The 70,929-nt window shown below is 46.5% G+C and overlaps 4 protein-coding genes across 11 annotated transcripts in view; 1 reads left to right on the top strand and 3 right to left on the bottom strand.

Moving 5' to 3' along the window:
• fam120c (family with sequence similarity 120 member C) overlaps positions 1-1,035 on the bottom strand; it is a 23,683-nt gene extending 22,648 nt beyond the window's left edge. For 2 of the 4 annotated variants that reach the window (XM_061845245.1, XM_061845255.1), the window contains exon 1: positions 1-1,034. This exon is cut by the window's left edge and continues 568 nt beyond it. The gene's annotated coding sequence lies outside the window, so the exon portion shown is untranslated. The other 2 variants (XM_061845235.1, XM_061845261.1) reach the window with 2 other exon arrangements.
• Positions 1,036-1,174: 139 nt separating this feature from the next.
• LOC133514036 (isocitrate dehydrogenase [NAD] subunit gamma, mitochondrial-like) lies at positions 1,175-19,069 on the top strand. Of its 4 annotated transcripts, XM_061845274.1 has the most exons (11): positions 4,971-5,160; positions 8,334-8,507; positions 8,583-8,680; positions 10,215-10,330; positions 10,387-10,447; positions 12,406-12,538; positions 12,714-12,847; positions 12,925-13,027; positions 13,105-13,251; positions 17,296-17,451; positions 18,522-19,069. In XM_061845274.1, the coding sequence occupies exons 1-11, from the start codon at positions 5,089-5,091 to the stop codon at positions 18,621-18,623; spliced, it is 1,296 nt and encodes a 431-aa protein (XP_061701258.1). In that variant the 5' UTR covers positions 4,971-5,088; the 3' UTR covers positions 18,624-19,069. The 4 variants fall into 4 exon arrangements, with proteins under 4 accessions (XP_061701275.1, XP_061701267.1, XP_061701258.1 ...); XM_061845283.1 differs by lacking the exon at positions 17,296-17,451 and having other exon boundaries at positions 4,969-5,160; XM_061845291.1 differs by lacking the exons at positions 4,971-5,160; positions 8,334-8,507; positions 8,583-8,680 and adding an exon at positions 1,175-1,388.
• A 5,286-nt stretch (positions 19,070-24,355) lies between these two features.
• Positions 24,356-54,112, bottom strand: LOC133514052 (monocarboxylate transporter 1-like). Its single transcript, XM_061845314.1, has 5 exons — positions 53,954-54,112; positions 42,455-42,756; positions 30,246-30,389; positions 29,399-30,178; positions 24,356-28,200 (listed from the first exon to the last, which is right to left on the bottom strand). The coding sequence occupies exons 2-5, from the start codon at positions 42,669-42,671 to the stop codon at positions 27,896-27,898; spliced, it is 1,446 nt and encodes a 481-aa protein (XP_061701298.1). The 5' UTR covers positions 42,672-42,756; positions 53,954-54,112; the 3' UTR covers positions 24,356-27,895.
• Positions 54,113-66,751: 12,639 nt separating this feature from the next.
• The window catches only part of LOC133514058 (CDK5 and ABL1 enzyme substrate 2-like), a 44,098-nt gene continuing 39,920 nt past the window's right edge, over positions 66,752-70,929 (bottom strand). Inside the window, exon 10 of one of the 2 annotated variants that reach the window (XM_061845337.1) lies at positions 66,752-67,300. In XM_061845337.1, coding sequence (XP_061701321.1) covers positions 67,232-67,300 — 69 coding nt within the window. In that variant the 3' untranslated portion in view covers positions 66,752-67,231. The other variant, XM_061845328.1, reaches the window with a different exon arrangement.

A 70,929-nucleotide genomic window follows, 5' to 3' on the forward strand; every position in this document is an offset into this window, starting at 1 on the left:
TCGGAATACGTTCGGTACGCCGTGTTTGCGACGGGATGCGGGGCGAGACGAGCTAGCCGACTGCGAGCTAACCCGTCTCCCGACCTAAAGTAGTGACAAGTGGGGTGGCTTTAGCCTGCCGGAGAAGCCCACGACTGACGACACGAATCACTCGCGTGACTGCGGCTGATGAGTTACGTCCACCACCACCTCTCCAAAATGTGACTACACTATTTTTCGATTTAATTTTGGGTGCGGAGTGCCGTGTCCATCTTTGTGGATTCTTGGCCCGCAAGGCCAGCGTAGCTCCAACCGGTTATCAATTTTTATTTTTTACTCCATCCACAACATCACCCGCTCCCGAAAAGACACGGTCCCCCCCCGGGCGGTGGTGTCCAAAAACTGATAAAAAAATAAAAATAAAAAAAGTAGCAGAGAAATTGCCCACAAATGGATCAGAACTGCGCACTGCTAGTTAGCCGAGCTGGACGGCCACTTCGCGGACATGTTAAACCCGAGCTGTGGCTAGCGCAACTCTTTCAACTGACAGCGACCATTTTTTTAACCCCCCCATACAGTCAACTCAAAACCGGGTTACGTTTCCGCATTCGGGTGTCCCGCTTGTAAAAAAAATGTAAAATAGAATCCACGCGCAACGCACACGTCGTCGTGTCTGCGTGGCCGTACTTGTAATTTGCCGCGGCGTGCGTGCGTGCACGGCTAGCTTGTGGCTGGCAGGGTCCCCGGCGTGATTTGGACGCGTCAACTCCCGAGACAAGTCCGGGGCGGATACGAACGCGGAAGGAAACGAGGCGGGCGTCGAACGGAACGAAAAGAAAGGGGGAAAAGAAACGCCCAGGGGTTGCGAGTCCCTCGCCGTCGTCCGCGCTCACGGCTTGCTCATGTTGCGAAGGGGGGGGGGGAACCTTACTTCCAAGCGACATCGGCCATCTTGCGACTTCCTCGCGGGCCCAGCCGAGTGGGAGAGAGGGCGAAGGAGGCGGAGGGGTTGGAGGGGAGGCTCCGCCGCGCGGGGGATCGCGGGAATTGTAGTGCCAAATCGACGTCACTTCCCCTTAACAACAGCGGACCGGTGTTGACAAAATGACTACAACTACCGTCGCCGCGTAGTGATCGTTTGGAACTGGCTCGTCAAGCGGAGAGGCGATTGCTTCCGAAAGTGTTCAAAGTCATCATGAAATTTGCGAACGGATATATTGTTAAACGATCAAAATGGGGTCTGCGAGTGTTTTTCCTAACATTGTCATATTCATAATTACATTTTTTCATATGTTTATTTTTAGATCAGATACCACGGATGCTAGAATGTTTTGCACATTGAAGTATGGATTTCACACAAATAGCCGTGCAGTAGATGGCGATGGTGTGTTCGTTGACTTAAGTAACAGGTAGGCTGGCTCGCTTCTGCACATGGTGGCGTGTCCGTCTCCACCACTGATATTAAAAAAAAAAAAAAAGACTGGATAGCGCATACATATCTAGCGGTATGTCGATTGGTTGTAGCCGGTTGGTCGCCATCTTGGTACTCCCAAAACGCGTGGAGGACACGGTCTACAGGTTGGATTGTGGCAGAGTTTTTCTCAAAATTTGCCATGTAGAATTAAAACTGGTCGTGTGAGATTGAGATTTTTTTCAGTTCTGGTAATATAACGAATTTTGAATTCGACTTGATAAACCAAAGAAGGCTAAGTGCAAAGGAAAGACATAAAACACTGTGACTAGCAAGAAATCTTGCATATTACGCCGGGCCCAATTTCTGTGACATGTTAACTTCCCCCAAATATGCTGTGAAGCACTATCATCATAACATAGCAAAAAAAAAAAAAAAAAAAGCATTTTTTGGTCATAAAAACATGAAATTTTAAATAAATCAGTTTGATATATTTTCGGAAATAAGGACTCGCAATGGGAAAATACATGCTAAACGCTAAAAGTTCATTTGTTGTCTCTGCGACGTCAGAAAATTTCAACTTGTTTCCTCGCATTTGAAATTCAAATTCAATTTGCAGAGTTCTGTATTATGAAATTCATTAAAAATTTCACAGAAAATGTGGTTTTCTTGCTTATCTACTGAGTTTGGGAAAATATCAATCGTAGGGCACATGGAGACAAACAGCCACACTCACAATCACACCTAGGGGCAATTTAGAGCGTCCAATTAATGTTGCAAGTTTGTGGGCAGGGACGGGGAAAACATGCAAACAGAGGCGGTTCCGGGATCGAACCCGGGACCTCAGAATTTATGAGGCCAACGCTTTACCAGCTGCTCCACCGTGCCGCCCATGCTCACAATACCTCACCGTTATCGTTGATGAGATGGCAATTTGAAATTTTGGTCTGGATTCGAGCGACAATCATGGAGGTTGACACATGTGATTTGCCTTTGCGGGCCACGTACAATCATCTGGCGGGCCGGATCTGGCCCCCGGGCCTTGAGTTTGACACCTGTGCCGTAAATGCATAATTATACTGGAGATGCAGTCATCCACAACCCACGCCAAAGCCCTCGCATACCGAGACCCCATGACTTGATTCAGAATCCGTCTTCATTGTCCATTTGTTCATGCATCTTTGAAGACGGCCCACACTTAGAACTCGGATGTTATTGAGTATTTTTGTGTTTTTCAGGCTACCATGAGAAGTTGAAACGCAAATATTGTGGGTTTATAACTACCCGAGAGTATGTGCTCAATTGTCTGATCATGTGATCCGCAGGCTGAACATAAATTAAATGGTTAATATTACTTGAAGTGTCTCTATTTTGTGGATCTCCAAACCAACGACACCAAGCAAGGCACTGCCCGTTCAGGAAACCTGTTAGCCCGTGAGCTAGCTGCCGGCTAGCACCTGTGATTGCAGTTGGGAAAGGCCTACAATGGCCCAGTGGCACATATTCCAGTCGCAGCTATAAATATATTATCGTGGTTCAAACATATAGGGATGTGTGAAGATTTGATTGCATAATTGATGGCACCCGTCGCCGTAGCACTGCTGTCAGTGGCAGTTGAGGAGGTTGCAGTAGAGTTGAAGTGGAGAGTGACACGGGCGGCACTTTTCATCACTAAGTTATGAGTATTAAAGCAGTCGAAATGGTCGACTACTTGAAATATAACATATTGATGTGATGTATGTTCAGATTCGAAAGGCTTTATCGAGTTCTGATCAGTTTTTTGTTGATGATAAACATTCGTTTTCAAAATGTGGAGGGCCGCATTACCGGGTGTGCCGTGGGACCTTAAAAGACTAAACTAGTGACGTGAGGTGCACGCCCGGTGTGGTATTAGATTCATATTTAAAAAGTGATTATTTGAACAGCCGCTAATTTAAATATCTGACATCAAATTAGCAGCCTGGCATTAAAAATCGGTGGACTGATATTTTCTGACCTGATAGCTGAAGCTTAATTTCCAGGTTTTTCTTTCTCGAATTAAATCCCATTTTGGTGACGTGTCCAGTTCGAATATTTTTTAAAAATCATTTCGTTGTGATGTCTTTTATGATTGGTTTTCACCAAGAGCATCATTTAAAATGCACATACCGGAGCTGCAACGTATTTTTTCCTCCCCAACGACGCCAAAAAGTTTGTTTTGTCTTCCTGCCTGGAAAGAAGATGGACTAGTCCATTGCGTGAGATGGGGAGGGGGCAGCAAGTACTAACTAACCGACCGTGTTGTTGGAGTCGCTGAGTAAAATAAACCTCACGGATAAAACGTGAGTAAATGTTTGTTCACTAAAACACACAAAAACGGGATTACAACACCAGTGTTTGAAAACCCTAAAACAGGAATAGTTGCTTTACATGTATAAAATATGAATCAATATTTTCACGAGATGTTTGGGGAGAGGGGAACCAATGGAAATTTTGCGGCACTAGGAAATTGAACATCACCCATCGATAAGTCCGCTTTTTACAAAGGTAGTATATTAAGTACTATATTTTCTTGGCCGCTTATCCTCACGAGGATCGCGGAGCGTGCTGGGGCCTATCCCAGCTGTCAACGGGCAGGAGGCGGGGTACACCCTGAACTGGTCGCCAGCCAATCCCAGGGCACTCACAGTCACACCTCGGGACAATTTAGTGCATGTTTTTGGAATGTGGGAGGAAACCGGAGTGCCCGAAGAATACCCACGCATGGGGAGCACAGACAAACTCCATACGGGCGGGTTCGGGATCGAACTCGGGTCCTCAGAACTGTGTGGCCAACGCTTTACCAGCTGCTCCACCGTGCCGCCGCCTCACCTCACATTTAGATCTTATTCTAAGCCACAGGTGTCAAACTCATGGCCCAGGGGCCAGATCTGGCCCGCCACATGATTTTTTTTTTGTGGCCCGCGGAGTCAAAATCTAGAGTGTCAATTTTCATGATTCTTGCAAAATATGGACCAAAATTTCATAAATGATGAAGTTGAAATATTGCAAGCATTTTTGTGTTTCCAGTAGAAAAAACTCGAGTTCTGATTCCAAAAATAAATAAATTGTAATAACAGGAAATAAATAAATAAATTCATAAATTGACGGTGTAAATACGATGAGACGATTAAATATTTTTATTGTTTCACAATCACAACGGCCCGCCGAGGGAAGCCGGAACTACGATGTGGCCCACAGGGGAAATGAGTTTGATACCCCTGTTCTAAGCGATAAGAAAATGATAAAATACTATACTCTAATAATAATAATAATAATAACAATAATAATAGTACATAACAAAAAAATGTTAAACGCATACATGAGCCTGACTATGGGAAACAAACACTTGCCAACAAACTCTTCTGTTGTAGTACAATAACTTCCGATAGGTGGGGCTGTTGCTCTGTTTGTTGGGGAGGGATTTTTAATTTTTTTTTTTTTTTTAACTTTTCATGATGTAGCAAAGTTGTGCCTCCCCCAAGTACGCGTGTGTACAAAGTAATAAAGTATTTAGTAGTTCCTTATTTGCTCACCCGGTTTCTTCAGTGGGTGGAGCCGCCTGGGAACTGGAAGGGGGGGGGGGACGCGCGAACGCGCAGCGCGAGCCCGCGTCCAAGCAGTCCCAAGTTCGGCCATCGAAGATCAACAAGTCGCCCACCTGCGGACCAGAAGGACTCATGACGGCCCGCGGCCTCAGCTACGTGCGCGCGGCGCTCCGGACCGGCCTCGGCGGCCGGCTGCAGGTCAAAGTAGGAAAGGCGAACTTGCGCACTTCGCTCCATCTTTTTCATTTTGATTTTATTTTTTTTTTGGGACCCACTTGTTGAGTTCGAAACGGGATGAGCGGCGCTAAGAAGATTAACGGCCTGTCGGTTGAGGCAAGCGTCGTGCAGCACCGCGCGGCAGTCGGCCGTTTTTGATACCGGCGGCGGGTCCGCAGCTTTTGGACCGGAGACGCCGAAGTCGTCAAGTTCTGAACGAAATACTAAAAGTAGAATTACTGGGTCGTACTTGAAAATTGAAATACAATATCCGTTTTAATAAATAAACAAAAAACAAAAAACTATCTTTCATACAATATGACGCCGAGCGACGTTGTGTATTGACGACCAAAATAAAATGCAATTTTTTTTTTTTTTTGGTGTGATATTTCAGATCAAGGTGGATAATTTTTGAAAGGCATAAGGGATTTTTTTTTTTAATACGCAAATATGTTTAAATAAGGCCAGGGATGGGGAATATGTCGCTTCTCCAAAATCTGCTGCCATCGCCGTCGCAACACGTTTAGTACAGCAAAGTAAGGAGTACAAAGTATTGTCTTTAAATGTGGGGAGTAAAAGTTACGTCCATCCAGCCGTTTTCTTTGCCGCTTATCCTCACGAGAGTGTGGCAAAGGGGTGTGGATCATTTCAAAAGTATTCCGAACAATTTAACGTCACAATTTCATCCTTAAAGCCGTCAAAAGAGGGTTTTAATAAATGCGACGCTGTTGAGCAATTGTGTAGAATCCATCCATCCATTCATTTTCTTTGCCACTTATCCCCACGAGGGTCGCAATCAATATTTTCACGAGATGTTTGGGGAGGGGACAAGTGGAAATTTTGGGGCACTAGGAAATTGAACATAGTCACCCATCGATAAGTCTGCTTTTTTAAGGCAGATTTTTGTCTGCCTCAGGGAGTACAAAGTATTGTTTTTAAAAGTAGGGAGTAAAAGTTACATCCATGCAGCCATATTCTTTGCCACTTATCCTCACGAGGGTTGTGGATCATTTCAAAAGTATTCCGAAATGAGCGATTTGACGTCCACTTCATCCTTAAAGCCGCCAAAAGAGGGTTTTATAAATGCGACGCTGTTGAGCAATTGTGTAGAACCCATCCATCCATTTTCTTTGCCGTTTATCCTCACGAGGGTCACAATCAATATTTTCATGAGATGTTTGGGGGTGTACAAGTGGAAATTTTGGGGCACTGGGAAATTGAACATAGTCACCCATCGATAAGTCTGCTTGTTTCAGGCAGAGTTTTGTCTGCCTCAACTCACATCCATCCATCCATTCATTTTCTTTGCCGCTTATCCTCACAAGGGTCGCAATCAATATTTTCACGAGATGTTTGGGGGGGGGACAAGTGGAAATTTTGGGGCACTAGGATATTGAACCGCTTTTTTTTAAGGCAGAGTTTTGTCTGCCTCAGCTCACATCCATCCATCCATTTTCTTTGGCGCTTATCCTCACGAGGGTCGCAGAGAGCGCCGGAGCCTATCCCAGCTGTCAACGGGCAGGAGGCGGGGCACACCCTGAACTGGTCGCCGGCCAATCGCAGGGCACATGGAGGCAAACAGCCACACTCACAATCACACCTGGGGGCAATTTAGAGGGTCAAATTATTGTTGCATATTTTCGGGACGTGGGAGGAAACCGGAGTGCACACCCGGAGGAAACCCACGCAGGCACGGGGAGAGCATGCAAACTCCACACATAGGCGGGTCCGGGATTGAACCCGAGACCTTAGAACTGTTGAGGCCAACGCTTTACTAAGTGATGCACTGTGTTGCCCTAAAATGTACAAGTTGCTGTAAAAATAAAAATACAGATATTTGAAAAAAAGAAACATTTCAGTACAATAACAAAGTATTCATACTTGGTTACTTGCTACCGGTGGATATCAGAATCATCGTTATCTACCAAGCTACAAATGAAACGGGTGGTGTAAAAGTACACCCAGGCAAACGTTTGTGAAGATTTATAAATCATTCAAAGCGACAACGTAGAAGTGGACCACAGAAAGCTGCACAAAACTGGACGAGTTTCAAATGACAGTTTTGAATTGGACCAGTAAAAAAAAAAAAAAATTATGATCAATTATTGCCACCGACAACAACCCAAAAAACGGTTTCCAGCTCCTCAGAACAATCATCATTTATGTATCCATCCGTTAACCAGGCCGCTTATCCTCACAAGAGTCACGGGACAGGCGGATACTATCCCAGCTGGCTTCGGGCGAGGTCGCCAGTCAGTCCCAGGGCAAATATCGACACCGTCACTGAGCGGGAATCGATCCCCCGCTGCCCACGCCAAAGTCAGGCGTGTGTATCACTACACCATCGGTGACCCTAGTCATCATTTATTATCTTTGAAATATATTGATTGAGGTGGCGCAGGTGGGAAAGCGTCGGCCTCACCGCTCCCAGTTACCGGGTTCAATCCCAGACCCGCCTCTGTGTGGAGTTTGCATGTTCTCCCCGTGCCTGCGTGGGCTTCTTCCCACATCCCGAAAAACGTGCGACATTAATCGGACGCTCTCAATCACAGGTGTCAAACTCAAGGCCCGGGGGCCAGATCTGGCCCGCCACGTGATTTTATATGGCCCAATAGGCCAAATCTAGTGTCAATTTCCATGATTCTAGTAAAAATCAGTACCAAAATTTCAAATTGTCATATATCATAAATGATAAAGTTGAGAGATTACAAGCATTTTTGTGTTGCCAAACATGAACAGTTTGAAAAACACGTTAACCTTGATTTCTGATTCCAAAAGTAGTTCATAAATTGATGATGTAAATATTAGGTGATTTTAAATATTTTTGTTCCACGGTCATAATCTCCCTCCAAGGGTAACCGAAATATCAGTCAAAAATGAGTTTGACACCCCTGCTCTAAATGGCCCGTAGGTGTGATAGTGAGAGTCCGGCTGTTTGTCTCCATGTGCCCTGCGATTGACTGGCGACCAGTTCAGGGTGCACCCCCGCCCCCTCCCCGTTGACAGCTCGGATAGGCTCCGGCGCTCCCCGCCACCCCCGTGAGGATAAGCGCCGAAGAAAATGGACGGACGGATGGGTTTCAAAGTCCAAACGAAGCAGCAACTGCCCGACAGAGTTGGCGGTTTCTCGACGCTAGCGCCTTCTCTCTTTGGACCCGCAGGCGTGTGCTCCGGCCTCTTGTCGACGGAAGTCCTCGCACACCGTGAGAAACGCAGACACGACATTCTGGTCTCGGGCCACGTCGGCCTCTCGTCGCCATCCCTCACTAACGTCCCTCCTTTGGTCTCCTCCGCCACAAAACCGTCTCTGCTCCGTCTGGACTCACCAGATGATCGTGAGTACGGACGATGACCGTGCAGGTACAAGTCGTCGGGGGAATTTAGCGCCACTGTGTGCGTGTGTATTCCAGCCTCCGCCGGCGCAATACGGAGGCAGGCACACCGTCACGCTGATTCCCGGAGACGGCATCGGGCCCGAGCTGCTCAACCACGTGCGGGAGCTGTTTCGGTGCAGAAACCGGAAACGCGTTGACTGGACACGCGATCGTTGAAATCAAGACGAATAATCATCACCGATCTCGTTCAGTGTTTCCCCAATCTAACAATCTAGAATTTCAATTTCTCCTGGGGGGGAAACAAAAAAAAAAAAAAAAATCTTGTCCCAACTGGCTAACTTTAGCGGGTATTGAACCTTCTGCCATCCAGCACGAGTGCATCTGCCGTAATTTCGGGCCTATAAACCGCAACTTTTTTCCACACGCTTTCGACCCTGCGGTTCATGCGGTGATGCGGCTAATTCGTGTATTTTTTTTTCTAGCGGCCCGCAAGGGGGCACTCGAGCAGAAAAGGTAAGAGTGAGACCGGTGGAATATATGTGCCGAGGAAGTGAGTTTTACCGGTCCGGCCATGTCAGCGCTGCGCTAGCGTGTTACTGCCGTGTCTCAGGGATTTTTACCGGTATATTTTTTCTAACCGGCCCTGTTAGCGAGGCGCTGGTGTTAGCATTAGCGCGGCGCTAGCATTAAACTCTCTGTGTGCCATCTTTCTTTGTAAATATCCCGTCTTTCAATGTGGGCACTCGCGGCTTTTACACAGCTGCGGCGTATGTATGTATGTACCAAATGGTATTTCCTTTACAAATGTACCGGGTGAGGCTTATAACCAGGTGTGCTCTCAAGGCCCGGGAATCACGGTAATTTTAGTACTCTACATAATTTGTCATTGTGTCATCCACGTTAATGGACGTGTTATTGTATTGAACGTTTCAAATTGACAATTGACAAATGACTTGATTGAAAAACATTGGCTGTGAACATTTTTTTTCATGCCCACAATCTTTTAATTTCTTTTTTTAGGCTAAAATGAATGAGGATCAAAAATGGGAGATCAGACACTGAGGGCTTCGAGGCTCCACTGTACTCGATATGGCTAATTTGTGCATTTTTTTTTTTTTTTGTAACGCCCGCAAGAGGGCACGTACTCGAGCGGAAAAGGTAAGAATGAGACTGGTGGAATATATGTGCCGAGGAAGTGAGTTTTACCGGTTCGGCCCTGTTTGCGCTGCGCTACTGTGCTCCTGCCGTGTCTCAGTGATTTTTACCGGTATGTTTTTTTTTTTTTTTCAAACGACCTTGTTAGCGGTTAGGTTAGTGCGGCGCTAGTGTTAGCGCAGCGGCACTAGCGTTAAACTCTCTGTGTACCGTCTTTCTTTGTAAATATCTCGCGTTTCAATGTGGGCACTTGCGGCTTTTACACTGGCGCGGCTTACGTATGTACCAAATGGTATTTCCTTTACAAATGTAGCAGGTGAGGCTTATAACCAGGTGCGCTCTGTAGGCCGGGAATTACGGTAATTGTGGCTTTGGCTACGTGTCACTAGCATAGATAGATGAAGACAAATGCATGATTTGAAATAAGTTCATAATAATTTTCCGGCTCACGTTCATGCGCTGGAGCACAGCGGTTGGGAATCACTGATTCTCGAAAATCATCAACATGAGAATCCATTAGGAGGAATTAGGAATCTACATTTTCCCCATCAGGTTCTGTTGCGTCCCGGTGGACTTTGAGGTCGTCAACGTAGACTCGTCCGCGGCCTCGGAGGATGACATCAACAACGCCATCATGGCGATCAGGCGCAACGGAGTCGCACTCAAAGGTAAACGACGTCTTTTATCTTGTACGGATGTTTATATTAACTGCGGATTTCTGCAGGGAATCTTGAGACCAACCACAATTTACCCCCCTCCTACAAATCCAGAAACAACCTGCTACGGTGAGTCGGACTACAGCGACAGCCCCCGTCAGCAAACCTGCGCGCAATTTCTCTCCCAAAACGTAGAACCGTCGACTCAAAGGCTGCGTTCTCAGCTGAGGGTATAGTGCTATGTATGATTTTTAAAAAAGAAAAAAACAATCTTTTGATCTAGTCTAATGTGGACGGAATACGTGTGTGAAGGGACACGTGTAAGCTCAAAACACGTCACATGTCAGGAACCAACGGTGTGGGGCTGGACACAAATGCAGGACTCCCGAGACGAGGCCACGATGCTATGCACTGTTTATTCAAGAAACAGGGTCGTACACTACGTAAGCAGTCCGAGAAGGCAGAGATACAGAAACGCTAGGCTAGGCGGGATCCAAAAGACATGCGCCAAGGTCCGATGACTATGAAGCAAACTAACTTAACTCAACAGGACAGGACCAATCTAAACGGCACAGAATCGCTGTGACGAGGTTACCTTGACACTACACTATTTTCAGTGGTGGAGATTCCTACTGTTAGCGGATGCAACTCACTAACTCAAGGCAACGAACTGGCAAAACTCCAACTTAAATACTTGGTCTAATCACAGTGCCTTAAGCAAAACAGCTGTAACCGTTGACAGGTGTCAGAGATGAATCCGCCCAGAGAGGTGGCCAGGCCCCGCCCCTCTTGGTCGTGGTCCAGCCTGCTCATGACATCACATGCCGCAGTGGGTTTACGGAAGTAAATACTCTACAGCCCCCGTGTTGGTCTCGTCCTGACGCATTTGTGGCAACGTCAAGAATTTTGGATCTTCTTTTCTTCTCGGTCGTCAGCAGTTTTCTTTTGCTGCATGTCCTGTTTTGCCAAACAGTTTCGATGGCGTGTTGTTGGGATGAGCGTGATCTGAGCGTCCAGCCGGCAGTCGAGTCGGATTCATATCTGATTTCTATCCGATTACAAAATAGGCCTGGGTAGGATTTGACAAAATCGTAGTAGTGCCGTTTATATGGAGGTGAACAAAGCCAAGCAAAAACTGGAAGTGACCTGAACTATGAACACAGCCACGAATATCCCGTAAGACCTTTGGAAAAACCCGCATTACAGAACTCGAACTGCACATTTTTTCACCAAGGGCCTAATGAGCAAATCCGGCTGAACTTAGCTCTTTCCGTCACACAACGCTGTTAGTAGTTTGTCAGTCGAGATGCATCACTCCAACACGAGCCAGGGTTCTGACACTATCTTGTGATTTCTAGAACTGTCAGGACCCATCGGTACGGAGGAGGACCCAAATGCAAGACTCTGGAGACGCAGAGGCAGTTTGGGAAAAGTGTTTATTCGGTCCAAAGTTGGGGATCAGGCAGACAGTCAAGTGGAGCAGCGGAAGTCAGGACGTCGGCGTAGAGAGCAGGTCCGCGGGCAGGCAGGGGTCGGTACACGGGAGATCGATCAGATTACGAGGTCGGTCAGAGGACAGGGGGTGGTCGGTACACCAGTGTTCATGATCAAGAATACGGGAGTGCAGGAACGGGGCATGAGTTGCGACGATCTGGCAAAGACCAGTCGTCTCCTGGGTCCTATAAATACAGGGGTTACTCAACGAGGATGAGGCACAGGTGTGCTGGACCGGCAGGAACATGACAAGAACAAATTCTTTTCCTTTCAGTTTGTCCAGGTAGGGGTGGCCACAGCGTGTCATCTCAGATGAACGCGTATTTGTTTTGTACAGTTTGCTATTCCTGACGCAACCCCTCTGCATTTTAATTGGGGAGAGACGATTACAGGACCTGGTATTCTCAGGCGGTCTCCCATCCAAGTACTAACCAGGGCCAAACCCGCTTAGCTTCCAAGATCTGACGAGATCAGGCGTTCTAAAAAAAAATGTCTCTAGGTGAATGTTTCACTGAGCATCTGAAGTGTTGACGATATACCCTTTCCACTTGTATGTGTCCCCATTGTTGGTTTCACTTTCCCTCGCGTCGCAGAACCACTTTGGATCTGTACGCCAACGTGATGCACTGCAAGTCTCTGCCCGGTGTGCCGAGCCGACATCACGACGTCGACATCGTGATCATCAGGGAGAACACGGAGGGCGAGTACACCAGCCTGGAACACGAGGTGCGGCTCGACTTTTTGCCCAACCTCCAACTTGTAAACTTGGGTTCTGGATTCTTTGCAATTTTAGAACTGACTCAACTTCGATTTTAAACACGACTCTCCTGCTTTCAACATTGTACGCGTAGTGTGAGGCCGAACAGATGGATCTCACCTTCGCCTGCGCTTCCTTGTACAGAATGTTCCAGGAGTGGTGGAGTGTCTGAAGATCATCACCAGGAGCAAGTCTTTACGCATCGCCGACTACGCCTTCAGAACCGCCCGCGAGAAAGGTCGCAGACGGGTGACCGCCGTGCACAAGGCCAACATCATGTGGGTGTTCCCTCGCACGCCTCCGCCTGCATCCTCTCGCTTCTTGAAGCTTGATCTTAATTTTGCGTTTGGAGCAGGAAGTTGGCCGACGGCCTCTTCCTGGAGTGCTGTCGGGAGGTCGCCGGCGGTTTCCCGGAGATCGCCTTCGACAGCATGATTGTGGACAACACCACCATGCAGGTGAGTGTCTACTGGATTAGAGCAAGTATTTGTACTCGGGTGCGTAAGTTCCCCCAAACCAGACCTGTGTGTCTCAGCTGGTTTCCAGGCCCCAGCAGTTCGACGTGATGGTGATGCCCAACCTGTACGGCAACGTGGTGAGCAACATCTGCGCCGCGCTGGTGGGCGGACCCGGCCTGGTGCCCGGAGCCAACTACGGTCGGGATTACGCTGTGTTTGAGACGGTGAGAGGAATTTTATCGGAACTTCCGACCACGTTGGATGCTGGAGACAGTTGACCTTTTCGTGGATGTTTTACTATTTTGTCATATTAACCATTTGGGAAGTGAGAACATTAGCTGTTGATGGAATTCTTCCGCGACTTTCAACTTCACTTGGTGAACAGTCTGGGCTGTGAGTTTCACATGGTCACACATTTTCAATGGGAAACAGGTCTAGACAGCTGGCAGGCCCGTCTCGTACTGGATTCGCCCGATTTTTTTTTTTTTTACTACGGAGCCACGCTTTTGTAACCTACAGAATCTGGCTCGGCATTGTTTTGCAGCATATGGTGCGCCAAAACCTGTTCGTACCTTTCTGCGTTAATTTACGTAGTTCTTAAGACTAATCCTCATCCAGTTCCTTGGTGGGGGGCACACTTCAACAATTTGTTCCATTGTCTGCTGGGCCTGGGGTTCCTGCACCTTATACGAAGGCTGGCCAAGCGCAGACCATGACGAGTTCTAAATCGATTCATGCTTGATCACTATTTCCTGAAAAACTCGGTGCCAGGGACCTGTTAGTCTGATACCAGATGTTGACTGGGGACCTCTTTGAATGCCCATTCCTTCTTTCAAGCACCTTGGGTCAGAAAGTCACCCGTTGAGGTGTTCTTCCAGATTAACTGATTAACTGCATACCCTCACAGATTCAGTTTTTGACCTTTTGCGTTAACAATCCAGATGTTCCTCTTCCTCTTTGACTACAGCACATTTTCTTTTTTTTTGCTTTGCATCAGTCTATCCTAGATGACGTTGCGTGTGAACGTCCGAGCCTTTCGGGGATGCCCCTTTTCTACCCAATCATGACACCCACATGTTTCCAATTCACCTGTTCACCTGTGGAATGTTCCAAACACGTGTTTATTGACCATTCTTCAACTTTCCCAGTCATTTGTTGCCCCTGTCCAAGCTTTTTTGAATATGTTGCGGACATCAAATTCAAATTCATTTTTTTTAATGTTCTGTCCTGTACGGAAGCGTGTTGCTGCCACACCCAAAAAAAAAAAAAAGTCACTATCATGTTATAACTGATATGTTTCACGTTATAATGTGGATGTTTCATGTTATAACATGATATGTTTTACATTATAATGTGGTTAATTACACGTTATAACGTGAATCATTTCACGTCATAATTCATTTCACATTATAACGTTGAACGTTTCATGTTATAACATGAAATGAACCACGTTATAACGTGTAATTTATCACATTATTTCATGAAACATAGCACGGTAAAACCCAATAAGTTGTACGTTATAACCTGAAAAGTTGGCATCAACTTGATGCGACACATAACTTCCGAGGTACAGCAAGACCCAGTGAGAATGGACTCTCATTGAGTGTCGCACAAAATGTGGATTTGGTGAGCTTTTGACAGAGTCGTGGTGTATCCGAAGACTGCCTCTTATGTATGGAGCAAAAGCATGTAGTCATGTAGTAGAACATGTAGTAGAACCGGAAGTAATTGCCTGTTGGACAGTGTGGTGAAATTTCTTTATTTATTATTTACTAAGTCATAACGTCAAAAAAAATCTGTCATAACATGAAACGAATTATATTAATGTAGAGCATATCATGTAATAACATGAAAGTTTCACACTATAACATGAAATGAATTACGTTATAACGCGAAACCTTTCACATTATAACGTGAAATGATTCACATTATAATGTGTAATTAACCACATTATAACGGGAAACATGTTATAACATGAAATATCTACATTATAACGTGAAACAAATCACGTTATAATGTGATGGTGACCTTTTTTTTTTTGGGGTGTGGCAGCAATACGCTTCCGTAGTCCTGCCATAGAAGTCCAGGAAAAAAAAAAAAAGTTGTTTTAAGTAACACTATTAGAAAAATGTGAAAATTACATAGCAGACGAAACTTAATTAGCAAAGGTGTAATGCAAAAATAAATTGCTTCCATATTTGCAGAATTGACCCCTCCGTACAGGGCACTTAACCACGCCTCCTGAAGTGACGTCACGCCACGTGCGCTAACGTCAGACAAACAATTAGCAAAAATGGCGGCGCAGCAAGAAAAGAACAGAGCGAAACTGTCCGATTTACCGGCTGATTTCTCACTCGCATTCTTAGCTAACAGTGAAATATCGTTGAAAAGCAGACAGCAGGGCTTCGAGTATTTCAGCGAGCAGTATTTACATGCATATCGACGGAGAAACCATCGATATTAGCGCGAGATCTTTCCAGAGTCAGAGGAAGACCGAGAAGCCACATAATATAATATATTATAACCCAAAGACGAATTTGTCATTGACAGTTTCCTATTTTCCTGTTACATATCACACTTGTGTGCAGAATCTGTATGTGTATCTGTACAGCCGTTTGTGAACCGCCGTATGAAGGAAAAGAAGGCGAGTCTTGATTTCCGAGTTGTTTCTCTCGTTTTCTTTGTGTAACGTCACGCGCTCCCCTCAATAATTATTCTTGAATTAGTGCCGAACCTACGCTACTCCCGACCGAGTACGACAATCACTACTTTGGTGTCCTCAAACATCCTTCCTTCAGTCTTGGTGTCTCGGTGCACGTCGAAGGCTTTTAGGACTCGCTAGTCCGGTTCAGCTTCGCTCGGGAGCCGCCGAACAGAGACACGTCAGATGATTGCAAAATATCGCTCAACACAGATCAAGTGTGACAATCATTAACACGTAGCTATATTATGCAAGTGAAGCACTGCTAATTCATTTATATGAGACATGTATTGAAAATCAAATATAGGGCTTACCTTCGTGCAAACATATCTGTTCCGGTTGATGGATTCAGTTGATGATGCGGTCTTCCACAAAGTTTGATCCGTCAAAGACATTTTTCGTACTCGGTCTTCTGTTCCGGTTGATTTTAGATGGATTCAGTTGATGATGCGGTCTTCCACAAAGTTTGATCCGTCAAAGACATTTTTCGTACTCGGTCTTCTGTTCCGGTTGATTTTAGATGGATTCAGTTAATGATGCGGTCTTCCACAAAGTTTGATCCGTCAAAGACATTTTTCGTACTGGGTCTTCTGTTCCGGTTGATTTTAGATGGATTCAGTTGATGATGCGGTCTTCCACAAAGTTTGATCCGTCAAAGACATTTTTCGTACTCGGTCTTCTGTTCCGGTTGATTTTAGATGGATTCAGTTAATGATGCGGTCTTCCACAAAGTTTGATCCGTCAAAGACATTTTTCGTACTGGGTCTTCTGTTCCGGTTGATTTTAGATGGATTCAGTTGATGATGCGGTCTTCCACAAAGTTTGATCCGTCAAAGACATTTTTCGTACTCGGTCTTCTGTTCCGGTTGATTTTAGATGGATTCAGTTAATGATGCGGTCTTCCACAAAGTTTGATCCGTCAAAGACATTTTTCGTACTGGGTCTTCTGTTCCGGTTGATTTTAGATGGATTCAGTTGATGATGCGGTCTTCCACAAAGTTTGATCCGTCAAAGACATTTTTCGTACTCGGTCTTCTGTTCCGGTTGATGGATTCAGTTGATGATGCGGTCTTCCACAAAGTTTGATCCGTCAAAGACATTTTTCGTACTCTGTCTTCTGTTCCGGTTGATTTTAGATGGATTCAGTTGATGATGCGGTCTTCCACAAAGTTTGATCTGTCAAAGACATTTTTCGTACTGGGTCTTCGGTTTTGGAAAGGGTACGAATCGAACTCCACCAACTAGCCTTTCAGGATACCTGTCGTCACTACTACAAAGTCCGTGACTACACCTCTTAACCATATTTTTTGTTAAAGAACCCAAATACGCGATAAAACGCCAACAGAAGCTATACTGGACCATCCAGCCAGCCAGCGTTGTCTGAGAAAACTGCGGGTCCAAAAAAGGGGTGTTCTTTATGCAGATCTCTGGCCTCTGATTGGTCAGTGACGCGGATTGCGCAATTTCTACGGAGGGGTCAATTGTGAGGAGGGCAGAGAAGTGGCAGGAATCCCACGCAGGCACGACGAGAACACGCAAATATGTTGTGGTGCGATGTGGCGCGCAGGGCACCAGGAACACGGGCCGGAGCATCGCCAACCGCAACACCGCCAACCCCACCGCCATGCTCCTGGCTTCCTGCCTGCTGCTGGATCACCTCAAGCTCAGCGCGTACGCCGCCATGATCCGCAGGGCCGTCCTCTCCACCGTCACCGAAACCCGGGTACGGGTCGTCACGCGCGCTCGGCGAGGTCTGGGGTTGAAAAGAGGTGCAAAACTCTGCGTAAATTGCCTTTGGAATTTACGATGAGAATGTCTGGAAAGGTTCCAAATTGGGCATTTCCATGGGAATTAGCTGGGAATTGAGGTGGGAAAGACTCCAGCTCACCTGCAAAGCTTGTGAGGATAAGCGGGACATAAAACGGACGGGTGCAACGATAGATTTTTGTGCCATCGTCAGCAGACATCCATTTGGCATAGATAGCGTGCGCATCTCCTTGACCATCTTCCAGGGCATTACGGTACTGTCATTGCTCAGTTTTCAAGATACTTGGAGGAAATCTGCTTGAGTAAGATTATGTATCTAAATATGTATTTCCTACTGTATAAATTCTCTACAAAGAGCCAGACTTTGAAGTCATGGGTGTCAAACGCAAGTCCCGGGGGCCAGATGTGGCCCGCCACGTGATTTTATGTGGCCCCGCGAAGCCACAAATCTACAGTGTCAATTTCCACGATTTTAGTAAAAATCTGTTCCAAAATTTCAAATTGTCAAATATCATAAATGATACAATTGGGAGATTACAAGCATTTTTGTGTTACCATATGCGAATAATTGAAAAACACGTTATTCTTGATTTTGGATTCCAAAATTAGTTCATAAATGGATGATAAATAATAATAGTAAATATGATGAGATGAATAAATACTTTTTGTTCCACAGTCATAACGGCCCTCCACAATAATGTGGCCCACGAGAAAAATGAGTTTGACACCCCTGCTTTAAAATGAACAATTTCTGGTTATATTTCAATATATTCCAATAAATTCCCATGGAAATTGTCCAACCTTGAAAGTTCCCATAATTTTGCAGCCCTAACAAGGACCGTGTTATCGATCGATTTAATTGAGGGTTTTATTAATCGGCCACCTTCCCCAAATTTTGATTGATTTTGAATAGAGGGGGGTGGGGGTGGGGGGATCTATTCACATAAATCTATTTTATTTGAAGGCCATATTGCCCAGCCTCACTGCAATATTTCTGACATTTGATTTTTTCTTTTAATCCCCCAGCTGCACACGCAGGACCTGGGTGGGCAAGGGTCCACGTCGGAAGTGGTCCACTTCATCATGGAGGCCATCCAGCGCACCGGGCCGCTCACAGTGCGCGTCTAGAACGCGTGCAAACGTTGCACGCGGCCTCGCGCAACATTTCGGATGCGTCCGCGTGAGCGCTGCTAGTCGCTCTTGCTAGTGTTCGTACAAAAGTCAAGTTTACTTTTAATTCTGAATCATATCTGACTGCTATTTAATGATATTTTCTGCCCAGATGAAAAGAACAAACCCATAGAGCAATAAACACTCTAAGATCTGCTTTAGTGGGCCATTTAACGTGGTGCAGTGGGCCAAATCTGTCCCCCGAGCTGCGAGTTTGATACTAGCTTTATGGTATTATTGTTGACGTCAGGATTGGGATCCAAATATTTGTTAATTAATACATCGTACTTCACATCAGCAGATTGAGTTTTGAACTGAGGCACATTTGCCGCGTTGGCATGTTGCTGTGAACTATTTTAACGAACTTGTAGAGTTCAAAATAAACCCAAACACACTATAACTTATTTTCCATGTGTATTGTATCTTTTGTAATCATTGCTCACTGTACAAGTTATAGTTTTTTGTACTTTTGTAATCATTGCTCACTGTACAAGTTATAGTTTTTTGCTTGAGTGTGCCTGCTAGCTGTGTTAGCTGCTATGCTAAATGGTTAAGAACTAGCTAAACAGTAAAATACAAATATGTATGAATGTATTTTTCAGATAATGTAAGTATCAGGGTTGCGCTGGTTTCAGTGACATTTATGGATTAAAAACAATAAAAAGTAGAGTACTTTGGCTATAGATTAAAAAAATATAGAACGTACTTTGGCTAAGGTCAAAGTGATTAGCTTGATGACATTTCTGCTGAATCATGCGGTTCTTTTTTTCCCCTTTTCCTCAAAATTGCTCAAATGTTTTAGAAACTGTTAATGTGCACGTTTAGAGACAACTTTAGAGCATCATTAGTACTATTTGAAATATACACAAGAAAATGTATCAAAAGGTACAAGGAAGAGCAACAAAATTCATAACAGAATAAGCCCATTTATAACTGATTGATTTGTTATATGTTTAAATTGAACATCAAGAGGAAGGGACGAGGATAAAATCAAACAATTTAGGGGTTACTTAAGTGCCCTTCAGCATTTCGAGTAATATTTAGGAGTCACTTTTACGACATTTGCCTCAGGGCAAGCGCAAGTGCACATTTCGCTAGTTTGTGGATGAACGTGGACTTTTGTGTGCATGTTGGAGGTCAACTGATCTGCAGCGCCGAAGGGAATTAAATGCTCCCGCAAGCGAGGGGATAATGGACCTTTCCGATGGTGATCTTAAGCTCCGCCCCCTTAGCCATGTCGCACAAGCTTCCAAAATGGCGACTGAGCAGAACATGTTTGAAGTCGATTCTCTTATCGCGTATTCCAGATAATATTGGGGTAAGTTTTTTTTTGTCAAATGCGTCAGACTTGTCCAAGAGAATCCTACGGAGAGTTCTCGAGTATTTCACGCAAGGATATGTACACGGAATTAAGATTTTGGACGGAGCAGGACGCAATGTCAAGAGTTACAACGAAACGTTGGCGATTGATGCACAAACGGTTCGACCCCTCACAAACGTCATATTGAAATCCAACAGGGTAAAATAGTGGAATCGTACTGCGCGCGTAAAGCAGGGTGAGTACTTTTTACTTGGAAAGATCCCGAGTAATATCATTGTAGTCTTTACAAGTGAGTGGGTGTATTCATTTGACCCGACTCGTAATGGAACCCAGTGCTCTGTCTTAAAAGGTCCGATGCGATACTGTCATGTCAACTATCAGGAAGAGCACCTATCCCCCTCCAGACCCGCAGGGGGCAGAGAAACCTCAATCACACAACTCTTGAAACTTCCTGTCAGAGGCCAGGGGCGGCCATATTGCTCACGGACAGCGCGTGAGCTTGTGTGGAACAAAGAAAACCTACCAGCAAAAGGAATAAATCACTAACAACTGAAGCAACCAAGAAGCAGCTAAAAAAAACCCGAAGGCACCCCTCAGTTTCCAGTCAGACGCAACTGGTTTTCAACTGTCAAGTTGTCTTTTAACTCCGTCAGTTCTTTGCCCCAACTTGAAAAGGGCCTTGGTCTTCAACCTAATCAGCCTCCAACCACCCTCGTACCACCTTAACCATCAATAAACAGTGACAAGAGGAAGATTTGAGTTTGCCATGTGTTTGAAGACCAAGGCCCTTTTCAAGTTGGGGCAAAGAACTGACGGAGTTAAAAGACAACGTGACAGATACAAATGGGCAAATAGACATTTCCCTTGCATGACGTGGCACATTTACGTATCGCTAAACCGACTCTTCGGCATCAAACATTCCACACTTCATTCGGCAGGTCAGTGATACGCCAACAAAGTGAAAGTTGTTCTCCTGCAGTGTATAAAGCACTGATAATAATTGATACTTCTTCCTCGCTTACCTTTGAACATACAGCCTTGTGTTTCTTGATCTTGTCCATATTTGGTTGTACGTGCGGTCTTCCGCAAGCCTTAATCCACCGTAGACACTTCGTCAACTGTGTTTTAGGCTTTGGAAAATGAATCAAGCGGGTCCCTTGTAACCAGAATCAGAATTGCACATTCCCCAAGCGCTTTTCCTTCGTAACGTTAACTTTTCCAAGCGCAGGCTACTGACAAGCAACCGGCATTGCTTGAGGGAAAATATGGCGGGAGGGCGCGTGTCAAGCCAGGGGTTAAGACAATGCGGCTATCTGATTGGCCATTATCGTACGAGTGATTGACAGGTCGCGATGCAGTTGGGCCACTCGAAGATGGAAGATCTTCATCCCGCAGGTAGGGCGGTAGGGTGGTAGAATTCAGGTTGTTTGTACTCCCAAAACGTGTGGAGGACACGCTTTACAGGTTGGATTATGGGCGGGGTTTTTCCTCAAAGTTTGGCATGTAGAATCCAAACTGATCATGTGAGATTGACATTTTTTTTCAGTTCTGGTAACATGAAGGATTTCTAATTCGACTTGGTAAGCCAAAAAAAAGGCGAAGTGCAAAGGAAAGACATTGAACACCGTGACTAGCAAGAAACCTTGCGTATTAGCTAGCGCCCGATTTCCGTGACATGTTAATACTCTGTGAGGGACTATTGTCATAAAACGTCATAAAAATATTACATTTTAAGTCAATCCGGTCGATATATTTTGGGAAATAAGGACTCGCAATGGGAAAATACATAAACGCATTGTTCATTTGCTGTCTCTGCGACATCCAATTTCAGACAGAAAATTTCAACTTGTTTCCTCGCCTTTGAAAATCAAATTTCAAATGCACAGCTCTGTATTATGAATTTCATCAAAAATTTCACCGAAAATGGGTTTTCCTGCTCATCCATTGATGAAGTTTGGGAAAATATTGACGTGGCTTTTTTGTGAAAAACCGCCGACCGATAAAGGTGAAGCAGAGGGTGAACGGTGAACAACAACAGCCGGAAACAAAAAAACTTTGTTCAGGTGAATTAAACTCATCAGAAAATAAAAATAAAAACCCTTACAAACAAAGGTTAATCTTTCTAACTTATTTGTGGAATGTTTTCTCACAGCCACGAAACTGGCGATTAACACACTGGTCGGCTTTGTTGTTTTGGGAGTATCAAGATGGCGGATGGCGACTTCAGTTTTGGTGGCCGATGAGGTGCCATACAGTCTTTTTTTTTTGTTTGTTTGTTTTATTTTTAGATCAGTGGGCTCCCCCCTTCGGTGACAAACAGGAGAAAAAGAAGCAACTTCCTCAAGGAAAAAGAAGAAGAGGAAAAAAAGAAATCATTCAGTGGTGGTTTTGTGGGGGATGAGGGTGGAGGCGGGGACAGTGTTCTCGGTTCGAGGCTAAAATGACGCGTGCTGGTGCCAAAATTCCCAAGTGTTATGCACGTACTCTAAAGCCCTTAAATGTGGTTCAGGATGAGACGGTTGGTTTTGCTTTTTGGTTGCTTTGTTCCCATAAATCACTTGTGTCAAAGTCAATCTTCCGAACTTACCCTCGGAACTGGCGATCAACGCGCACGTCGGCGTGGTTGTTTTGGGAGTACCAAGATGGCGGATGGCGACGACGGTTTTGATGTCCGATGAGCCATCCAATCTTTTTTTTTTTTTTTTTTTCCAGATCAGTGTGAGGGCTCTGCTAGCCATATGCAACATAAAAAGAGCCAGATGTGGCTCGCGAGCCAAAGGTTCCCGACCCCTGTCCTCTTCTTCTTTTCCTTTCGGCTTGTCCCGTTAGGGGTCGCCACAGCGTGTCATCTTTTGCCATCTTAGCCCATCTCCTGCATCTTCCTCTCTAACCCCAACTGCCCTCATGTCTTCCCTCACCACATCCATAAACCTTCTCTTTGGTCTTCCTCTCGCTCTTTTGCCCTGGAGCTCCATCCTCAGCATCCTTCTACCAATATACTCACTCTCTCGCCTCTGAACATGTCCAAACCATCGAAGTCTGCTCTCTCGGACCTTGTCTCCAAAACATCCGACTTTGGCTGTCCCTCTAATGAGCTCATTTCTAATCCTATCCAACCTGGTCACTCCGAGCGAGAACCTCAACATCTTCATTTCTGCCACCTCCAGTTCTGCTTCCTGTTGTTTCTTCAGTGCCACCGTCTCTAATCCGTACATCATGGCCGGCCTCACCACTGTTTTGTAAACTTTGCCCTTCATCCTGGCGGAGACTCTTCTGTCACAGAGAACACCAGACACCTTCCACCAGCTGTTCCACCCACCTTGGACCCGTTTGTTCACTTCCTTACCGCACTCACCGTTGCTCTGTATTGTTGACCCCAAGTATTTGAAGTCGTCCACCCTCCCTGTAGCCTCACTCTTCCCCCTCTACTTTTCTCATTCACGCACAGATATTCTGTTTTACTTCGGCTAATCTTCATTCCTCTCCTTTCCAGTGCATGTCTCCATCTTTCTAACTGTTCCTCCGCCTGCTCCCTGCTTTCACTGCATATGACAATATCATCTGCGAACATCATGGTCCAAGGGGATTCCAGTCTAACCTCATCTGTCAGCCTATCCATTACCACTGCAAACAGGAAGGGGCTCAGAGCTGATCCCTGATGCAGTCCCACCTCCACCTTAAATTCCTCTGTCACACCTAAGGCACACCTCACCATTGTTCTGCTGCCATCATACATGTCCTGTACTATTTTAACATACTTCTCTGCCACACCAGACTTACGCATGCAGTACCGCAGTTCCTCTCTTGGTACTCTGTCGTAGGCTTTCTCTAGATCCACAAAGACGCAATGTAGCTCCTTCTGACCTTCTCTGTACTTTTCCACGAGCATCCTCAAGGCAAATAATGCATCTGTGGTACTCTTTCTAGGCATGAAACCATACTGTTGCTCGCAGATACTTACTTCTGTCCTGAGTCGAGCCTCCACTACTCTTTCCCATAACTTCATTGTGTGGCTCATCAACTTTATTCCTCTATAGTTCCCACAGCTCTGAACATCCCCTTTGTTCTTAAAAATGGGAACTAGAACACTTTTCCTCCATTCCCGACCCCTGTCCTAACTAAATCAAATCTTATAATCCTAAAATTAGGCATCTGTGTTGCACCTTTCCTTCACCAACATGTCAGCTATCTCGTAAAGTTATTTATGTGCCCATTACGTGTGAATGTTATTTCATTTAATAAGTTTGTAATTCAAACGGATTTGTTTGTTGATGTTGTTTGGACAAACGCGGCCTCGCCTCACCTCCCCCCCCCCCCCCCCCCCCCCCTCCCGACAGACCAAAATGCACGGCGGATCGTTTTTTAAAAACCTTTTAATTCCTTCACGCTCCCGTCATAAAAAATATCCGTTACAGTAATCGGTACGACTCTTGAAAACCAAAACAGCCCGTTGTTCTCCACAAACATTTCTTCACTTCAAAAGGCGTCATTTTCCCGAAATAACAGAATGTCAAATTCAGATGCAAAAAAACAAACAAAAAAAGATTTTGTTTGCATTCAAGTACCGGTTTTCACTGCAAAAAAAGTTTGAGTTTTGTATTATGATCCGGTGCGGCAGCATTAAAAATGTACGTCATTAAATTGGAATGTCAGAATAAATGAAAACCGACGAGACGGCTGTACAAAATTCATGAATGCTGCGATTCCCAACCATGGAGATCATCGTTGAAATGAACTTATCCAATTTCACATAATTGCTCATAAAATTACATCATTGAGTACAAAAAAAATTGCATCTTTATTCATCCATCCTTGCCAGCGACATATCGTGACGTGCGGAATTTTTAAGGGCGCTTTCTGTCGCTGACGCACAATTAAAAGTGGGCGCCCTTTTCACATTGAGACGAGATCGTTATTTTCACTTTACGGAATCAAACTTGCGATGCAGTACTTTTGTTTTCTACTGTGATGTTTTCTTCTTACAAAATACTGCACGTGCTGTGTATGGAAGTAAATGAGTGCCACCGGGATTCGAATTTCAAATGAAACGTGATCACATTTTCAATCGTTGCGGCAATTCGCTGTGTGAAATTCACCGTCTGTGCCACCGGGCAGGGTCACTTCGGGTCAGAACCGAACAGCCAGCCAATTGCAGTTGCGCTTTTGGTCACGTGACGTCACATACTAGGAAAGCGCAACTGGATTGGCTGGCTGTTCGGTTCTGACCTGAAGTGACCCGGCCCGGTGGCACAGACGGTGAATTTCACACAGCGAATTGCAGCAACGATTGAAAATGTGATCACGTTTCATTTCAAATTCAAATCCCGGTGGCACTCATTTACTTCCATAGTTTTGGCTCGGTAAAGGTCGGGGAAAAAACGGCACCGATGCGCTCTGCGGCTGAGTCGGAAAAGGAACTGAAAAAGAGAGAGCAACACGCCAGGAGATGGGGGTGTAGAGAGCTCGTGCACCGACGTCATAAAAATCACGTGACTTTTGTTTACGTCGCCATATTGCCGGTGTAGCAACGCTAAGTCGGTTGGAGGCGACGCGACACGACGCCCGGTATCTTGTCCTGTGCCGTTAGACATTTAGCAGGTGAAAATAAACGAAGGTGCGTGAAAAAAATGAGATAAACTCAGCATAGTCGAGATTTTCGCCGATAAGAAAGTGGACTGTTAACCCGCTTCCGCTTGTCTTGGACAACTGGATCAACACACCGATCTGGTGATTAAGTCGTCGAGATTCACACGGAAAAGTTTGAAAGCGTATAAAAGTCTGGACGCATACAAATACTTTGTTGCTCGATCTGTTCTCAACGGGGAGACGGCTCGCGAACGCGGAAGCGTACTCGGCCACACGTTAACCTTTGCCGGAATCCATCGATGTTTTCCAGCTCGTATTCTATACAAACACCAATATTGAAATAAATGATGCCTGGTTTTACACAAACTCGCATTCATGAACGATGATTGGGGAAAAAAAGACGACGTGTTTTCGGCTCACGAACGCGGAAGCGTACTCGGCTACACGTTAACCTTTGCCGGAATCCATCGATCTTTTCAGATAATATTCAATACAAATACCAATATTTGAATAAATGACCCCTGATTTTCCACGAGCTCACATTCATTAACTGTGATTGGGGAAAAAAAGACGACCGGTTGAGAGCTCGTGAACGCGGAAGCGTATTCGGCTACACGTTAACCTTTGCCGAAAGCCATCGATCTTTTCAGATGGTATTGAATACAAATACCAATATTTAAATAAATGACCCATGGTTTTACATAAACTCTCATTCATTAACTATGATCGGAAAAAAAAAAGACTGTGTTTTCGGTTCGTGAACGCGGAAGCGTATTCGGCTACACGTTAACCTTTGCCGAAAGCCATCGATCTTTTCAGATGGTATTGAATACAAATACCAATATTTAAATAAATGACCCATGGTTTTACATAAACTCTCATTCATTAACTATGATCGGAAAAAAAAAAGACTGTGTTTTCGGTTCGTGAACGCGGAAGCGTATTCGGCTACACGTTAACCTTTGCCGAAAGCCATCGATCTTTTCAGATGGTATTGAATACAAATACCAATATTTAAATAAATGACCCATGGTTTTACATAAACTCTCATTCATTAACTATGATTCTAAAAAAAAAAGAGCACGCGGAGTCGGCTCCCCTGTACACGGAAGTGTATTGCGGTCACAAACTATGCTAGCGCCAAACTAACGCTAGCGCCACACTAACAGGCTCGGTTTAAAAAAACCATAGCGGTAAAAATCACTGAGACACGGCAGTAACACGCTAGCACAGCGGTAACAGGGCCGGACCGGTAAAAGTCACTTCCTCGGCACATTTATTCCATCGGTCTCATACCTCTAAACCTCTCTGCGACAGACGGTTTATTTTCTTTTTTTTAAAAAAATACGCATTGTTCTGAAATGAGTCAACTTGGAATTATAAGTACTTCTTGGTAATTTGAGATTGACAGGAATAATTCCTACCTGAAATGAAACGATCGCTACACAGGCGTGAGTGTATCTGGGTTCACGTTTAATTGCCGAAATCCATCGATATTTTCTCGTATTTTCATCTGGTATTCCATGAAATGACCTCTTTGAATATCTGTCTCGTCCGTTGTGACAACCAAATATCGGGAATTGTCAAAATTCTCCTCCGCTTCAACGTCCCCCACACTGTCGAGCGGATCTTTTTGACCTGCAATATGGCGCCGTGAAAACGGCGACGTCACCTGCACGAGCTCCATAACGCGGTCCATCGTACCATACTCTGGCCTAAAACAGGGACGATATATTTACTATTTGCTTGGAGGGGAAATTCCTTCCCTTGCTGGCTTTGAATGTTTGCGAATGCGAATCTGCAAGTTTATTGGCACACATTTAATAAACATTTATAACCGTTTGGAAACAAATAGGATTGTGCTAAAAAAAAAAAAAAAAAAAGGGACTTCTGTTGCTGGTAAAAAGAAGCCGTGACGGAGCCATTCCGCACATTCCGTTGTGAAATGTAAAAACCATACACACTCTCACACACACACACACACACACACAAACTCCTTTGAATCAAGTTATTTGTATACGCCGAGCTCCCATATTTGTTCATAACCGCGTGTGCGGCTTAGCGTGATTCACGAGTTCGAATACTGACGTTTGCCACGGAAACACCACCCCCAGTAAAACCACTCGCTGTGCGCGGGTCAGCGCTTGTTGGCTTGACCCGCGCACCTACTGTCAATATTCTGTGTACGTGCCGCTCACAAGCCTCCACACCGCAGGCACGTCAGTAAATTAATAAAAAAAAATATGAGTGCGCGGTGCGGGTCTATAAGTAAAATTGTGTTTGTGCCAAGTGTGTGTTTTTGTTTCCAAAGTCTGCTGCGCTCCTATACTGTGTTCTCGTCCACCTTGGAATCCTCGTCCGGTTTTCCGGCGTCGGGCGGATCGTCGGGTGCGGCGCGGGCGTCCTCGTCCGCGGCGGGGCCCTTGGAGGGCGAGGCGGAGGCCAGCATGGCGGCGCGCTCCTCCTCGGCCTCCCGCCGCTCCCCCTTCTCCTCGGCCTTCTTCTCGCGCGCCAGCAGCCTGTAGTTGATGCCCATCCCCACGAACAGGAAGAGGCTGGCCACGATGAGGATGACGCCGGACGAGATGTACGTGTAGTTGTAATGTTGGTAGTAGCTGTAGAAGCTTCCTGCGGGGACGCGGAAGGAAACGGCAGCACGTGAGCTCGGGACTTTGAGCCCGATTTAATACGACAAAAGACAGCAGACAAGCTGACATAAACTGAAAATGATGACAAAAGGTTAGATTTGTCGGATTTGGGGTTACACCACCGGAGATAAGATTTAGCTGCTTTTCCCTCCAGCCAGCCATTTCCGAGCCGCTTATCCTCACGAGGGTCGCGGGAGTGCCGGGGCCTACCCCGGCTGTCAACGGGCAGGAGGCGGTGTACACCCTGAACTGGTCGCCGGCCAATCGCAGGGCACATAGAGAGACAGAAGTCGTGCTCACAATCACACCGACGGGGCAATTTAGAGTCCCCGATTAACGCATGTTTTCGGGATGTGGGAGGAAACCGGAGTGCCCACCCGGAGAAAACCCCCGCCGGGACGGGGAGAATACGTGAAATCCGCGCAGGCAGGGCCGGGATTTGAACCGCAGTCACCAGAACTGTGAAGCCAGCACGCTAACGAAGTTCTTTTACCTTCTTTTTTTTTTTTTTTTTTTATTTCCCTAAATTAACCCTGCAGTACCTGCGAGTGAGGAGGATGACAAAAAATTACATAATTTATCATGGGAGTTGGATTCTATAACTCCTTAGATAAGTAAAAAAAAAAAAAAAAAAAAGTATTTTTCTATACAAATGTATTGTATATTAAAGATATATTTCCTGCGTAATCAATCCATCCATTTTCTTGGCCACTTATCCACACGAGGGTCGCGGGAGTGCTGGAGCCTATCCCAGCTGTCAACGGGCAGGAGGCGGGGTACACCCTGAACTGGTCGCCAGCCAATCGCAGGGCACATGGAGACAAACAGGCGCACTCACAATCTCACCTATGGGCAATTTAGAATGTCCAATTAATGTTTCATGTTTTTAAGAATGTTGGAAGAAACCGGAGTGGCCACCCGGAGAAAAGCCACGTAGGCACAGGGGAGAACATGCAAACTCCGCACAGGCGGGGCCGGGATTGAACCGGGGACCTCAGAACTGTGAAGCCGACGCTGGCCCACTTCACGCGTAATACCAATCCCAAAATATCCCCAAGGTGTAAGTATTCCTTTCGTCCACTGGGGGTCGCCATCCCCACATTCCGCAACCCGGCGAGCATCAGCGACGGCGTCGGAATGTCGGAATGTTGTTGTTACGTTAAGGCGGCAGCGCCCACCTGTCAGCGGGGGGCCGAGCAAGACGGGGGCGCACTCCACGATGGTGACCAGGCCCACGGCGGACGAGAACCTCTGCGCGCCCACCAGGTCCATCAGCGTCTCGAAGAGCACCGAGCTCAGCCAGCCGAAGGCGAAGCCGAAGAAGACGGCGTATACCACGAACCCCGTGTAGTCTTCGGAGAGCGGGGCCATCACGTGGCACACGCCGTTGTAGAGGACGGCGGCGGCGAAGAAGTACTGCACCCGGGGTCGGACCCACTTGGTGTTGGCCAGCAGGCCCATGGAGGGCCGGGCGAACATGTCGACGAACGCCAGCACGGAGAGCAGGAAGGCCGCCTTCTCCTTGCTGACGTCTTTGCTCTTGGCGAAGTTGGACAGGAAGACGAGCGGCGCGAAGAGTCCGAAGAACATGACCACGTTGCCCATCAAGTAGAGCAGGAAGCCGCGGTGCTTGAAGAGCGTCAAGTCGATGAAGGAGTTGACGGTCTGCAGCGCCGTCTTCTTGGGGGCCGCCGGGTCGGGCTCGGGGGGCCGCGGTTTGGGTCCGATGGGGCGCATGAGCGAGCCGGCCACGCAGCAGTTGAGCAGGAGCCCCCCCAGGATGAGGAAGCTGCCCCTCCAGCCGAACTCGTCGTACAGCCACGAGTTGAGCGGGGCCAGCGTGGACAGGAAGACCGGGCTGCCGGCCATGGCGATGCCGTTGGCGATGGGTCGCCGCTTGTAGAAGTACTTGCCGATCATCGTGAGGGCCGGATTGAGGTTGAACGCCAGTCCTAATCCTGGAGAGGGAGAGAGTTGGAAACATCGCCGAAGAGAACCAGACGCTCGGCAAATCACACCGCCGACCTCCGACCACGCCGATGAAGAAGTAGAGCTGCGGCACCGTGTTGCAGAAGGAGGCGGCGACCAGTCCCGAGCCGGCCAGGCAGCCGCCCAGCAGGATGATGGGTCGACTGCCGAATCTGTTCACCAGGATGCTGCTGATCGGACCTGAGGGCACGGAAACGGGGCGGGAGAATCGGTGCTGGAAACGTGCGACGGCATCCATCTTTTCTCAACTGTATCGATTCACGGATTCTGCAGTTCGTGACATTCCACTGAGAGTTGAAAGTTTAGCAGTGTGTGGCAGGTTAAGTGTATGAGACCTAATACATAAAGTATATAATATGAACATGATGTATATAGACGTGAAAATGAAATGTAAAGGTTACATTAAGGAGTATTGACGAGAAATGATAAGTGAGAGCAGCTGAGCGTTCCTGCAACGGGAGAATCTTTGACGATCAGACAATTCTGTCCATCCATTATCTTTGGCCACTTATCCTCACAAGGGAGTGCTGGAGCCTATCCCAGCTGTCAACGGGCAGGAGGCGGGGTACACCCTGAACTGGTCGCCGGCCAATCGCAGGGCACATGGGCACAAACAGTCGCGCTCACAATCACACCAAGGGGCAATTTTAGAGTGTCCGATTAATGTTGCATGTTTTTGGGATGTGGGAGGAAACCGGAGTGCCCGGAGAAAACCCAGAACATGCAAACTCCGCACAGACGGGGGCCGGGATTGAAACCCGGGACCTCAGAACTGTGAGGCCGACGCTTTACCAGCTGATCCACTGTGACACCCCAGGATCAGATAATTTTCCCATATGTTAAGTAAGAGGAAAAAAAAAAGTGAATTTAGAACGGAATAATTTATGCAGCGGCACGGTGACTGTGGTTCAAATCCCGGCCATTCCTGCCTGCGTGGATTTCACATGTTCTCCCCGTGCCTGTGTGGCTTTTCTCCGGGTGGTCACTCCGGTTTCCTCCCACATCCCAAAAACATGTGTTAATCGTGGACTCTAAATTGTCCCAAGGTGTGATTGTGAGCGCGACTGTTTGTGCCCATGTGCCCTGCGATTGGCCGGCGACCAGTTCAGGGTGTACCCCTGCCTCCGGCCTGTTGACAGCTGGGATAGGCTCCAGCATTCCACGTGACCCTCGTGAGGATAAGCGCCAAAGAAAATGGATGGATGCATGGATGTTACATTAGGAGTATAGACGATGAGAAATACGTGAGACCAGTTGAGTACTCCTGCAACAGGAGAACTTTTGAGGATAAGACAATTTTTCCACAGATTAAGTAAGCGAAAAAAAAAAATAATTTTTTGCATCAGGAATCACTGATCATGTAGTGATACACATGCAGCGTGGGATCGATTCCCGCTCGGTGACGGTGTCGATATCTGGCGACCAGTTCGGGATGCAGCGAGCTGGGATCGGCTCCAGCTTTCCCGCGCGACGCTTGTGAGGACAAGCGGCTTGGATAACGGCCACGAGATTAACGCATCCAAAACTGTGACGAAAAACGGCGACATTCCCTTCTCACCAAGAGGTGGTGCTGTGTTGTCAAAAATGAAACAACCCCCCTCCCCAAAAAAAAAAAAAAAAAAAGGGGCACGAGGTTGCATAATTGTCATGTCGAGAACCAAAGAATGACGGCAGTCGGTCGGAGGAGACCTTGACCTCAAACGCGGCCGACTCGATTTGGAAGCGAAGTCGGCCTCACACCGCGTCCGACCGACGTCACGAGAGCAGAAAGAGGACGAGGAGGAGGAGGAGGAGGCCCAGAGACGAATCACCCGTCGGGCCTCTGTTGCGTGCCGAGCTGCCGACGAATGGACTCGCACGCGGATTCGACGTCCACCGACCCCGCCCCCCCACCCCCGAACACAAAGTACAAGAGCAGACGGGCCCGCAAAAGGGACCGCGAAAGCGCTGTCGGCAAATACCGACCCGCTCGTTTGCTTGCGAACAAACACGCGACTGCATCGTGAGGCAAAGACAAACACGAGCGACGACAACGCCTCGGAAAAATAGTTCCTGATTTTTAATTCGGTTTTTGCAAGTTTGAACGTTTCGGGTCGTCAAACTAAAACTACAACCAAATTCACCTTCTAAATGATTTTATTGATGTGGGCGACACCAAGTGGAAAAAAAATACATTTCCCAAGATCCCTCGCTGAATCGAACTCGACCAGTCACACCCTCTGGCCGGGCGCTAGCGCCAGATTTGTTGAATCAAGAAATCACTGAAATAGTAAACGAAAATGGGAAAAAGTACAGTCAAGACTCGGTTCTCAAGTCGCTTTTCCAACGAAAATTTTGACATTTCTTTGCTTCTTTTCAAACGAAAATTTGGACTTTTTTTTTTTTTTTTTGCTTCTGTTTTCGAATGGAAATCGGTACTCGAAGGTCCCCGTTTTCGAACAAATTGTTTTTCTGATGAAAATGTTGACATCTTTTTGCTTGTTTTCGAACGAAAATTGCTACTCGAACGTTTTTGAACAAATCGGTTTTCGAACGAAAATTTGGAAATTTTTTTTGCTTCTTTTTAAACAAACAAACAAATTGATACTCGAACGTACAAGTTTTCGAATGAAAATTTTGACATTTTTGGCTTCTCTTTTCAAACGAAAATCGGTACTCGAACGTCCCCGTTTTCGAACAAATCGGTTTTCGGACGAAAATTTTGACATTTTTTTTGCTTCTGTTTTTGAACGAAAATTGGTACTCGAACATCCCGGTTTTCGAAGAAATCGGTTTTTGGACGAAAATGTTGACATTTTTTTGCTTCTGTTTTTGAACGAAAATCGGTACTCGAACGTCCCCGTTTTCGAACAAATCGGTTTTCTGATGAAAATGTTGACATTTTTTTGCTTGTTTTCAAACGAAAAGTGGTACTTGAACGTCCCCGTTCGAAAAAAGTCGGTTTTCGAACGAAAATTTTTAGTTTTTTGCTTCTGTTTTCGAACGAAAATCAGTACCCGAACGTCCCCGTTTTTGAACAATCGGTTTTCGAACAAAAATTTTGACATTTTTTTGCTTCTGTTTTTGAACGAAAATTGGTACTCGAACATCCCGGTTTTCGAAGAAATCGGTTTTTGGACGAAAATGTTGACATTTTTTTGCTTCTGTTTTTGAACGAAAATCGGTACTCGAACGTCCCCGTTTTCGAACAAATCGGTTTTCTGATGAAAAGTTGACATTTTTTTGCTTGTTTTCAAACGAAAAGTGGTACTTGAACGTCCCCGTTTTCGAAAAAGTCGGTTTTCGAACGAAAATTTTAGTTTTTTGCTTCTGTTTTCGAACGAAAATCAGTACCCGAACGTCCCCGTTTTTGAACAAATCGGTTTTCGAACAAAAATTTTGACATTTTTTTTGCTTCTGTTTTTGAAGAAAAAATTGGTACTCGAAAATCCCGGTTTTCGAAGAAATCGGTTTTGGACGAAAATGTTGACATTTTTTTGCTTCTGTTTTTGAACGAAAATCGGTACTCGAACGTCCCCGTTTTCGAACAAATCGGTTTTCTGATGAAAATGTTGACATTTTTTTGCTTGTTTTCAAACGAAAAGTGGTACTTGAACGTCCCCGTTTTCGAAAAAGTCGGTTTTCGAACGAAAATTTTTAGTTTTTTGCTTCTGTTTTCGAACGAAAATCAGTACCCGAACGTCCCCGTTTTTGAACAAATCGGTTTTCGAACAAAAATTTTGACATTTTTTTTGCTTCTGTTTTTGAACGAAAATTGGTACTCGAACATCCCGGTTTTCGAAGAAATCGGTTTTTGGACGAAAATGTTGACATTTTTTTGCTTCTGTTTTTGAACGAAAATCGGTACTCGAACGTCCCCGTTTTCGAACAAATCGGTTTTCTGATGAAAATGTTGACATTTTTTTGCTTGTTTTCAAACGAAAAGTGGTACTTGAACGTCCCCGTTTTCGAAAAAGTCGGTTTTCGAACGAAAATTTTTAGTTTTTTGCTTCTGTTTTCGAACGAAAATCAGTACCCGAACGTCCCCGTTTTTGAACAAATCGGTTTTCGAACAAAAATTTTGACATTTTTTTTGCTTCTGTTTTTGAACGAAAATTGGTACTCGAACATCCCGGTTTTCGAAGAAATCGGTTTTTGGACGAAAATGTTGACATTTTTTTGCTTCTGTTTTTGAACGAAAATCGGTACTCGAACGTCCCCGTTTTCGAACAAATCGGTTTTCTGATGAAAATGTTGACATTTTTTGCTTGTTTTCAAACGAAAATTGGTACTCGAACGTCCCCGTTTTCAAAAAAGTTGGTTTTCAAACGAAAATTTGGAAATTTTTGTTGCTTCTGTTTTCAAACGAAAATCGGTACTCGAACGTCCCCGTTTTTGAAAAAGTTGGTTTTCGAACGAAAATTTTGACATTTTTGTTGCTTCTGTTTTCAAACGAAAATCTGTACTCGAACGTCCCCGTTTTCGAAGAAATCGGTTTTCGGACGAAAATTTTGACATTTTTTTGCTTCTGTTTTTGAACGAAAATCGGTACTCGAACGTCCTCGTTTTCGAACAAATCGGTTTTCTGATGAAAATGTTGACATTTTTTTGCTTGTTTTCAAACGAAAATTGGTACTCGAACGTCCCTGTTTTCGAAAAAGTCGGTTTTCAAACGAAAATTTGGAAAAAATTTTTTGTTTCTGTTTTCAAACGAAAATCGGTACTCGAACGTCCCGTTTTTGAAAAAATCAGTTTTAGAACTAAAATTTTTAGTTTTTTGCTTCTGTTTTCGAACGAAAATCGTACCCGAACGTCCCCGTTTTTGAAAAAATCGGTTTTCGAACAAAAATGTTGACATTTTTTTGCCTCTGTTTTTGAACGAAAATTGGTACTCGAACATCCCAGTTTTTCAAAGAAATCGGTTTTCGGACGAAAATTTTGACATTTTTTTGCTTCTTTTTTGAACAAAAATCGGTACTCGAACGTCCCGGTTTTCGAACAAATCGGTTTTCCGATGAAAATGTTGACATGTTTTTGCTTATTTTCAAACGAAAATTGGTACTCGAACGTCCCCGTTTTTGAAAAAATCGGTTTTCGGACTAAAATTTTTAGTTTTTTGCTTCTGTTTTCGAACGGAAATCATTACCCGAATGTAACTGTTTTCGAACAAATTGGTTTCCGAACAAATTGGTCTTCGAAGGAAAATTTTGACATTTTTTTTCTTGTTTTCAAACGAAAATTGGTACTCGAACGTCCCCGTTTTTGAAAAAGTTGGTTTTCGAACGAAAATTTTGACATTTTTGTTGCTTCTGTTTTCAAACGAAAATCTGTACTCGAACGTCCCCGTTTTCGAAGAAATCGGTTTTCGGACGAAAATTTTGACATTTTTTTGCTTCTGTTTTTGAACGAAAATCGGTACTCGAACGTCCCCGTTTTCGAACAAATCGTTTTCTGATGAAAATGTTGACATTTTTTGCTTGTTTTCAAAACGGAAATTGGTACTCGAACGTCCCTGTTTTAAAAAAGTTGGTTTTCAAACGAAAATTTGGAAATTTTTGTTGCTTCTGTTTTCAAACGAAAATCTGTACTCGAACGTCCCCGTTTTCGAAGAAATCGGTTTTCGGACGAAAATTTTGACATTTTTTTGCTTCTGTTTTTGAACGAAAATCGGTACTCGAACGTCCCCGTTTTCGAACAAATCGGTTTTCTGATGAAAATGTTGACATTTTTTTGCTTGTTTTCAAACGAAAATTGGTACTCGAACGTCCCTGTTTTCGAAAAAGTCGGTTTTCAAACGAAAATTTGGAAAAATTTTTTGTTTCTGTTTTCAAACGAAAATCGGTACTCGAACGTCCCCGTTTTTGAAAAAATCAGTTTTAGAACTAAAATTTTTAGTTTTTTGCTTCTGTTTTCGAACGAAAATCGGTACCCGAACGTCCCCGTTTTCGAACAAATCGGTTTTCGAACAAAAATGTTGACATTTTTTTGCCTCTGTTTTCGAACGAAAATTGGTACTCGAACATCCCAGTTTTCAAAGAAATCGGTTTTCGGACGAAAATTTTGACATTTTTTTGCTTCTGTTTTTGAACAAAAATCGGTACTCGAACGTCCCGGTTTTCGAACAAATCGGTTTTCCGATGAAAATGTTGACATGTTTTTGCTTATTTTCAAACGAAAATTGGTACTCGAACGTCCCCGTTTTTGAAAAAATCGGTTTTCGGACTAAAATTTTTAGTTTTTTGCTTCTGTTTTCGAACGGAAATCATTACCCGAACGTACCTGTTTTCGAACAAATTGGTTTCCGAACAAATTGGTCTTCGAAGGAAAATTTTGACATTTTTTTTCTTGTTTTCAAACGAAAATTGGTACTCGAACGTCCCCGTTTTCGAACAAGTCGGTTTTCAAATGAAAAATTTGACATATTTTTGCTTGTTTTCGAACGAAAATTGGTCCTCGAACGTCCCCGTTTTCGAACAAATATTTTGACATTTTTTTTGCTTGTTTTCAAACAAAAATTGGTACTCGAACGTAGCAGTTTTCGAATGAAAATGTTGACACTTTTTGCTTCTGTTTTTGAGCGAAAATCAGTCCTCGAACGTCCCAGTTTTCGAACAAATCAGTTTACGAACGAAAATTTGGACTTTTTTTTTTTGCTTCTGTTTTCAAACGAAAACCGGGACTCAAACGCCCCAGACAAAACCCGGAAATAACATATAGCGCACGGCGCTAGCAACTGACCCACCCACAATGTGTTTTGTTATTGTCAATTCAAACGCCCCCCCGAAAAAATACCTGGAAATGACATAAAGCGCGCGGCGCAACCAGCGCACTTGTATGTACAAAACAGCCTCTGTCCATAGACGTGTCCCAGTAGCGACGATTGTTTTTCATTCTTATCAAGGACTACCGTATTTAACCCCCAATCATGGCTAGAAAGAAAGCAAGTTGCTTGTTTAAAGGGATTCTGCACTTTTGTTGATAAAAAAAAGTCGGGGGCCGAGTCGCTACAGATACGGCAATGCGCTCCCAGCCTAGTGTACTCTACCACTAAAGCATACATTTAAAGCAAAAAATAAATGTGTTTCTTCAATGATTTTATGAAATAAAGTATTCAAACGATACATGTATTCCTACTATGCAGTTTATGATCAGGAAAAGCTCATAAAAATGCTTTAAAAAGCCACATTTTTTAGGCTCGGAACACATTATTTCTTTTTCCATTCATTGTAATGGGAAACATCGATTCGGTTTTCGAACAATTCACTTTTTTGAACCGTTTTCCGGAACAGATTTTGGTCCTGAACCGAGGCAACACTGTAGCTCAAAATCACGACCCAAGCAAATTCCGGGACAAATTATAATTGGGCGGCACGGTGGGGCAGCTGCAAAGCGTTGGCATCACAGTTCTGAGGACCCGCTGTGTTAATTGGATACTCCGAAATTGCCCGTAGGTGCGATTGTGAATGCGATTGTTGTCTGTCTCTATGTGACATGCGATTGGCTGGCAACCAGTTCAGGGTGTAGCCTGCCTGCTACCCGATGACAGTTGGGATAGACTCCAGCGTTGCCCCCACCCTTGTGGGGATAAGCGGCTCAGAAATTGGAAGGATGGAAACAGACTAACACTGTTGCTATTTATTATTCCATTGGTCAATACAGTAGAGCCTCAGTTCTCGACCACAATCTGTTCTCGAAGGCGCTTCGAAAACCGAATCAACCGCCGCGCGCGATTGGTTATTTCCGGGTTTCGTCGGGGGGCCTCCGAGTACCGATTTCCGTTCGAAAACAGAAGCAAAAAAAATCTTGAGATTTTCGTTTGAAAACCGACATCTGAGAACCGAGGCTGTACTGTACAAAGGTTCATCGCACCTGCTGCCATCTGGTGGAAGAGCATTTAATTCTGTTGCCTGTCAATATACGTTGCGAGTATAGATGATGTATAAATTTGGCTTACGGACCGGACTGGAGCGACCAATCATGATAAGGTTTGTTGTTTGTTTGTCATCGTATCTGCAGATGTGCGAAAATGACTTCAAGCACGTCTGACAATGACGGGTTTTGATTTTTTTTTTTTTTTGAAGCATCAAAACAAACGAAAAAAAAATGAGAAAAGTTTCCGTCCGCATCAAAGTCGCGGATCCATCCCGACTCCGCAGGGAATTTGAGGATCTGAGCTAACTTTAGCGACTAATTAAGCGAAACTAGATCACTTCCGGCGGCACACGAGCTGACGATGGGAGGGGGGGGGGGGGGTGGTCCGCCTCAAATGGACATCGTGACAGCCGACAGTGTCCAAAAGCCCTCTGGGGGATTCGCAGAGCTTGGATTTGGTCTTTCGCGCGCTCGGGAAGGAAATTCCCGCAGGCACATCCCGAACGACCTTTCCCGCTCTTTCTTTACGGGACTTTTATGGCCGCTCGAGGAGGGGCGAGAAAATGTCAGAAATCCGTTTCCAGGTGTTTTGTACGTGCCAAGCTTCTTTCATCCCTCCACCCTATTTATTAAGTTTTATGGACTATTGTGTGCTTAGCATGTTTTTCTGTACTGTGCAAACACTCGAAGCCATTCTATCCCAACCTCTCTCGAGGACAACAACGTGAAACTACAGAACCAGTCCAAGAAGTCGGCAAGTTTTATTTTAACCGGCCCTGTTAGCGTTAGCACACTAGCATTAAACTCTTTCTGTGTACAGTCTTTGCGAATATCTCGTGTTTCAATGTGCGGTGGAGGACAACAACGTGAAGCTACAGAACCAGTCCAAGAAGTGGACACTGGAGAGCAAAACTGATTTTTTTGATGTCTTTGGACATAATATCATAAAGGGCAGGGAATGAGCCGTCCTGCGAACGGCGAACAATCGTGAATAACCGACGACCACCTCAAAATGTTTAGAATTGACCGCATTAAAAGTTTGAACGAGAAATATAACAACAATGTCAAAATGAGTAAAATATTTCAAACTCATCTTGTAATATTACCATAAAAAAAAATTAATGGTTTACAGCGGATATTGATTTTTTTTTTCTTTTTCCTATTTAAAAAAAAAAAGCCTGAAATGCATTTTTTTTCGTATGTGGCGAATATTCTTTGTAACTTCCACTAACAACCCAGGCTAAACATAGCTCCTCCCGGACATGCAAAGCTTGTCTCCTAGTCAAGATGCACTTCAACTTACTTCCGTGAGACCAATAGCTACTTCATCCATCTATCCATTTTCTTTGCCGCTTATCCTCACGAGGGTCGCGGGGAGTGCTGTCAACGGTACGCCCTGAACCGGTTGCCAGCCAATCGCAGGGGAAATAGAGACAAACAGCACCGCTCACAATCACACCTAGGGGCAATTTCGAGTGTCCAATTAATGTAGCGTGTTTTTGGGAAGTTTGTGGGAGGAAAACCGGAGTGCCCACCCGGAGAAAATCCACCGAGGCACGGGGAGAACATGCAAACTCCACACAGGCGGGTCCAGTATTGAACCCGTGTCCTCAGAACTGTGAGGCAAATGCTTTACCAGCTGATCCACCGTGCCGCCCTCGCCACTTCATGGAATTTCAAATTAATCTTACCACATTAGCCTTCAAAATAAAATTGCTTCCGACGTCAAGGAATGCCCTAAAAGTGCACGTTTATTGCCTTTGCGACCTGTAAAAATAGAAACTGTCAAGCAATAAATCGAGAATCTCTGAATTTCTTCCACTAACCCAGGCTAAACGTCTCCTCAATATAAAAGATGTTCGTCTCAGTCAAGCTGTATCCCTGCCACGTGCCGTAAATTTCGGCCTACTTTTTTTCCACACGCTTTCAACCCTGCGGTTTATGCGGTGATGCGGCTAATTTGTGCATTTTTTCCTAACGGCCGCATGAGGGCACTCGAGCAGAAGAGAGAGAGAGAGAGAGAGAGAGAGAGAGAGAGAGAGCGACCGGTGGAATATATGTCCCGAGGAAGTGACTTTTACCGCCGCTGTTAGCGCTGCGCTGGCATTAGCGCTGTGCTAACGTGTCTCAGTGATATTTATGGGTAAGTTTTATTTTAACCGTCCCTGTTAATGCTAGCGCGATGCAAGCGTTAGTGCGGCACTTGCGTTAGCACTAGCGTTAGCACTAGCGTTAGTGCAGCGCTAGCGTTAGCACTAGCATTAGTGCGGCGCTAGCACTAGTGTTAGCACAGCACTAGCGTTAGCACTAGCTTTAGCGTGGCGCTAGTGTTCGCAATAGTCTTAGCGCGAACGCTAGCGTTGCGCCAGCGCCGCACTAGCGCTAAACTCTTTCTGTGTACAGTCTTTGTAAATATCTCGTGTTTTTATGTGGGTTTTGGTACACAGCTGCGGCGTACGTGTGTACCAAATGGTATTTCCTTTACAAATGTACTCGTAACCAGGTGCGCTCTGGAGGCCGGGAATTACGGTACTTCCTTGACACCAAGTAAATTGAGCAGAAGGGTTTCCCAGCAAATAGCTGAGGACAGGTGGATTTGTGAACATCAGACCTCAGACAGCCGAGGCGTCACCGGACTACGGACGGGATTCGGCTTGTTGCGTCCGGATTGATTAAAGGAACCCGACACCGGCGAGGCTCTGCGGGATCTGAGAAACCCACGTTGGGTTAAGCCTCTCGCGAAAAACTCTTTGCGGTCAGACACGGCAGGGGGAAGACAAAAAAAGAATGACACTCACGCACACAGTTTTCAAATGAGCGGCGATGGTCTTTGTTGCCATTTGGCAAAATACAAAGAGGCCAGTGAGGAGCGTTCTCAGCGGTATTATATAAACAACAGCGACCCCCCCTCCCCCCCCCCCCCCCCCCTCCACCCACCACTTGACCATTTTCTCGCCGGCCTCGCTTGCGAAACGGCGTAGCCTACTTTGACACATCTCGTCTTTATTCCACCGGGGAACCGACCAGAAGCTGCACCTCAAACCCGAGCCGCGAAAAAGCCCGACGGGAGGAGTGGTACGCACATTCTGTATTTACTCGGGCTCTGGTTTGTTGACAATTCCCCCCCCCCCCCCCCCCACACACACGCTGAAAAAGCGGCGCATTTCCCGCACTCCGCGAGAAGTGAAATGCGAGTCAACCGTCGGCACTCCCACTCGACGGCTCGAGGCCCCGGCCGCCGGCACGAAGCCTCTCTCGGCTAACAATTCTATAGGCCGCAATCTTTGGAACATGACTCCAAAGTTCAAGTCGTAAACGCCACATTTGGGTCCTTCCACAGGCATACAAGTAGAAGGAGAGTTCCTGCGCTGTGGCCCAGGAGAACACACCAAATTGTGAAATCAGGAAGAGGAGGGACAAAAAAAAGTGCTTCAACATCTGGCTCCTGTTACACATTTGGCTACTTCCATTCTTTTCTTACATCTCCCTAAAGCGTCAGCGTCCTGCTTTTGAGCAAAACCGCGTGCAACTCCTCGGAGAGGTCCGGTCCACGAAGAGAACAAGAAATGACCATCGAGCTCGTGCCATACAAGAACCGCATTAACTGTGACTTGGGGAAGAAACCTGATCTACGGGTAATCCAGAAAATAAACACCCCCGTGAAGAAGGTTGACAGACGAGCTTCTGACATTTTTGAAAGGGACGGTTGTCGTGGCGCCGCTCCACACTGCATTTGGAAAAAAGGGCTGCTGAAATCTCTTTTCAGGTCTGCGAGTCAGAACCGTGTCCATTCTTTCCAGAAATGCCAAAGTTCCGGGCTAATCGGAAAGGGGCAATTGATGTCAAAGAAGTACTGTAATTCCCGGCCTACAAGCCCGCCGCGTCAGCGTTAGCACCACCGAACTAGCCTTAGCCCCGCCGCGTAAGTGTTAACAGCGCCACATTAGCATTAGCACCGCCGCGTTGGCATTCGCTCCGCCATGTTCGCGTTAACAGCGCCGCGTTAGCACCGCCACATTAGCATTAGCACCGTTGCATTAGCGTTAAACTATTTCTGTGGACCCAGGCTTATCACCAGGTGCGCGCTGTCGGCCGGGAATTATGGTAAATTGAAGTGATGCAACCCGACAGTTGTTCTGATCTTTGCGTGTCGGGTCGGGGAGGAGCTACGTTTAGCCTGGGTCATCAGCAGAGGTTACGGAGAGTCTTTTTGCTCCCGCTGAGTGGCTGCTACAAAACTCAAGCTAACAAACGACGGCGTTCGTCATTGGTTAACAATTGCTTTGTATACGAGTTGAAACTCGCCCTAGTGGGGCATTTTTTTTTTTTTTTTTGGGGGGGGGGGGGGGCGTGGATATGTTGCGTTTGTTTCCCACCGCACGCCTGCCGCTTACCTCCTGCATACATGACCGCTAACATGATGGACGAGATCCAGGACACTTGGCTGGGGGTGGCGTTGAAGATCACCTCGATGTCCTTGAAGAATACCGTGATCGATTTGGGGAACGCGTAGGAGAAGCCGATGGAGATGAACGCCCCCACGACCACGGCCCAGCCCCAGCCGCCCTCGGGAGGGGTGTATCCTGCGGGGCCCCCCACTGGCGGAGGCATGTCGGCTCGGGGCGAGGACGGCGGATGACGGGTGATCTTTGACGGGGCGGAGGAGGAGAAATGGAAGATGGACTGGAAGCAGGATCTGCGGAGAGCAAAGGCTGAATTTTAATCGACGCGATTGAAGCAGGAATGTCGACGATAGCAACAAAATGCTCCCCGGCGCCAAGTATTTTAGGATTAGATGGAAAACATATGCAAGCGGGAGGACAGGAGGGGGTTCACCATGAAGAAAAGGATCTGAACGCTTCAATGCACACGTCAGCGAACCGAGCGCTCTATCGACGCAAAGCATATTGGAAGCTTTTCTTCCAGGTGAATCGGGCCGAGCCCTTGAGACACGTCATCTCCTCCTCGTGGGAATTCTAAGTGGCTAAAGTGGTCTCGTCAACATTCCGTCTCTAAGAAGAGACGCACAAAGAGGAAAGCAAAACCCCCGGGCCGGGTCGAAAAGACGCGGACTCTGCGGCCATTTGTCGGCACGCGAGGGCCGCTCGGATACGCCGAACCAGGTCAGCTTCACACCTGAGCCAGAAGAAGAGTCCTCCCGTGCGAACGGCGGTTTTTGTGATGTTAATTGAAGAAATCCTTTACGTTTAAATGTAACTTTCAAACCTGTACTTTGAAAGGCTGAAGGAAACGGACGACAGCCAGTGTAGAATTTGACACAAAGTTCCCATTTTGAGTACTTCCATATGCACAAAATGCCCTGCAACCATTTGACTAACAAGTACTTCATAGAAATCGTGTACAGCGTTGACACACTGGTTAACTACGTTTGGAAAACTCTCACGTTCAGCCTCTGGTTGTAACGAATTAACAACCGCGCAGGTGCTCTCTTTGGGGTGTTTAAGTCTAGATCGAGTAGTCAACAACCAGACTTGAACAATCATTACACCGCCAGAAACCTTTCTTCTGGTTTCAGTACAAGTTCTTAGTAGAGATTTTTTTGTACGACATACATGGAAATAAGTACTGTATTGTATTGTTTCTTTGGGGTCACATTAAAACATTTAGAAATCACGCCTCTCTCCAGTCTTCACGAATGCCATCCAGCACAAAAACTGTCCCAAATAAATCATGCGAGTGAGTCTCTGTAAAGACACCCGAAGAGAGAAACCCAAAGTCACAACCACAGCAAATACAAATTAATTACGTCGCTTCCCGTGGCATTACAACGGCAATTCGACTTGGCTTCCCCAACAAAGATAACATTTTGCACCGTTCCACGGGATAGGCCTGCTGTCAAAACTGATACGCTTGGCCCATATCTTCCAGGCGCTCGGAAAAAATCAGCGCGCAACCTTTGACTGGCACGGCGGGTCGCTCGTATTTTCTCCATAAACAAGGAAAGCTCTGACCAGAATCAGCTCAACTGAGAAGCCAGCAACCTCTTTGAAGGAAAGAAACACAAAGTGTGGCCGTCATTCTGTTACGGGATAAGTAATTGCAAATAAATGAAAAAAATATACACATTCTAGCTGTCAACACTTTGTTTGTGACACAAGACAAATTAAAACGGGCCATTCACGGTACCAATAATGCTTGTCCAACACAAACTGACCAGGACTCACGAGCCGACATTTACCGTAATTTCGGGACTAAAAGCCGCACCCGATTATAAACCTCACCCAGTACATTTTTAAAGGAAAAAACATTTTGTGCATACATAAGCCGCGCCTGTCTATAAGACGCATGTGCCCCCATGGAAACATGAGATATTTACTGAGAAAGACGGTACACAAAAAGAGTTGACAAAGTCTTAATAACACACCTTAGCTTTCCAAACAGTGACTGTGACGCGGCAGTAACACATGGGCAACACGGTTCAGGCTACCTGCTTTTATTACCTCTCAAAGGGGTTTTTTTGGTCTTTTTTCCATTGCTCCAGTTCTTCTCGCTGCCGTTTCCAGCGTCTCACCCTCGATTCGAAGTTTACATGCAGCAGCTCTGTTTCCTTCCTTATCGGCCAGATTGATTGCTTTTAACTCATTTTCCACGATGAGGGTCTGTTCATGCTAATTTTATTCATGCACGTAGCGCGAAGTTACATTAAACTTGCGTCTTCCTCGACACATATATTCCACCTGTGTCATGGTCCTGCCGGTCCCAGCCCTGGCAGCGCAGGTCCCCGTGCACACATGCGCCTCATCCGGGATAATTAACCCCAGCACATACAGGACCCAGCGGACGGTCTGGCTTTGCCAGATCGTTGCCATCCATGCCTCGTTCCCGCACTTTCTCATTCCTGATCCTGAACTCCTGTGTACCGACCTCCGCCTGTCCTCCGACCAACCCCGTAAGCTTGACGTTCTTGATACCGCCGCTCTCTCTGACTGACTCTCCGGCTTACGACCTTGGAAGAAATAAAGATCTTCCTTGAACTGCCTCCCTGTCTACCGAGTCGTGCATTTGGGTCCACCCTAGCGTTCCGGTTATGACAACCCGTCTCACTCTTAGCTTTTCTGGTCGAGTGACCGTGGCGGCCGTTCGAAAAAAAAATCCAGAAACTAGCCGCATCATCGCATAAGCCACTGGGTTGAAAGCGTGTGACAAAAGTCGCGGCTTACAGTCCGGAAATTACGACGGCAATCGTTCAACATTGAAGCAGCCTGTTGAATTCAACACTGAGAGAAGAGGGAACTAACACAGTCAGATGAGGAAGCGCCACCTTGACACACATTCAAATTGGGATTTAAAAAAAAAAACTAAAGAAAAGAATGATGTCACTTGGTCCACACAGAGTTCATGAAGCAGCTTGTACTTTCTGTAAGAAGCCATTACGACTTTGTTGAATTCCACGGACCGCACAAACTGCCTCACTCGTGTCATTAAGATGGGAATAGCGCACACTTGCACCCATTTTTCCTGGCCCCGCTAACCTAACACAGTCATGCATACTCTCACACCCTTGTGTAAATATTGTACTGTTGTCACTGAGGCTCCGCTTGCACATTACCATTGGCCTGTTCCGCAGCAGCACCCAAGGGAAGCTGGCGCATCCGAACAAGCTATAAAAAAACTTTGCCAAGAAGTGTCAAAGAAGGAACCTCCGATCAAAGCCTAGCGAGAACACGCAGACCGTCGGTCGTGGGGCGCAAACGCCGGCCGAACTTCCTCTCCTTCAGAGGAATGTGATGACTGCAGGAGGAACGCCACGGCCGTACCTCCTCCAGTCCTGATAGCAGTCCGTGGATAGCACTGACAAAACAGAAAACACAACACCCCCTGCCACGCTGGCGTTTCAATTTGCCGACCCAGTCAAACAACTCCGTAATACACAATTTACAGGTGCCAGGGCTGTTAACTCTGTGGAATTTTCAAAGACGGATGTCACGTCCCCATCCTCACCGAGTCATTGGGTAAGTTCCTCTCTTATTTTTCTAATTCCTTGTACGTTCGAAGAAATACAGCATGAAACCAGTAACATTTCTTGGAATGTCGTAGACCTGTGAGGTGGCCTCCGGCGCACGATATACAGGACCCATTGTCGTTGCTCCCAGACTCTCATCACATGTGCCAGGTCGACTGACAAGCACTCCTCGTCATCCTGGTTCTTTTTGAGCGAGTGAGTAAGTGAGCTGCGTACGTTTCATTTTGCTACTGTTCATTTTTGTTGGGTCCTGTTTTGGTTCTTCAGTGAAAAAGTGCTCTACATGCTTGTACGTAAATCTTTGGAAGTGTCTTGCTCTTTCATCGTGGATCTCGTGATGTACTCATTTTGTAATCCAAACAGGTACACCACCAAATTGAAGAATCCAAGTTAAATTATTGAAAACGTGAGAAACCCAAGTCAAGGAGGGAAGTTACGAGTGAACTGAGGAAACAGGAAGGTCATTAAAAGCGGCTGGTCACGGTCTAGCAAAGGAAATGACTTTACCAATACGCAGCGTCACAAGGTCGGCCGTGACACCTTTGCAGTCTTTTCTCGAGCACTTCTAGCCGAGGGTTAAATAGGACACCGCTTAATTTAAGGATTTGTGCATGCGAAAACAGGCGCAGCTTGAATTTCTCACACAAACGTGGAAGGTGATCTACCAACCAAGCGGACCCGGGATTCTGTTTGACAGATGGGGAAAATTACCAGTTAATTTTTCATGCCTTGGCAGGTTGTGCATCCTTCTTCTTCTTCTTCTTCCTCCTTTCCTTTGGGCTTGTCCCGATTAGAGGTCGCCACAGCGTGTCATCTTTTTCCCATCTAGGCCTATCTCGTGCATCTTCCTCTCTAACCCCTACAGTCCTCATGTCCTCCCTCACAACATCCATCAACCTTCTCTTTGGTCTTCCTCTCGCTCTCTCTTCCTTGACAGCTCCATCCTCGTCACCCTTCTACCAATATACTCACTCTCGCTCGTCTGGACTTGTCCAAACCAAGTCTGCTCTCTCGAACCTTGTCTCCAAAACATCCAACTTTGGCTGTCCCTCCAGCGAGCTCATTTCTAACCTTATCCAACCAGCTCACTCCGAGCGAGAACCTCAACATCATCATTTCTGCCACCTCCAGTTCTACTTCCTGCTGTTTCTTCAGAGCCACTGCCGTCTCTAATCCGTACACCATGGCCGGCCTCACCGCAGTTTTATAAACTTTGCCCTTCTTCATCCTAGCAGAGACTCTTCTGTCACATAGAACACCAGACACCTTCCGCCAGCTTTTCCAACCTGCTTGGACCCGTTTCTTCACTTCCTTACCACACACCCCATTGCTCTGGATTGTTGACCCCAAGTATTTGAAGTCCTCCCAATAGATTAATTTGACACGCGCAAGGCGATCAAACCTGAGTGTCTGATTTTGCGTCTTTGAACGCGGCATCCGAAAGGCAGTTGCCGATACGCAGAGGTCTTACATTATTTAGCGCTTGCTATTTGGAGTCTTGGCAAAAGATGGAAGTCCCACACAGCCGAAAGTGACTAAAATCGCCCAAAACGTCGCTCGACGAGCTTTTTTAGGTCATTTTCAACTCCTATAAACTAAACAACACGCAATACCTGTTAGACCAGCACACATTTTAGCACCCACTGTTTAGGATTTTGGTAAATCAGGCTCATGAACACTGCAGTTGATGTGCTGAAAATGTCCAGCTCATATAGAACCGAGCACCCTGAGGGATGCCTTTTGTTAGACTTTGTTAAACGGCGCAGGAATGTGAAACAGGCGTGAATGACATCATGAGACCCGAGCACAAGGAGTCATTCGTTTGGCCTCGAGCGACGCGAGCCAACGGGCAAGAAACAACCCGACGTGCTTTGTGCCGGCTTCGATGGAATCGTGTCAGCCTATGTCAGTCTCCTCGGTGGAAATGTACTGGACGGTCGGTAAATCGGCTCAGTGGCGCCCAACGGACATTTTAGAAAACTCAGCCCAAGAACCGAACCGGCTTCACTTGAGTTTTGGAGGACTTGCAGACCGTCACATGAGTCTCAAAAAGCCATGCCAAAGATGGACAATGGAAGTCTTTCACTTTGACCCGAATACGCCATTTCACGGTTATCTTGGGTTCATTTGAAAATAAGATCCAGAGATGTTGTTCAGTTTGTACCTAATTTCAACCCAAAAAGTACAAAACGGACACGCGTATGCAGAGTAAATTAGTGCCACCAGGATTTGAATTTGAAATGTAAAGTGGTCACATTTTCAACAGTTGCTCCAATTCGTTGTCTAAAATTCACCATCCGTGCCACCAGGCAGGGGGACTTCGGGTCAGAACCGAACAGCCAGCCAATCCAGTTACGCTTTCTTAGTATGTGACGTCACGTGACTAAGAAAGCTGCGATTGGCTGGCTGTTCGGTTCTGACCCGAAGTCCCCCTTCCTGGTGGCACAGACGGTGAATTTTAGACAGGTCGGCGGTTGAATTTCAGACAGCGAATTGCGGCAACCGTTGAAAATGTGCTCACAAATCCCGGTGGCACTAGTTTACTTCCAAAATGTTCATCTTTGCTTGTGGGCACACTTCCCAACTTTGACATGAGTACTCTTCATTGCCGTTTCCGCCATGAAATATCTTCTGAATCACCACCAGAAAGAACAACAACCAAACACGAGTCCCCCCCCCCCCCCTTCACACACTCTCGGAATAAAATCTCAAAGCCGGGCTCTGATACCGCTCAAGGTCAATTAACGGCTAAGTGGCCGTGTAACGCTTACCCTTCTTATCTTAACCGACCTCTTAAATCCCGTGTTGATGGCGCGCCATTAATCCCTAGAGCAAACACGCGAGTAATCCGCCGCGCACTCCAAACGCGGGTACGGAGCGGCCCGCTGAGTGGGTCCCGCACGGGCGCTTGCGTGCACTAGCGGGTCCACGCTCGCTCAAAAACAAAGCCGCATCCTCGCGTGCACGCCAGCAAGCTTTTATGCGACACTTTTATGGATGCGTGCGCCCACGCAGCGGAACGAATAATGGGTGCTCACTTCCTGGAACTGAATTACTTTATTGTAATCAAACTACTTCACACACACCAGAACATTTGAGCGCAAATGATCATAACGCCAGCGTATTTACGTACAACCGTTAGCGCTAGCACTAACTTGCTAGGCTACATAATGTTTTGTTCCCTGCTTCTGAGCCGTATCGTGAACAGAACTCGAGCAAGACTTAAATGGACGTATTGTTCGTGAGCACTAGTGACCGCAACCATGCATTTTTCCCCCCCCATTTTGTTCTTGCAACACACACGTGGTAACGTCGTCGCTACGGTAGCGAGTATATCCAGTCGTGTTTGAGTTTACAAGATGAAAACAAGTGATGGTAAAAGATGTGGTACGAAGATTCTATTGCAGTAGTCAGACATAGTGCCCTTAGGAAAGACCCGATTTGTCTTGTAGTCTGATCCACGCCTGTCTCAGACCAGTTTCCCGTCATGATTTTTCTTACTACCTTTATTGGCTCTCAGACAGAGCCTTACGGCCACGCTACCCTGAGAACGCCCGATCTCGTCAGATCTCGGAGGTAAGCGGGTTTGACCCTGGTTTGTCCTTGGATGGGAGACCGTCTGGGAATACCGGGTACTGTAAGCCTCTCTCCTCGGCTAAACGCGGAGGGGTTGCGTCAGGGAGGGGATCCGGCGTAAAAACTGTACCACACAAATATGTGTTCATCTAAGATGATACGATGTGGCGACCACTAACGGGACAAGCCGAAAGGAAAAGAAGGAGAAGACTGCCTGTCAGATACTTACAGTACTACGTCAAAAGACAAGCGACGAGGCTGAAAATACACCAGTTTTAGGATTCAAATATATACTGCCCACGATGGAAACACGGAGTAAATGTCTTTTGCGGTGCCCGATCAATCGGCGAATTATGACATTAAAACCGATCAGCATAAAACACTCACTCACATTTGAAAAAATGCTCGGGTGTTCGTCAGTCATGCCCGCAGGTATAAAGTTACGGGTGTGCTCCACCAGTCATGCCCGCAGATATAAAGTTGCGGGTGTGTGTTCTGTTTATAATTATGAGTGTACCCCTTTAAGAGCGGAGGGGGGCGGTGTCGGGTAATCTAGGAAGTACAAGTAAGATGAGCAGCAGCTTCTTAGAGACCGTGTCTCAGGCTGTGGTTCACTGCGCTGGATCGGTTTTCATGTGGGCTGAGGGTGTGCGAAATTGCGCAATGGTGCACCTCAGAGGGAGCTTTGGTCAATACCGCACAAAATAAGCAAAGTCTTTCAATATGTATGTATTTCTACTCGGAACAAATTTTTGAGTTTTCGTGCTCGACTGTGCAGATTTGCGAGTGCGAATCACAGTGACTGATAAAATGCTAATTATCGGCCAAAACCGATCAAGCAGATCAGATCGGTGTAGAGTTTACTGTTAACAGACTAAGATGGAAAAAAAAAAAAAAATGAATCTACCTCTGAACACAAATTGAAGTGTCATGAAATGAACAGATGGTTAGCTTTAAAAGTGCTAAAGCGCGACAATAACAAGGCGCTAAACTCGGCAGCATCAAATGCTTTCAAATGTGGCTCTGAATTATAATCAGAAGAAATCAGATTCGATATCGTCATAGTACCGTAATTTCCGGCCTCCAAGCCGCGACAATTTTTACACGCTTTCAACACTTCGGTTTATGCGGTGATGTGGCTAATTTGTGCATTTTTCACTTAACGGCCGCAAGGGGGCACTGGAGCAGAAAAGGTAAGAGTGAGACCGGAATATATGTGCCGAGGAAGTGACATTTACCGGCAATGTTAGTGCTGCGCTAGGGTTAGCACTGTGCTAGCGTGTTGCTGCTGTGTTACTGTCGTGTCTCAGTGATATTTACCGGTAAGTTTTATTTTAACTGGCCCTGTTAGCGTTAGTGCTAGCGTGGCACTAGTGTTAGCGCTACCTTTAGCGCAGCGCTAGCGTTAGTGTTAGTGCAGCGCTAGTGTTACCTTTAGTGCGGCGCTAGCATTAGCGTGGCGCTAGCGTTAGCACTATTACCACTATTTTTACCGGTAAGATTTTTTTTTTAACCGGCTTCGTCAGCGCCGCGCTAGTGTTAGCGCCACTCTTGTGTTCGCGCCACGCTAGTGTCGTGCTAGCATTAAACTCTTTCTGTGTGCCGTCTTTCTTTGTGAATATCTCATGTTTCAACGTGGGCACTTGCGGCTTTTACACAGCTGCGGCGTACGCATGTACCAAACGGTATTTCCTTTACAAATGTACTTAAGTGAGGCTTATACACAGGCGGGCTCTGTAGGCCGGGAATTACGGTAATCTTGAACAGGTCACGTTATGTCTTGAAAGCATTTGTTGCGTTCTCGTTTTCAGTCAGAAAAAATGGTATCGGACCAGGGGTGTGCTGACTTTTGATATCCACCGTCATCGAAATGCTGTATATCTTGACACAGAAATAACAAACAGTTAGTCGAGGATTGAGTCACGAGGTCGTTGCATTGCGCAATAACCGCAAGCGCCAGAGAGAGAAGCGTATTGTGACACGCCAGAAACTGACAACGGGTCAGCCAGGCTGTCCGGCGACTTCAACGCAAATCCACGTTTGCGTTTTTCCCCGCATCCACACGCAAACCTCCACCGGGAGGAGTTCCCAAACTGGGAATCGGGGCCCAAGTCCATTTTTTTTTTTTTTTTTTTTTTTTTATTGGGTCGATGATTGTCAGAGGAAAATGCAAAAGGCACGTCGTGTTCTCTCTCATTCATTTCTCGTCTGTTCCGCGTTAAATACTTTTACATTCCCGACTGGCGGGCGGGGTCCCAAAAACGGGTGGTGGCGAGCTCGTAAAAAAAAAAAAAAGCCTGTTTGTACAGTTTTACGAAACATAGGGGGCGATATCCTCGTTGTCCGGTGAAGTCTAAATACCACAATGCTCATTCTGCTGATGCCATAAAATTGGACTAATTAACAACTAGAGCCGTACTAGTAGCACAGCGATCTCAACCGGTGCACAATTTTTCCCTCGTCCTGCTAGTTAGCCAAAGTTTTCCCTTCTGGTGTGCAGGAATGTCAAGGTCCGAATATTATGAGCAACACACGGTCATTTTATGAGGTGCGCTGAACTGTCACTAGTGAGCACAAAGAGTGCACTAGTACATGAACATGAAAGCACCTACTTTTGGACAACTACATGTTAATAGTGATGCTAAACTGTCCACTAGTTGATGATTGTGTGCTACTAGTACTACCAATGTCAATATAGAAATTCCACGCAACATATTTGCACACAGGTGTCAAACTCAAGGCCCGGGGGCCAGATCGGGCCCGCCGCGCAATTTCACAGCAGCAATTTCTACGATTCTCGTCAAAATCGGGACCAAAATTTCAAATTGTCGCATATCATAAATGGTAAACCTGAGAGATTACAAGTATTTTTGTGTTACCAAACACAAATAGTTGAAAAACAAAAAACATTAACCCTTATCTCCGATTCCAAAACTAGTTCATAACCGATGATGTAAATATGATGAGACGATTCGATATTTTTGTTTCACAGTCGTAACGGTCCTGTGAGGGAACCCAGAACCGCACAATTTTTGCCTCGTCCTACTAGTAAGCCAAAGTTTTGCCTTCTCGTGTGCAGGAATGTCAAGGTCCGAATATTATGACTAACACACGGTCATTTTTTGAGGTGCGCTGAACTGTCACTAGTGAGCACAAAGAGTGCACTAGTACATGAACATTAAACTGCCTAGTTTTGGACAACTACATGTTAATAGTGATGCTAAACTGTCCACTAGTTGACGACCGTGTGCTACAAGTACTATAAACTCCACTCAACATCTAGCACACGGGTGTCAAACTCAAAGCCCGGGGGCCAGATCTGGCCCGCCGCGCAATTTCACGTGGCCTGCGAAGCCAAACCTAAACCGGCAATTTCCACGATTCTCGTAAAAATCCGGACCAAAATTTTCAAATCGGCGTGTATCATAAATGGTAAAGTTGAGATATTACAAACATGAATAGTAGTAGTGCTAGTATCATATAGCTGTCAACTAGTGCAATTTTACCACCCTAGAAATACAACTACATGTTAATAGTGATGCTAAACTGTTTACTAGTTGACGACTGTATGCTACTAGTGCTACCAATGTCAATATATAAATCGCACTCAACATCTTAGCACACAGGTGTCCAACACAAGCCCCGGGGGCCAGATCTGGCCCGCGCACAATTCCACGTGGCCCGCTAAGCCAAACCTCCACCGGCAATTTCCGCGATTCTCGTAAAAATCCAAACCAGAATTTCACATGGCCGTGTACCATACTTGGTAAAGTCGAGAGATTGCAAGTATTTTTGTGTTACCAAACATGAATAGCAGTAGTGCTAGTATCACATAGCTGTCAACTCGTGCACAGTTTTGCCACCCTATGTGCGTGTCCAAATAGTGAGGAGAAAAATGTGGTTTGAATATCCAAACTAGTAACATTCATTAGGAGTACTACTACACGGTCTTCCATCTTGCTAATCGGGACAAAGAAGCGTACTAGTACACGGATAGCAAACGACTTTTCACCAAGGACACGAACCGGGACACGCAAACTGAGCCCCCGATCGTCGGTTCCCCTCCCCCGGGGGGTGGGGGGGATGGGAGCGTGCCTGGCTCGGTGCCGAGCGGCCACACGCCCCGCCGGAGCGGGGAGGAGGGAGAAGGCGATGTGCGTGTGACGGGGGAGAGAAACGGGGGCTCCCGCAGCATCACCGTCCATCACACGCCGCCCACCGCCACCACGCGAGACTGAAAAAAGCAGCTCGTCTCCGGCATTAGTGTCGCTCAGCGTGTCGCCGGTCGCCGGTCGAGTCTCACGCGGGTAAAAAATACCGACCGAGCACCCACCTCGCAGTTGCGGTCTCCCGGGATGCGAGAGTTCTCGGTCCGGGTGGTGGTCGAAACGGGGGGGCTCGCCGGTTCCGAAGCGGACAGTCCAGAAGTAGCGCGAGACTGAGTGGATGAAGACTGGCGGATCGCGACCACACCAGCGCTGCGCATGCGCACAAGCATTGACCGTTTTTTGTTTTTGTTTTGTTTTTTGTAATAGACAATCACAGGCTCTGTGATGTATATAATAACTACATGAGTAAAATTGATTTTTTTTTTTTACTGCCAAATAGATTCGATGCACATTTTAATAACTTGACAAACAAAAACTGTTTCCTTCTTGTATCATCTTAAACTGTGCATATATTGGTAAAACAAACATCTCATATGTAGCTGTTTTTTTTTTTAAATTATTATTATTATTATTAAAACCCGAACCGTGAGCCGTGGGCAAACTGGACGTCTGGATGAGTAAATGGAGCGCACCTTCGCTAAAAACTGCAAATAGTCTCGCGGTGATGTGTACTCTCCTGCGTTTTTCATCTCATGTGGGCCAAGACTTTTGTAATCCACTTTGGAAGTGAGCCAGTCCTCCCTCAAATGCCTCCAATGGACCTTTCCGACCTGTCAATCACTCGTGCAATAATAGCCAATCAGATAGCCGCATCGTCGTAACCCCTGCTTTGACACGCCCCTCTTGTCGTCATGTCCCACAAGCATTGCTGGTTGTCAGTAGCAGGCGCTTGGAAAACTTAATGTCACGAAGAAAATGGTCCTCGGGTGCGCTCGGATGAAAGATATCCTGCTAGGTTACAAGGAACCCGCTTGATTCATTTTCCGAAACCTAAAACACACTTGACCGAGTGGCTCGTTTCGCTGTAACACTGACATCGCGTCCCGCTCCGTCCAAAATCCTAATTCCGTGTATGTATCCTTGTGTGAAACAGCTGAGACCTCTCCGTAGGACTCTCTTGGACAAGTCTGACGCATTTGACAAAAAAAAAAAAAAAAAAAAACATACCGCAATATTATCTGGAATACGCGATAGAGAATCGGCTTCAAACGTGCGCCGTTCAATCGCCATTTTGGAAGCTTGTGGGACATGGCGAAGGGGGCGGAGCTTAAGGTCACCATCGGAAAGGTCCATTCGTTCAAAACGCCTTCATGCGTTATCTTTCGTCCCAGTCTATTTGTATTTCTATGCTTATCATCTATGTTTCATATTGCCCCATTGAGAAAAAATTCCCCGTTACGATTGTACTTCGCAACAAAATGGCTTCCGATTTTTTAACTGGAACACATAAGAGGGAGCAGATAAATCCTGTTCGGCTGCAAGTGCACCTACATGTTGATTTGAAATTTGCCCATTTGTAAATTGTTGAAACATTATTACCGTTTTGTAGTTTCTAAATTATGTAATAAGTATTAACAACCCATCCATTTTCTTTGCCGCCTATCCTCACGAGGATCGCGGGGAACGCCGGAGCCGATCCCAGCTGTCAGCAGGCAGGAGGCGGGGTGCACCCTGAACTGGTCGCCAGCCAATCGCTGGGCACATGGAGACACTCACAATCACAATTTAGAGTGTCCAATTAATGTTGTTGTTTGTTGCAACTATGTTTTGTTGAGCAAAATTGACTCGAGTACAAAGTGGCCCATTCAAATATTTACAGCATATTGGTCAGTAAAGACTTTTCACAGTTATCGTCTGTCCATAACGCTTCATCAACATAATTATATGCAATATAACGTATACTTTTGTGTCCAAAACCAAGGATTTCCTAGGCGTCATCACGCCTGGGGCCGACTACTTCGGTACCTGTTCAGACAGCTCCCAATCAAACGAAACTCGTATTTCTCGTTTTGTTTTGCCTGATTTCATAATCCGCCGTGCCAATTTTCTAATGTTCTACAGGCCAAACACTTTTGGACTTGTTCACGCAGCTGTCGGCTAGGACAGGAAGTGTTCTTCACCAACATGACGATGGGTGACGGGGTGGGGTGGGGTGGGGTGGGAGTGCACCCTGTCCTCCCCGGCATCCAATCACAGGGCAAAATCATACCTACGGACAATTTAGTCTTCAATGTAGCAAATATTTGGAATCACGTTAATCGAAGAGCTGAAATTGTCTGTATGCCAGACAGGCAAAGGTCCCCAAACACTCAAGCCCCCCCCCCCATTTTCGACACCCCTGCTCCCTTAGTTTGCTGTCATGGACCAGCGGCACGGGGGCGGACCCAAATGCAGGACTTCCAGGCAAAGGTATAATGTTCAGAGTGGTTTTACTTTAAAAACAGGTCAATACCCAAAGGCAGTCCAAAACGAGGCAGAGCCACCAAAACGGCAGGCTAGGCAAGATCCCAAAAAAGTGAAACAAGGTCCGATGACTATGAGGCTAACCAAGAAACATGACAAGACTCCCTGTGACAACAAACTTGGTTCATCCATCCATCCATTTTCTACCGCTTCTCCACGTTGGGAGCTTCAGTTGGGATACCCAGACTTCCCTTTCCCCAGCCACTTCTTCCAGCTCTTCCGGAGGGATCCCGAGGCGTTCCCAGGCCAGCCGAGAAACATAGTCTCTCCAGCGTGTCCTGGGTCGTCCCCGGGGTCTCTTTCCGGTGGGACGTGCCCGGAACACCTCACCGGGGAGGCGTCCGGATCAGATGCCCCAGCCACCTCATCTGGCTCCTCTCAATGCGGAGGAGCAGCGGCTCGACACTGAGCCCCTCCCTGATGACCGAGCTTCTCGCCCTATCTCTAAGGGAGAGCCCGGACACCCTGCGGAGGAAACTCATTTCGGCCGCTTGGATCCGGGATCTTGTTCTTTCGGTCACGACCCACAGCTCATCCCCATAGGTGAGGGGAGGAACGTGGATCGACTGGTAAATAGAGAGCTTCGCCCTTCGACTTAGCTCCCTCTCTACCACAACGGACCGATACAAAGTCCGCATCGCTGCAGACGCTGCACCGATCCGTCCGTCGATCTCCCGCTCCATTCTTCCCTCGCTTGATACTTGAACTCCTCCACTTGGGGCAGGATCTCATCCCCGACCCGGAGAGGGCACGCCACCCTTTTCCGACTGAGGACCGCGGTCTCTGATTTGGAGGTGCTGATCCTCATCCCAGCCGCTTCACACTCGTCTGCGAACCGCTCCGGTGAACGTTGGCGATCACGTGATTTCGGTGACTTCGGTGCACGAGGTCTATTGCGGAACCTCCGCGAAGGCAGGGGAGCCCCGAACATGACCAGAGTGGAGTCGCACCCGAGACCTGCAATACTTGTCTTGGTCCTTTGGGTCAAGCTCAACGCGCTCCGCAGGCCTCCGCGTGTTTATTCGTCCCCGTGACCTCCGACGGGCACGCCGGCGAGCCCTGTTGGTCTTGGACTTTGCGGGAGTGGGTCCACGGACCTCCCCGACCCAATAAACATCCGAGCGTGTTTTTTGGCCTCTCGCTCGCTTCAGTTCCTCCGGATTTAAAAAAAAAAAAAAGTCTTGGGGTGTGAAAACAAAACGTTGAAGGAGGACGCCGCAGCGTTTAATGAGAAACACATTTCGTCGCAGCGGGAGTTCTGGCCCGGGTCGGGGAAGGCGATCCGGCACTTCTGTCGTTCGTGTTTATGGTGGCCGGCCGGGAACATTTTGACCGAGTTCGAGTAACACAAAGTGAAATGTTGAACTCGGAGTTTCAACCACACTCTCGATGACGCCAATTTTACTTTTTTTGGACGCTTTCAAGTGTGCAGACGTTGTTAAGTTGCACGGTTACCTCGTGGTCAGCATGTCTGCCTCGCAGTCGAGTGGTTCCGCGTTCCAAGCCGAGGTCTGGCTCAACGAACGGTACCTAACAGGGAGATTGCGGCTGAGATTCGAACCCAGAACCTCTCGCCTGTGAGGCACAAATGCTGGCGTGTGAGTGCCCCCCCACACACACACCATCCATCCATTTCCTTAGCCGCTTATCCTCACAAGAGTCGCGGGGAGTGCTGGGGCCTACTCCAGCTGTCAGGGGTCAGGAAGCGGGGTACACCCTGAACCGGTCGCCAGCCAATCGCGGGGCACATCGAGACAAACAGTCGGACTCACAATCACACCTTGGGGGAATTTAGAGTCCATCCATCCATTTTCTTAGCCGCTTATCCTCACAAGAGTCCCGGGGAGTGCTGGAGCCTATCCCAGCTGTCAACGGGCAAGTGGCGTGTCCGGTACACCCTCAACTGGTCGCCAGCCAATCGCGGGGCACATCGAGACAAACAGTCGGACTACCAATCACACCTTGGGGGAATTTAGAGTCCATCCATGCATTTTCTTAGCCGCTTATCCTCACAAGGGTCGCAGGAAGTGCTGGAGCCTATCCCAGCTGTCAACGGGCAAGTGGCGTGTCCGGTACACCCTCAACTGGTCGCCAGCTAATCGCGGGGCACATCGAGACAAACAGTCGGACTACCAATCACACCTTGGGGGAATTTAGAGTCCATCCATCCATTTTCTTAGCCGCTTATCCTCACAAGAGTCCCGGGGAGTGCTGGAGCCTATCCCAGCTGTCAACGGGCAAGTGGCGTGTCCGGTACACCCTCAACTGGTCGCCAGCCAATCGCGGGGCACATCGAGACAAACAGTCGGACTACCAATCACACCTTGGGGGAATTTAGAGTCCATCCATGCATTTTCTTAGCCGCTTATCCTCACAAGGGTCGCAGGAAGTGCTGGAGCCTATCCCAGCTGTCAACGGGCAAGTGGCGTGTCCGGTACACCCTCAACTGGTCGCCAGCTAATCGCGGGGCACATCGAGACAAACAGTCGGACTACCAATCACACCTTGGGGGAATTTAGAGTCCATCCATCCATTTTCTTAGCCGCTTATCCTCACAAGGGTTGCAGGAAGTGCTGGAGCCTATCCCAGCTGTCAACGGGCAAGTGGCGTGTCCGGTACACCTCAACTGGTCGCCAGCCAATCGCGGGGCACATCGAGACAAACAGTCGGACTACCAATCACACCTTGGGGGAATTTAGAGTCCATCCATCCATTTTCTTAGCCGCTTATCCTCACAAGGGTCCCGGGGAGTGCTGGAGCCTACTCCAGCTGTCAGGGGGCAGGAGGCGGGGGACACCCTGAACCGGTCGCCAGCCAATCGCGGGGCACATCGGGACGAACAGCCAACTCACAATCACACCTTGGGGGAATTTAGAGTCCATCCATCCATTTTCTTAGCCGCTTATCCTCACAAGGGTCGCAGGAAGTGCTGGAGCCTATCCCAGCTGTCAACGGGCAAGTGGCGTGTCCGGTACACCCTCAACTGGTCGCCAGCCAATCGCGGGGCACATCGAGACAAACAGTCGGACTACCAATCACACCTTGGGGGAATTTAGAGTCCATCCATGCATTTTCTTAGCCGCTTATCCTCACAAGGGTCGCAGGAAGTGCTGGAGCCTATCCCAGCTGTCAACGGGCAAGTGGCGTGTCCGGTACACCCTCAACTGGTCGCCAGCTAATCGCGGGGCACATCGAGACAAACAGTCGGACTACCAATCACACCTTGGGGGAATTTAGAGTCCATCCATCCATTTTCTTAGCCGCTTATCCTCACAAGAGTTGCAGGAAGTGCTGGAGCCTATCCCAGCTGTCAACGGGCAAGTGGCGTGTCCGGTACACCCTCAACTGGTCGCCAGCCAATCGCGGGGCACATCGAGACAAACAGTCGGACTACCAATCACACCTTGGGGGAATTTAGAGTCCATCCATCCATTTTCTTAGCCGCTTATCCTCACAAGGGTCCCGGGGAGTGCTGGAGCCTACTCCAGCTGTCAGGGGGCAGGAGGCGGGGGACACCCTGAACCGGTCGCCAGCCAATCGCGGGGCACATCGGGACGAACAGCCAACTCACAATCACACCTTGGGGGAATTTAGAGTCCATCCATCCATTTTCTTAGCCGCTTATCCTCACAAGAGTCCCGGGGAGTGCTGGAGCCTATCCCAGCTGTCAACGGGCAAGTGGCGTGTCCGGTACACCCTCAACTGGTCGCCAGCCAATCGCGGGGCACATCGAGACAAACAGTCGACTACCAATCACACCTTGGGGGAATTTAGAGTCCATCCATGCATTTTCTTAGCCGCTTATCCTCACAAGGGTCGCAGGAAGTGCTGGAGCCTATCCCAGCTGTCAACGGGCAAGTGGCGTGTCCGGTACACCCTCAACTGGTCGCCAGCTAATCGCGGGGCACATCGAGACAAACAGTCGGACTACCAATCACACCTTGGGGGAATTTAGAGTCCATCCATCCATTTTCTTAGCCGCTTATCCTCACAAGGGTTGCAGGAAGTGCTGGAGCCTATCCCAGCTGTCAACGGGCAAGTGGCGTGTCCGGTACACCCTCAACTGGTCGCCAGCCAATCGCGGGGCACATCGAGACAAACAGTCGGACTACCAATCACACCTTGGGGGAATTTAGAGTCCATCCATCCATTTTCTTAGCCGCTTATCCTCACAAGGGTCCGGGGAGTGCTGGAGCCTACTCCAGCTGTCAGGGGGCAGGAGGCGGGGGACACCCTGAACCGGTCGCCAGCCAATCGCGGGGCACATCGGGACGAACAGCCAACTCACAATCACACCTTGGGGGAATTTAGAGTCCATCCATCCATTTTCTTAGCCGCTTATCCTCACAAGGGTCGCAGGAAGTGCTGGAGCCTATCCCAGCTGTCAACGGGCAAGTGGCGTGTCCGGTACACCCTCAACTGGTCGCCAGCCAATCGCGGGGCACATCGAGACAAACAGTCGGACTACCAATCACACCTTGGGGGAATTTAGAGTCCATCCATCCATTTTCTTAGCCGCTTATCCTCACAAGGGTCCCGGGGAGTGCTGGAGCCTACTCCAGCTGTCAGGGGGCAGGAGGCGGGGGACACCCTGAACCGGTCGCCAGCCAATCGCGGGGCACATCGGGACGAACAGCCAACTCACAATCACACCTTGGGGGAATTTAGAGTCCATCCATCCATTTTCTTAGCCGCTTATCCTCACAAGGGTCGCAGGAAGTGCTGGAGCCTATCCCAGCTGTCAACGGGCAAATGGCGTGTCCGGTACACCCTCAACTGGTCGCCAGCCAATCGCGGGGCACATCGAGACAAACAGTCGGACTACCAATCACACCTTGGGGGAATTTAGAGTCCATCCATCCATTTTCTTAGCCGCTTATCCTCACAAGGGTCCCGGGGAGTGCTGGAGCCTACTCCAGCTGTCAGGGGGCAGGAGGCGGGGGACACCTGAACCGGTCGCCAGCCAATCGCGGGGCACATCGGGACGAACAGCCAACTCACAATCACACCTTGGGGGAATTTAGAGTCCATCCATCCATTTTCTTAGCCGCTTATCCTCACAAGGGTCGCAGGAAGTGCTGGAGCCTATCCCAGCTGTCAACGGGCAAGTGGCGTGTCCGGTACACCCTCAACTGGTCGCCAGCCAATCGCGGGGCACATCGAGACAAACAGTCGGACTACCAATCACACCTTGGGGGAATTTAGAGTCCATCCATCCATTTTCTTAGCCGCTTATCCTCACAAGGGTCCCGGGGAGTGCTGGAGCCTACTCCAGCTGTCAGGGGGCAGGAGGCGGGGGACACCCTGAACCGGTCGCCAGCCAATCGCGGAGCACATCGGGACGAACAGCCAACTCACAATCACACCTTGGGGCAATTTGGAGTGTCCAATTAATGTTGCATGTTTTTGGGATGTGGGAGGAAAAACCGGAGTGCCCACTCGGAGAAAAGCCACACGGGGAGAACAAGCGAACTCCACACAGGCGGGTCGGGGATCAAACCCGGGACCTCAGAACTGTGAGGCCAACACTTTAGCAGCTCTGTCACCGTGCCGCCTGCACACACACACCCCAAAAAAACAACCCCCCACCCAAAAAAAAATGACCAAAACAGGAAAACGACACATGACAATAAGTGAACGTTATATAATAATGAATAATAATTCACATTTTTTTTTTTTTTTTAGGTCAAAGGTACAAATTGTTTCAAGGGTCATGATCGATGATTTTATCTGGCGCAGCTTGTTTTCGAACCCCCGACTTCCTCGCTTTTGTCCTTGAAAGCGTCACCGAGCGCCGCTCAACTTTGGCCCGCTTGGCTCGTTTGTAAACGGGGGGGGGGGTGGGGGGGGGGGGGACACGATTTCGGATTTCATGCCGGTGAGCATTTTTTCCCCCATTTTGAATGTTTTGTGAATTTTTGTTGTTGTTGTTGCAGAATAGCACATTTATGGATCTCGGAGATCGCACGCAACCGCCGCTGAATAGTTTTGCTTTCCGACTTGAAACCGGTTGCAGGACTTGGTCGGTTCTCCGTTGAAGTCTTCCACGATCACGCTGAGGATTTTTTTTTCCTGGAGGGTTGGGGGAGGTATGCCCCCCCCCCCCCCGATGTATTAGAAGCGGATTTTTTTCCGCTCTTAAAGTACATTTTTAAGTGTGTAGACTTGTGATCACATCCCAACTGTACTCCGACATCTGGATCTGATCTCCGGGCCCGAGTACGCCACATGTGTTGCAGTTTCATTGCGTTGAACAGACAGTCAAAGGGTGTTTTGATGGAACCGATCAGAATCGGAACTTTTTTCCCCCCCGACCTTTGGGTTGTTGCAGTCTTGCAATGTTTGGCGGCAGGATGACGAGTGCCGGACATTATCGAAATCCATTTTCAAGGTGGAGTATTTAAGAAAAACTGGACATCTTGAGGCTGCCCAGGACGGTTCCAGGCGGGCTTTTTCCGGGCCAGAAGAGGATTTTCTGTATTTGTCGGTACTAGTTGGCTCTGACTTAACTCAAAGGAAAAGTGGAAGGATTTTCACGAGTGATAAATCATCTTTTTATTTCTGGTTTGTTTGTCATGTAAATATTGAATTACAAACGATATTATCGTGGAGAGAGTTTGAGTTGTTTGCTCGAAGATTAAAGGTTAATCATGTTCCCAGATCTTCTTGTTTTTCTTTCGGCTTGTCCCGTTTGGGGTCGCCACAGCGTGTCATCTTTTTCCATTTTAGCCTATCTCGTACATCCTCCTCTCGAACATCCGCAATCCTCGTGTCTTCCCCCACAACATCCGCCAACCTTTTCTTCGGTCTTCCTCTCGCTCTCTCTTCCGTGACAACTCCATCCCCGTCACCCTTCTGCCAATATACTCGCGTCATCTATCATCTGCGAACATGACAGTCCAAGGGGATTCCAGTCTAACGTCGTCTGTCAGCCTATCCATTACTACCGCAAACGGGAAGGGGCTCAGCGCGGATCCCCGATGCAGTCCCACCTCCGCCTTAAATTCTTCTGACACACCTACGGCACATCTCAACGCTGTTCTGCTGCCCTCATGCATGTGGGGTAAGGGCGGTTTCCGGATCTCCCCTGCAATAGGTGACATCTGTGAAGTTGCAAACATTTTTTTTTTTGGAGGGGGGGGGCAGATGAAGTGTCTCGGGGATCTGATTCGGTCGCCTCCCTGGTGAGGTGTTCCGGGCACGTCCCACCGGAAAGAGACCCTGATGACAACCCAGGACACGCCGGAGAGACTATGTTTCTCGGCTGGCCTGGGAACGCGTCGGGATCCCACCGGAAGAGCTGGAAGAAGTGGTCGGGGAAAGGGAAGTCTGGGTATCCCAACTGAAGCTCCCAACGTGGAGAAGCGGTAGAAAATGGATGGATGGATGGATGGATGGATGGATGGATGGATGGATGAACCAAGTTTGTTGTCACAGGGAGTCTTGTCATGTTTCTTGGTTAGCCTCATAGTCATCGGACCTTGTTTCACTTTTTTGGGATCTTGCCTAGCCTGCCGTTTTGGTGGCTCTGCCTCGTTTTGGACTGCCTTTGGGTATTGACCTGTTTTTAAAGTAAAACCACTCTGAACATTATACCTTTGCCTGGAAGTCCTGCATTTGGGTCCGCCTCCGTGCCGCTGGTCCATGACAGGAAACTAAGGGAGCAGGGTTGTCGAAAATGGGAGGCGGGGGAGCTTTCTCCTGCCTGGCATAGAGACTATGTCTCTTGGCTGGCTCGGGAACGCCTCGGGATCCTTCCGAAAGAGCTGGAAGAAGTGGCTGGGGAAAGGGAAGTCTGGGTCTCGGTGCAGAAGCAACTTCCCCAGCGACCCGACCCGGAAAATCGGTAGATAATGGATGGACAGGTGGATTATTTGTGCTGACTTACCTTTTTATACTTACTTGAAGTGGGAGACGTACATCAACTCCATCCTCAAAAACCCCCAGCAAAGGATGTACAGTATTTCTTGCGGCTTTTGAGGAAGCACGGCCTGTCACCCAAGAACTGCCGAGACAGTTCTACAGAGCGGTCGTCCAATCAGTACCGTGCACCTCCTCCATTCGTCTGGTTTGGGGCTGCCACACACACAAAAAAAGGACAAACTCCGACCGCAACGGACAATCAAAACCATTCCTTCATCTTTACCGTACTTAAAAAAAAAAACACTTTCTATACACGTACATTTTTTTAATTATACATTGATGCACAGTAATACTGTATTCCATGTACTTTTTTTGTAGCACATTTGAATGATATTTTAGGGTCTGAATTTTTCTGTTGTTCCTTTTTTTTTTGGATACATCATTACGACTTTAGATGATTTTCTTTCCCCCCCAGTGGACTTGAAGTTGACTTTTAAAAAGTTTTTTGTACTTGTGTGATCACTGAACGGATCGATGGAGCAGGCCAGCAAAAATGGGTTCATGTAAGTCCAAAGGGTGGGGATCCATTTTTATTTTAATTTTTGTTTTTCATTTTGAACTTTCCTGGCATGGTTTGCAGGGGTTGGTTGTTCCAGTTCGGCCTCAGGCCCCCGTTGGAGGAAACTCAGGAGGTTTTTATTTGGTCCTCGGGTCCCCCCCCCCGGTCTGGTTTTGAGACTTTTTCGAACAAATGGAAAGACGAGACCAACCGTTCGGATCCAAAGGCGCAAAACGCCGGCGATGGAACCGAGAACTGTTTTGTTCTTTCCCGTGGCTGCCGTCCATGGCTCCATTTTTTTCCATCTGCATGTCATTTTGCTTCCATTTGAATTTCCCTGCCGGCGTCGTGCTGCAGAATCTTCGGAGTTGACAACTTCTGCCGCTTCAACGTCGTCGATCGGATGACTTCGGGTCACGACCCAGTTAGCACGTGACGGAGACGGGAGAAGCGGGTTTTTTCTTTCCTCCTCCGCTCTCGACGTCAAGCAAATGGAAAACATGTGACGCCCGCGTTCAAAAAAAATAAAAAAATTATCTGGAATGTTGCGGTCATTGTGTTGCCTTGTTTGGCGCAGCGCTTTGCAAAGCATCATAAATCATCCCCCCCGGAACGGAAAAGTAAGAGTTTATTTAAAGCAAATAAAAGCAAACAAAGTTATGAATATATGTACAAGTCAAAAAGGTCAAATCACTTGAAGCTTCTTTGGAATAGTCACAGATTAATAAACTTTGACACGACAACTCGATCATAATTCTGCCTTTAAGAAGCTTACAATGTTGGTTTGAGATTGTCAGATTGATTATATTTAATATTACAGTTTGCTGTGGCCAATATTCCAAATAATCTCTTTGGGTGACACATGACAGTTGCGCAAAACTCCAAACTAGTGTACTAACACAGATTATAAATATATCGGTAGATGCTCTCGCAGTAATTATATTCAATTTTACAGTTTGCTGTATCCAATATTCGAAAAATCTGACATAACAGTGGCACAAAACTGCAAACTAGTGTTCTAACATAGATATGAACATCTTGGTAGAAGCTCTCGGACGGCGTACCACCCAAAATCCACATGTACACGTTCATATGCACAATTTTGTCTGGCTCTGACGTTGAAGAGTACATAAGGTTAAATATCTGCCGCCCACTAGCGGCATTGTTGGGTATTGCAATCTTTAAATTGTGTTTTTTTTTTTTTTTTTTTTTTTAAATATAAAATCAGGGGTGCCCAATGTGTCAATCGGGATCTACAAGTGTAGTTTTGATCAATCGCGTGCCACCCTCCCCCCAAAAAATGTCACCCTATCATCCATCTCGTCTGACGCGCCACCGCACATGTGCACATAAAGACGCGTTCTACGTTATTTTTACAGTCCGTTTGCGCTCCACGGCAGTCGCGGGAACGCAACAACCCCCATCGTGGAGCCGATACACAAGGTTTTCCCTCCTACTGTACAGTAAAATATATCAATTCCATGACTACATCCAAGCACAAAATATTGACCGTAATTCCCGCCCTAGAGAGCGCACCTGGTTATAAGCCTCACCCAGTAAAGGAAATACCGTTTGGTACGTACATACGTCGCAGCTGTGTAAAAAGTGCCCACATTGAAACACGAGATATTTACAAAGAAAGACGGGACACAGAGTTTTATGCTAACGCTAGCTCCGCGCTAACGGTAGCGCCGTGCTAACGGTAGCACCGCACTCATGCTGCCGCCGCGCAAAAAGGGCCAGTTTAAAAAAAAAAAAAAAAAACATTGGTAAAAATCACTGAGACACGACAGTAACACACTAGCGCACCGCTAACAGGGCCGGACCGGTAAAAGTCACTTCCTCGGCACATATATTCCACCGTTCTCACGCTTACCTTTTCCGCTGGAGCGCCCCCTTGCGGCTGTTAGAAAAAAAATGCACAAAATACCTGCATCACCGCATAAACCGCAGGGTTGAAAGCGTGTGGAAAAAAAGTTGCGGTTTATAAACCGGAAATTACGCCAGTAGCGTGCCGAACTTGGTCGCTTAAGTCCACTGTCCTTCCGGACGAAATGGTTCGCACATACGGTAAAATGATCCGTTTCCGTCATGCATGTTGCATCATGTCAAATCAAAGCCAGGTCAGGTTTTTTTTTACAAAAATAAACGTTTAATAAACATTTTTTTTTCCTCGAGCAGGTTGCCATACATCATCTAACAAAATACAGTCTCGCTGCTCTATTTCTAATCTGAATCTCAAAAATAAAAAGTCCCGAGAGCTACAAGAAACTGCAAATGTCCACATTTTCTTAGCCGCTTATCCTCACAAGGGTCGCGGGATCGCCGGAGCCCATGAAACATAAAATCTAAACGGCACGTGTAGAGAAAATGCAGCGTAAAAAGTGACAAATCATGCGAGTAAATCGGCGGGGTGACAAAATGCGGGAAGGCAAAAATGGCAACGCCGCAACTGTGACAATTTCGGTCACCATTTTCGGGTGTTCGGCATGTTTGTACTACCGTGAACTTTGCCAAACGAGAGCTAAATTCCTCAATTAACACACGTATATTGATATTACATAGGGCATTTCCATAAAAACTGCTGCAGGCGTGTCCGCATTGCCGCCAATGATCGAACCGGAACCTTAAATAAGCACAAATGTACACAAAAATAAGAAAAATAGTCATAAATAAACGGAAGACAAATGATGGAAATACAAGTAGAGTCTTCAATAAAACAAAAGAAGGTGGCGAGGGATGCGAAGGCTGCATAGAATCAAGTCTCTAATGTAGAGAAGTCAACGTCGCACCTCAGGTCAGAAAAAGACGCTCGGCTGCTCGCGCCCGTCGCTGAAAACGTCAGTAAGCCGGCGCCGGTATCGCGAGGTCCGAAAAATGTCATTGCCTTTTGTCGGTGAGTTCTTCCAAACTCAGGACGGTGAAGCAAAGCGCAGAAAGAGGAGCGGTGCCGTGGGAGCAAAGGCCGGGGGATGACCGGCGCTGACCGGTGCCGACCGGCGCTGACCGGCGCCGACCGGCGTCGACCAGACAAATGTCCAACGGGCACCGCGACAACCGCCCCACCATCACCGTTCTTTTTTGCCAATACGCCGCCGTGGCGTGTGAATTACAATTTTATTTTCATGAATAGTTCAACAACGACAAAATCAAATTCAATTCAATATTTTTCTGTAGTTGCGAGCTGGCTTGCACTGCTCGCACTAAAACTGCTGCAAAAACAGGCGCTGCGGTGGTTAGGCTCAGCCCACAATTATTAATATTTAGTAGATACTTTTACGATGACTCTAGTGACAAGTGTTCCCAAAAATCTTACAAAAAAAAAAAAAAATAATAACCTGAGGAGAGTCGTTTTCACATTGATTTTGCATATGGGATAAAAAAATGCAGGGGAAGCCAATAACGGCGTCAATATTGCCTGTTAATACAGTCATGGAGAAATATTCCATCACCCGTTCTTCAGTTTCTTGTTCATTTTTTTATGCTTGGCACAACCAAAGGTACTTTTCCGTGGATAAATATTATGATGACAAGAAAAAGAGCAGATATGAGTTTCATTGAAGAGCGAATATCTCAACATTTTTCATGGTTTTCTTGATAGCGGGCAAAACCATGGAAAATAATTCATCTTAAGCGTGCCACATAGGACGTCAAGTACAAGTGATGCCTCGGTTCTCGACCACAATCCGTTCCAGAAAACGGCTCGAGAAGTGATTTGTTCGAAAACCGAATCGATGTTTCCCATTGCAATGAATGGGAAAAGAAACAATGCGTTCCAAGCCTAAAAAAATTGGTCTTTTTAAAGCATTTTTTGTCGCTTTTCCTGATAATAAACTGCATAGTATAAATACATGAAGAGTTTAAATACTTTATATCATAAAATAATTGACAAAATATATTTAGTTTTTGCTTAAAATGTATGTTTTAGTCGTAGAGTACGCTAGGCCGGGAGTGCATTGCCCTATCTATAGCAACTCGGCATCCAGCCTTGTAAACTTTTTTTTACGGACAAAAATGCAGAATAAATTTAAACGAGCAACTTCCCTTATTTGGAGCCATGATTGGGCGTTATTATGATGACAAGAAAAAGAGCAGATATGAGTTTCATTGAAGAGCGAATGTCTCAACATTTTTCATGGTTTTCTTGATAGGGGGCAAAACCATGGAAAATAATTCATCTTAAGCGTGCCACATAGGACGTCAAGTACAAGTGATGCCTCGGTTCTCGACCACAATCCGTTCCAGAAAACGGCTCGAGAAGTGATTTGTTCGAAAACCGAATCGATGTTTCCCATTGCAATGAATGGGAAAAGAAACAATGCGTTCCAAGCCTAAAAAAATTGGTCTTTTTAAAGCATTTTTTGTCGCTTTTCCTGATAATAAACTGCATAGTATAAATACATGAAGAGTTTAAATACTTTATATCATAAAATAATTGACAAAATATATTTAGTTTTTGCTTAAAATGTATGCTTTAGTAGTAGAGTACGCTCGGCTGGGAGTGCACTGCCATATCTGTAGCGACTAGCTCCGGCCTTGTAAACCTTTTTTTTTTTAAATTATTATTAACAAAAGTGCATAATAACGTTAAACGAGCAACTTGCCTTCTGGCCGCGGGCAATGTGTTATTTCCGCGTTTTGTCTGGGGCGTTCGAGTACCGATTTTCATTCGAAAACAGAAGCAAAAAAAAAAATAAATCTCAAAAATTTCATTCGAAAACGGGGACGTTCGAGAACCGAAGCTTTACTGTATTATGGAATCAGCTATATTTTTTGTTGTTGTGTTGACTATAATATTCAGACAATAAACCTTGAGTTGTGAACAGGCATTAAAATAAACAGAAAATTGAAGAAAGAAGGGTGATCTCATCATCCCCCCCCCCCCACCGTGACTGCTTCTGCGGTCATTTATCTACAAAACCTCAATCTGTAAATATTTGGCTGAGGTCGCCTACACACATCCTTACAACTCTCCATGAGAAATATGAAAGAGAGAGAGAGATATAGAAATGACAGTACGTGGGCATGCAGAGATTATTATTTATGTTAACACCTCGCAATCTAATCAGAGTTTGACATTTGCATAAAGCTAATGGAGGGAAGAGTAATTGGTTTAAGTGCTTGTCCCTACACGTAAATGTGGAAATTTTAAAAATTGAATAGTTTAAATCACAGGTGTCAAACTCAAGGATCGGGGGCCAGATCTGGACCGCTGCACGATTTTACGTGGCCCGTGGAGGCAAACCATGTGCATCAACTTCTATAATTTTTTTTTTTTGTTCAAATCTGTACCAAAATTTCAAATTGTCATATATTAATTGATAACGTTGAGCTATTCCAAGTATTTTTGTGTTACCAAACAATAGTTGGAAAAACCCATTACTCTTGATTTCTGATTCCAAAACTAGTTCATAAATTTAAATTTCTTAAATTTAATTTTGTAAATATGATGATACGGTTAAAGATTTTTATCATTTCACAGCCATGACGGCCCTTTGAGGGAAAGCGCAAGCGCAACGTGGGTTTGACGCCCCTGGTTTAAATCGTTTGACGGACCGGTTTAAGACTGGAAGGAAGGAAAAAAATGGTCGTCTGCAATCCGTCTCGAGTGTTAAATTTGTTTCTGGGAGTTGTGAGGCAGGAAGTCGCTCGTTTTTGTTTCTGCGACGCCCGCCGAGGAAGCAGTAGATTGAAAAAATTCGAGAAAACTGGAAATGGAGACGCCAACTAGAGGGGATGAGCGGGGGTGGCGAGGGAAGAATTGCAGAAAAAGTGCACAAAGTCGACTTTGGAGAACGTTTCGTGCATGCGCAGGTGAAATGCGGATGTTGTCAATCATCCTGCAATCAATGATCTGGAAAAAAAAGACTGGGTAGCTCATTGGCCACCAAAACTGAAGTCCCCATCCGCCATCTTGATACTCCCAAAACAAGCACGCCAACCTGCGCGTGAATCGCCAGTTTCGTGGCTGTGAGAAAACATTCCACAGATAATTTTATAAAGATTTACTTTGACACTGTTGAAGTTTCTTTGTAAATTTTAAGTTTTCTGATGATTTTAATTCACTTGAACAAAGTTTTCTTTACGGTTGTTGCTAGAGGCCGACGGTTTTTCGCGAAAAAGCGACGTCAATATTTTCCAAAACTTCATCCGTGGATAAGCAAGAAAACACATTTTCTGTGAAATTTTTTTTTTGAATTTCACAACACACAACTCTGCAAATTGAATGTGATTTTCAAACGTGAGGAAACAAGT

Source organism: Syngnathoides biaculeatus, chromosome 2 (genome assembly GCF_019802595.1).
Source record: "Syngnathoides biaculeatus isolate LvHL_M chromosome 2, ASM1980259v1, whole genome shotgun sequence".
NCBI lineage: Eukaryota > Metazoa > Chordata > Actinopteri > Syngnathiformes > Syngnathidae > Syngnathoides > Syngnathoides biaculeatus.

Excerpts from the sequence above, each read along its gene's own strand:
- LOC133514052 (XM_061845314.1), bottom strand. The coding sequence starts at position 42,671 with ATGCCTCCGCCAGTGGGGGGCCCCGCAGGATACACCCCTCCCGAGGGC. Across the intron at positions 30,390-42,454 it reads AGCGGTCATGTATGCAGGAG|GTCCGATCAGCAGCATCCTG; the intron begins GTAAGCGGCAGG and ends CCGTGCCCTCAG. Across the intron at positions 30,179-30,245 it reads CTTCATCGGCGTGGTCGGAG|GATTAGGACTGGCGTTCAAC; the intron begins GTCGGCGGTGTG and ends CTCCCTCTCCAG.
- LOC133514036 (XM_061845274.1), top strand. The coding sequence starts at position 5,089 with ATGACGGCCCGCGGCCTCAGCTACGTGCGCGCGGCGCTCCGGACCGGC. Across the intron at positions 10,331-10,386 it reads CAACGGAGTCGCACTCAAAG|GGAATCTTGAGACCAACCAC; the intron begins GTAAACGACGTC and ends GGATTTCTGCAG. Across the intron at positions 12,539-12,713 it reads ACACCAGCCTGGAACACGAG|AATGTTCCAGGAGTGGTGGA; the intron begins GTGCGGCTCGAC and ends TTCCTTGTACAG.